This window comes from Haliotis asinina, chromosome 11 (assembly GCF_037392515.1).
Source record: "Haliotis asinina isolate JCU_RB_2024 chromosome 11, JCU_Hal_asi_v2, whole genome shotgun sequence".
NCBI classification, from domain to species: domain Eukaryota; kingdom Metazoa; phylum Mollusca; class Gastropoda; order Lepetellida; family Haliotidae; genus Haliotis; species Haliotis asinina.
Genome location: NC_090290.1, coordinates 3,303,910 through 3,375,998, shown reverse-complemented (window position 1 = coordinate 3,375,998; position 72,089 = coordinate 3,303,910). Strand labels below are relative to the sequence as shown.

Genomic DNA, 72,089 nt, shown 5'->3' with positions numbered 1-72,089 from the left:
TATCAACTGTGATCTGAAGACTTTCCCTTCTTGACTGGGATTTTGAGTCATTTCCTTCTTCTCTATCAGGTGTTGCTTCCCTGTCAATAGCACGCTTTTTACTTTGGCTGCGACCTCTCTCAACCTGTGACCTTGACTTGCTTCGAGATCTCGAGTGTTTTTTCTTTGGTACATCTGGACTCCCTTTCAAAGGTAATGAATATGTTTCACTTTGTGACTTATTGCTGTGTGGATCAGCTTTTGCGGAATGCCCTCTTGATTCTTCCAGTGACATGTCATCTTCATCAGAATCCACTTCAGTGTATATCTTACGTTGATTACAACCCCTCTCCACTCGTGACCTTGACTTGCTTCTAGATCTTGAGTCTTTCTTTTTTGATTCAGCTTGAATCCCTTTCAAAGGTAAAGAATAAGCCTCACTTTCTGTCCTCTTACATATCTGAATTTGTGACGTACCATTAGTCAATCGTTCTCCCTTTCCAGAATGTCTCCTTGACTCTTCATCCTGTACTTCCACTTCATCATCCGAACTAGCTTCAACATACTTCTTGCGCTGACTTTTCCTAACTCTTGACCTTGACCTGCCCCGAGATCTTGAGCTCTTTTCCTTTGATTCATCTGGAGTTCCTTTCACTTGCAATGAGTATGTTCCACTTTCCTCATTTTTCTTTAGTTTGTCACCATTAGAATCCGAAATTCTGCTTGACTTTTGACGTATGTCAGCTTCATCACCAGAATCTGCATCAGTGTGTTTCTTGAGCTGACTGAGACTTTTCTCTACTCTTGACCTTGACTTGCTTCGGGATCTTGAATCGTTCCTTTTTGGTACTTCTGGACTCCCCTTCAAAGGTAAGGAATAAGTCTCACTTTCTTTGTTGTCAGTTGGATTAGCATTCCCAGAACAGACACTTGCTTCTTTGAATTGTATTTCATCTTCATCACTACAAGCTGCTTCTCCATGGTTTCTACTTTGACGTTTTTCTGTTCTCAACTTTGATCTACTTGGAGATCTTGACTGTTTTCTTTTTGTGTCATCTGCACTTCCTTTCAAAGGTGATTCCTCAGTTTCCACATTTTTACCTTCATCTTCATCCTGAGAATCCACTTCAATGTAGTTCTTACGTTGACTACAATTTCTCTGAACTCTTGACCTTGACTTACTTCGAGATCTGGTTTCTTTTCTCTTTCTTTCCTCTGGGCTTGCCTTCAAAGGTAATGAATATGTTCCACTCTCAACAGTTTTACATCCGTCCACATTGTCTCTCTTTTCTTCTTTACTGCTACACTTAAACTCAAGGTCTTCTGAATCAGTCCTCTTCTTGCTACGACTACGACCCTTAGACCTGGACTGACCTCTAGCTTTGCCCTTTCCACTTTCCTTTGGGCTGTCTTTGAGAGGAAGATGATAAACTTCCTCTTCTTCACCAGGATCTTCCATCTCATTCAAAGGAACAAAGTTTCTAGCACTCTCATCAGCTGTTGGAGAATAATTCTTGATCGATTCTGCTATTACAACACTGTCATTTCTACAAGTTGCATTCAAACGCAAACTGTGATCAGGATCATCAAATTCTGTGAAAGCTTGGAGAAGTTCCTTTACATCAACCTTCTTCTTACTTTGAGTTTGTTGCCTTTCAACCTTTTTAAGTTCCTTTGGTCTGCCTCTTGATGCTTCCTGTTTTTCAGCAGCATCTTCTTTTGTCAGATTCACAGACCCCCTTTTATTGTCTTGTCCAATCTTCTCACCTTTTACTGACCCCTTTGTCTTTTCATTCTCTTGACCAGCACCATGATGCTTCAGGACAGAAGTTTCTTTGTTCTTTTGTGACTTGGCTGTTTTCTTCATCAATCCATCGTCTCCACTACCTCCTTCATCATCTGTTGCTGGAACTACCTTTGTCTTGTTCCCAATATCATCATCTTCCACCTCTTCATCTGTTGTAGAAACCAGACTCTTCTTGCCACCATCCACCTTAGATTGTGTTGGAGGAATCACTTCATCATCAGATTCTGAAGCAATCCTCTGCCTCCTGCCAAAGCTTCTCGAGGATTTCCTAACTGGTTGAATTTCTTCACTTTCAACCTTATCCTCCTTTGATGTCTTATCTACAGGTTTAATAGATATGAGTTTTGCAATGAAATCCCGTGATGACACAGGCTGTAGGTCACCCACCATGGTAAGACTATCATCCATTGCTGTCCAATCATCCTGACAATCACCATCTGCTTCCACAGCCTTCTTCCCTTCTGTAACAGACTGATCTGCATCATCACTGCAGCCCTCAGCCTGAGTTTTGTTAGTATTGTTGGATTTCATCTTGGCAGTTTGTGAAGATCTGCCTACACGTTGTACAGATTTGGGATCTCTACCTTGAGACTCTACTGCCAGGGACTTTTTGCTCTTGTCTCCAAAGTTCTGTTCGTCAGGATCTTTTTCATTACGTTTTGTGGACACTTCAGCCTGATTTTCTGGTTTGTACTTCTTACTCCTGCCATTTCTTGAAGATATAAATGTTGCTTTGGATGAGTCCATTTCAGACACAGACTGTGTTAATTCTGAATCATTATTTGCAAGTTTACGGCTCTTTAGTTTCTCACACGATTGTTCAAGAACCTCTCCAGCATCCGTGTTCATTATCTGAGCATCTTCACCCTCTGTCACACCATCAGAAACTGACTGGCTTTTTCCCATGCCACTTTTCTGGACTGGTTCCACAGCAAAACTTTCTCCCTCATTTTGGTTTTGGTTTGGCACTTTCTCCTCATGTTCATCATTCATTTCAACATCCTCTTCAGCAGGCTGCCGTTTCCTACTCTGTGACCTTGACCTTGTCATCAGACCTCTTGACCTTGACCGACCTCTATCATTACATTTCTCATCTGATTCATCGACATCCATGTCTTCACCATTTTTATCTGCTTTTCTGGCCCGACTGCGTGACCTCCCTCGTCTACCGTTGGACCTTGAACCTTTCAGTTCTGATTCTTCTTTGTCAGATTCACCATCAACTGCAGCATCTGTAGTTGACTTTCTGCTTCGACTCTTTGATCTAGAAGCGGGTCCTCTACTTCTACATCGACTTCTAGCTCCAAGATTTCTCTCATCTGGACTTCCTTTCAAAGGCAAGCTATAAGTGATACTTTCAGAATCACATTTTTGGTCATCTTTTTTTGTAGTTCCTCCCTTTAAGTGATTCTCTTTCCCATGGGGCTGCTCAACTGGAGGCTGGACATTCGAGTCATTTATGGAGATGTCATACACTGAGGGCTGGACCCTACTCTTTTCTGCAAGATGGACGGGAGTCTTGTCATGAAAGTCAAAGATATTCTTTGGTGAAGGGAAATTGGCAGCAATGGTGTCCTTCATATCTTTCATTTCCTTTTTACTTTTACTTCTTGGCCTTGAGGGCAACTTAGATGGAATAGCTTTCCTGCTTCCATCAAAATCTCTCCGTGAAGCAGTGAAAACAATCTTGCCAGGTTTCCGTAGCTGAAGGACAACAGCAGATTTGCCTGATTCATCAGATTCCTTACTAATATCAGAATCACTCTTGGACAATTTGATGTCCTTCTTCTCTTTGGCTGATATTGAAGTAAGAGAGGTCGACTTTGCAATCTTAGACTTTGATTTCTCAGCTGTTGTTTTAGGCACAGTTTTTGTCTTTTCCTTGACCTCTGATTTAGGATTCTCTTCATCATCAGGTGGCATGTCTGCTTGTTTGGCGACAGCAATCTGCTCAACATTGATCACCTCTGTCAGCTCCATATCACTGTTTAGATAGACGGTGACATCGTCAGGATCACAAACAGGGAGAGGGGCTTTGAATACATGTTCTTCTTCTGATTTAACTGACTGATCTGCAAGTGCTGGGCTTCTGCTCAAGACAAATGTCTCTCTCTTTGAATCCTTCTTTGACTTTTCTTTGATTTCTGGAACAGGTTTCTTCACAACGAATGTTCCTCTACGATCATGTTTACACCTGTCTTCTGCAGGTTCACTTTCTGGCTGGGGTTTAGGAGGGGGAACAACAAATGTTCCCCGGCGATCTCTTTTGAGCTCTAAAGTCTTCATTTTAGGAGCTTCCGGACTCTTGATCATGTCTCCATTAGAACTGGACTCTGCCTTCTGCCTGCTTTCAGACTGGCCACTTCTTTGGGATTCTTTTGAGACATATTTGGGTGAGACTTTATCTGGGATGCTAGAGGAAACTGCATCCTTGAATGCAGTCTCTGTTAACATAGAGCTTTCTGAAACTGAAAAGTAAGGAAAAATTACATCTCCTGACATTTTGTACATAGTACATGTTTGTCTCCTTTACTGAGTTGTGCACGTACATTCAAATACTGGCGTAACTAAAACACAATAGGGTGAAAGTAATTTTACCTGTTTAAGATCAATGCACTTACACTGTGTTGAGCATGTGGCACTTTTGTACTGCAACGCCATAAAAATTTCATGCCATTCTGACTTTCATAAATATTAGCCCTTGTTTTACTTGCAAAGCAGAGCACCATCACCTTAACAAGTACCATCTTTAGTCTCTCCAGTCCTGAAGATGATCATGCGGCAGCTGCACTCACCTGGTGGGAGGCCCTCACAGCCACCATGCAGGTTCCTCTCCACCAGTACAGACTCACCTGTTGGAAGGTCCTCACAGTCGTCATGCAGGTTCCCTTCTGCCAGTACAGACTCACCTGCTGGGAGGTCCTCACAGTCATCATGCAGGTTCCTCTCCACCAGTACATACTCACCTGCAGGGAGGTCCTCATAGTTGTAATGCAGGTTCCCTTCTGCCAGTACAGACTCACCTGCAGGTAGGTCCTCACAGTCATCATGCAGGTTCCTCTTCACAAGTACAGACTCACCTGCAGGGAGGTCCCCACAGTCGTCATGCAGGTTCCCTTCTGCCAGTACAGACTGTTCCAGAATCATAGTCATCTCCTGCACCTGGCGGACAGTGTCAGCACACTGCTGTTGTAGGGCGTCAGTCTCCATGGGCGTGGCAGGGTCCACAGCATGCACTGGATGGGGATGGGACACTGACACACGAGAGAATGTGTTCGGGTTATAGTAGATTGAGCTGCAACAAAGATTTGAGGGATGGATTGTATTTTGTACCTATGACCACAGACGTAAGTAACATATAAATGATGGTGCATAATGATGACTAAAAACATCATGTTATGTATGATGCTTAACTTGAAGGAATGACATTTCGTCCAAGAACTGGGGCAGTGGGGTAGCTTAGTGGTTGGCATTTGCTAATCACGTTGAAAACCTGATTCCATGTGCGAAGCCCATTTCTGGCGTCCCCCACTGTGATATTGCTAGAATACTGCAAAAAGTGGGGTAAAACTCACTCACTACTCCCAAGAACTGGAAATATGGAAAAGTGGTGGCATTACTATTTGCAGGAGTTGCAGTGTGTTTATCTTTCTTGACTTGGGAGCAGGCCAGTCACAACACTGAATCATGTAATTTTTATATTTCAGTCATCAAATATGGGTAAGACATAAATAAATGGATTGGAAAGCTCTGTGAATCAAAAGTTGCTCTTTCGGCTGGCCTTGAAGAGTTTCATTTCATTTTAAACCTGTTACATTTGAAATACTTTCATCCCACTTATGATGCGATGTATTGCATGTTATTACTCGCCTGTTGAAGATACTGCAGTGTAATCAGGTAGTATTTTCACTTCAATATTACACTAGTGTAATACCGCTTGACGTATGACGTCAAAATGGTTCAAAGTTGTGACGTCACAATGCTAATTTTGATGTCACGATTTTACTAGACCTTGCTAGACTTGAAAGCTCAGTGTCCTCACACTATAGGCGATTTCGCCGCAGTTTATGTCAATTTATGTTGGCGAGTAATAAACAGAATACTAAACTCGCTTCCGTGAAATATCATTTTCATTAAACTCATTAAAGATTTAGTATCAAACTCGCTTTCGCTCGTCTGATACCAAATCATTAACTCGTTTAATCAAAATGGTATTACACAAAGGTTGTTTAGTATCCTCTATTTATACAAGGGTATAAATCAGTGTATCTTGGGTTATGCATCCATAAACGATATTGTTTAGTAAGGCTTTTACGATTCACCATTATGTCCTTTTACAAAGGGAGATACACAAGTATGGAATATGTACTAGCCTTGCAGTAGCAGAAGTCATGCTAGTTTGCCAAAGCCAAACTTCTATACTGCTATAGTACTGTCAACTTTACTACATACAAAATTTGCAAATAATTATTCATATTCATTACCCAATATTTGTGATACGCATTGTATTCGCCACATAGTGTATTCATTACAGTCCAGCTGTTTAGCCATATTGTTACATCTCTAGTGATTTAGAGAACACAATTCACATAAACACAATTCATCTGAGTTCTGACCTGGTGGCTCCGCTGTTGATGGGGGAGTAGGCATCATCTGACGCCCCCAGGGAGGAGTTGCGAGCGCTGGAAGCCAGAGACAAGCGACTGGGGTCCATACACTTGTCAAGAGCATCCTGCAGACAGCTGCCAGCATCCAGCAGATGGACGCTCACCTTGCTCAGGATGTACTTGAGCTGCTGAGTCTTATCCTGCCGCAGATGGTACAATTATTAGATCTCAACATCAGCCCTGTTGGGTTTGATTTGTAAACTAGGACACTCAAGGAACACCACTCATCTCACTTTGACCATGGTAACCAACACACTAGATTGTCCAAGACTCTATTATTGGACTGTATTTCATCTTAACAAACCCACAGATCCAGAGCACTAATTTCATGGAAATATTCAAGAAATGGAATACTGAACATAAGTTCAATTGAGCTGTAGCTGACTGAGCATCAAAAGCTGAGCTACTTATAACGTCACCTGACAATGGGCATGATAATGGCTTGTTGTCAAGCAATTTGGGGGCATTATCAAGTTACATTTGCCTGCTCACTTCTGATAACATGTGGGTGATTTAATGATAATTCTATACATCTTAATTTACATCCGAACAGAGCCTGTTAACATGACGCTGTGTGTGTCATAAAGTTACAATGCTGATCATAAAGTTCCCTGTGATCTTACCTCTATTCTTCTCTGGACCTCCTTCTCAAGACTGTCGTCCTTCAGTCCAGCAACACGCTCCAGGTTCATGAGCCGCAACTGGAGCTCCTGGAACTCCTTCTTCATCTCGTTGTTCACCTCGTAAGATATGCGGAGGTCCTGACGAACCTTCTCCAGTGACTGAGCCAATGCCTTGTTGTTTGCCCTCAGAGATGCCTTGACCACCGATGAGTTGGCCGCTGTGTAAATATACATTATTTTGCTTTAAAATGCATCACTAGGTCATAAAAAAAGACTCATATTGAAGCATTATGATGGTGGTATCATAACATTTGAGTTTGGAGTGTGAGTGACTGAGTGAGTTTCATTTTACGCAGCACTCAGCAATATTCCAGGAAAAAGTGGCCGTCTGTAAATAATCAAGTCTGGACAAGACAATTCAGTTAACAACTGGATGAGCATTCATCTAAACAAGTGGGATACGATGACAATGTGTCAGCCAAGTCAGCGAGTCTGACCACTTGATCTTGTTAGTCAGATATGCTGACCTGTAACTGAGCATGAATCAGATGATCAGATGATTTTCAATATGAGCACAAAACCAAGATGTTGGGTTACTAAGATGATGCACTATTTCTACAAACCAAACTTAGCACTATGAAATGGTAAGCCAATAGTACATAGAGTACCTGTAATATTCATCCTGGCTGAAAAAGACATCTTGTTACTTGTTGAGAGATTCAAGTCAAACTTTGACTTCTTCTTCTTGATTCTCTTTAGTTTTATGCGCTTGTCTCCTCCATCTTCCCGGGCATTATCCATGCTGTCTTCCTTTGTGTCCTGAAAACACCACAAATCCACGTCAGAAGAGCTGGATGGCACTGCCACTGTTTTATGCACACCCTGCTATATTCCAGCTATAAGGCAACAGTCTGTAAATAAATGAGTCTAGACAAGACAATCCACTGATCAACAGCATCCGCATCGTTCTATGCAATGGGCGATCTTTTTGAATTTATCTTCCTGTTACTAATCCGCTAGGTGTGCTGATCCGGATGGTCCAACCTCAAACTGACAGCACATGTCATATGCGCCATATGTGTTTCTATTACACTTAGAGACAGTTAACCAGTATAGCCTTCACTATCACTGGGAATGTGCATGGACAGCATGTCTTTTCCCTTTTACAATGATATATCAAGTGTTATGTCCTAAAATTTGACAAATGAAATTTATTCTATGATTCCATGATACACCTAGGATAGGCATGACTGCTTACATTGCAAGTATGAATCGGGAAATGGCAGCTCGAAGCGAGGTGGTGGAATCAGCTGATTGTTTTCAGATCATGTTTTGTCGTTTTGTTGACGTTTTGCAGTCAGTAATTTACGTCTGGCACTAGATGTCTCAGTATCACATATTTAAAACTGTGGTGTATTTTCATTGTATATGTACTCAAATCGTCTTAGTATTACGGCCAATATGGCTGCATTCATGGAATTCACTAAGGTGGGGAGTTGATGTGCGAAATGTGAAACACTGAAAGTCTTGTTATGTAAATTTGATTGGGTCGTTCATGATGGGATTGAGATTTCTGACAACACAGATATTTAGCAGGTACAGAGGAAAGTAAGAAACAATGATGAACCAATTGTAAAATAACAGTAACGGATGAATTATGGCAGTTATTGCCTACATGTAGCCAACTTTCAGATGGGATAAATTGGGCATAACTAAAATCCCTACTGTACTTTTTTATGTCTGTAACCGTTTGTGATGCATGAAATATTAATTCACTGTATAGATAAATAATAAATAAAAAAAACGCAAACTTCTACAATGACTGCACTTTAATTGTCCTCAATTAAGTGTATAAATTAAAACATTTTTCTTAAGTTTTAATAAAGGAAATAATATTAATTTATTAAATACACTAAGCAAAACTACCATTAGGTTAAGTACCTATTCAAGGGCACTTTCCAAATGTTATTTTTCACTACACAACTAAACACAGAGTTAACGAATGGTGTTTCATAATAACAGGACATTGGGTCCTGTAAGCTTCAGATGTCTGTCTGACCCACTGAAAATTCACAGGACCCACAGAATAAAATTAAACACATTTTTCAGATTTAACATTTCTCATAACTGGCATTGAAATTATTAACATTATATAATGACAAACATTATAAACATAAATTTATAAACAGTGAACAAGTGTGGCATGCCACATATAACAACTTCAGACAAAGTTATTGTGATATATTCAGTCAGACACTGGGGCCAGCAGGTTGGGGACTTCTGTCTGACCGTTGGCAGTTCTGCCGGATTTGTCAGAGGGTCAGACACTATTCGTGAACACTGTAAACAATACATATATTCATATTGATAATAAATTTCAATCTCTAATATAATAGAAGGTACTGTTAAGTGTTGTCAGCATCGAATGGTTTACATTTTCCTTCAGTGTCTACATACATCTTGTCTTCACAATGATCAGATTATTGTAATAGTCATGAAAAAGCTCATATCTTATTTTTTAGACCTCCCCCTTTTGTTGCATTATATTGTTTTTTCAAATTCTACTACAAATATATCAATAAAGTCAATATGTTTTCCCACTTTACATTGTGCTGTGTTGTACTGTACAATGTTGTAAATCTATCTGATTCTTTGTATGCTGGAGCATGTATACTTTAATATTACATTAAACATGCATGACTTTATTCGGTCATTGTACATTGTACTGTTATTTGTTACAATATAAATAAATGCATCAACATATCTTCATATAATAATTCTGGGGTTAAATTCAAATTTATATCATCTAAAACATATATTTGATAAAAAAAACCCCCATTTTCTGTGTTTATTCCTAATAAATCGACATAACCTAAAGTTTTCTGTTAGAACCGTTGAATGAAAATCGGATTAGGTCCCTTACCCTAACCCTGACCCTAAACCCTTGAAACAATTCTAATAAATAGAATATGTTCACAGAACCAGCACGAAAATGGCTGACGTGTCCAGTGTAATGCATTCTTACCGCTTCGAAAAATAATTACGAATAAACTCCATTTCAGTGTAATGGTGCAAATTACTGAATGACAAAGATATATATGTATATTAGTTTACATTTATAATTCATTTGATCCAAACATTTACATCTGAAACCAAAATATAAAATATATTTACATAACGTAAATTGAACAAACTGCGAATAATAAAATATGGCAACATCTGACCTATGTAAGTCATTCTTACTAAATTAAAAAAATTCAAAATATATCAGTGTACCAAATATAACACCTCAGCACCTCTTAATACAAAGAAATATGAGCATATTAGTCAAAAAAGAAAAAAATATTTTATACTGGTGCTCGTAAAAAATTGTGCATCCGCCAGTGAGCTACTACTGGAAACTCGCAACATCGTTGGGTGCCTGTAATGACATGGCTGGTAGAGATGAAAAATCAGTAAATAAACCCTTACACATCAGTTACTAGAGGACTCACAAAAATAACTAAAAGCCCTAAAATTAAGGAAAGTCAAAAGGGCCATAGACTTAAGTGAAAAATGTCGACCTGTTCGACCTGGAAGAAAGAATATGGGGAAGAAACTCTTTCCCAGTATTTACATAATTTATCAGTAATTGCTACTGTGTTACCACAATACTAAGTAGTAACGGATCTTTGCATAAAATGTAATAACACTGAAAGGTGAGTTTCCGTCCAAATGGACTTCTATGATTACTACACTGTCAAAATGATATAAATGTTCCAAATATAAGAAATTATTGGTATTGACTTGACGATAATTGGACGGTGTTTGATACACAATACAGATGAGTCATTGATTGCCATTTACAATATTCGATTTAAATGTACGATAACTGATAATCTGAAAATCTAATGTGTTGACATTTCTACTATTCGAAACATTGTCGGGCTTTGATTTGAACGCCATCGTCAGATTCGAAAAGGCCCGTGAGAGAGAAAACCGCTCATTATAAAATAATCTCTGCCGAATGGACCACAAACCATGTTTTCTCTGTAGTTTAAAATCCGGTAGTCTGACAGTTCAACGATCGGGAATACCACCGATCATGGCATTCTTTCATAACGGACACAAGACGCCGCCATTTTAACTTGAATCTACCGCCCAGAATCGAGCAGCTCTGCGGCTGATGTGCGCAAACGCCCCTGCACCTTATATCACGTATTCGTCAATTACATACAGTGCCCAGTTATTATAGAACAGATATAATTTTGTCGTAAATGTTGTATTTTATATATCAGGCGTGACTGTTATTTTTAAGGATATTAGAAGTCATAGGATCAAGCCATTTATTCATAGTGAAAGATTAATATCTTCGTTCTGATTTAGTCACGTGATTTGTCGACACAACATGGCGTCTTCTGTCGTCGTGGAAATGTCAGATCTGGTGCAATAGGACGTTTACCGTTTAAAACAGACTGCAAATAACGTAAACCATGTGTAAAAAGCAGAAACATAAAGGGAACGTCTAGTAAATAGCGAAAACTCAAGATGACATTTTCTCCAGGAGATCTGAAAGACGTGGCAAACCTTGTTGCTAGGAAGCTGTGAGTATCTAAGCTGGACTCAGTGGCCAAGTCCATTTCACCTTATCCATGTTTTTCATTCATGTATTGAACTGTATCGACGATTGTTTTCTCATTTCTGCAGTGCTTCGTCAGTTAAGGGTGATTATGTTCTTTTGATTTAAAATCATTTGGAAACTAGATGGACAGATTTGTTTTGTAATTCGATTTCGAATTCACGGAAATCACGCACCTGTTTGGCCGAACAAGCATTTCCAAATCTTCTTTGATGTAAATGAACAATCGCGTGCATACAATGTGGAATAATTTTGATTACACATATCGAGTTATGTATACAGCACACTCAGTAAACTGTTTTGTTGACACTGGAGAAATTTGGTAAAAATGCAAATATTAAATTAACTTTGTGTGAATTCAGATTTAGATTTTATTATTTATTGTTATTACTATTATTATTAATATTTCCACACTTACACTAATTTCATGTGTTGTCAAGCAGATCTTTACCTTAGTGTCTCATTACCACTTAACAACCAGTCCTTTGTCACCACAACATACATTACTACAATCTCTAATTTGGCAGCTGTCTAACAATAGGATATAAATAAACCCTGCTATTATCTGAAGTGTTGTAACCCTGCCCTGTTGAACATAAATTCATGGATCGTTATTGTAAACTTTATCCGTTAAAGCGTATGACCATCAACATAATGAATATAAAAATGAGGCTTGATTTGCATTGAATGCTGTGGTGTCTGATATTATATGAAAGAAACTCATTATTGTGTTTGTCAAGTTTTGTTTCACTGTCATTGGAGTGGTTTGCCACACTGAATAATAACAGATTGTTTCTACTGTAGTCTGGCAATCTACACAATTTATCTACAGTTGACTTGTTCCGGGTTTTACATTTCAGCCTAGATTTGAGGCTCCCTGTGACTCAAACTCCTAATTTTCAAGTGTCCTGGACTACAAAACATGGGTCCCATATACTTATATGCTCTTATCAATATTATCTTGTAAAATTGGTGTAATTCACTTTCTGTTATTGTATTGTGTATCGTGATCATCACATTGTTACAACAGTTCAATTAGAAATGATACCATTACCCAACTAGTAGCAGACTTGGTGATAACTTATTGCCACTTGACCAAATTTTTGACAAAAAGTATTTGAACCTTTTCTATGTCCCTGTGGATGTGCTAATAAATTTCGTTGCGTCCACTCTCAATTTTTATGCAGATAGGATGTAGCAATTCACATCCAATAAATATCTGCTTGTTCAACTTTGCAGATGCCAAGGTTGCACATGGACACTTTACATTGTTTTAGATGATCTTTCACAGCCATGTTAATCATCCAATTTTTGATGTCATTGGTTTCTGTTGATAACTGAGAACTCCCTTTTAAAACCTGGAAAATGCTAATGGTGGATGCAATTTTATTTCTAACTTTATACTTCAATTTTGATGAGTGAAGAAGGTGACTCTGTCAAATCACAAAGAAGTCGACAAGCCATGTTAGTAAACATGGTCCACCTCGAGTTTCAGTAGGTAAATAGTTATCTCCAGGTTTTGAATTTCTTGAATAAAAGTGCCAATGCTGCTGTTAAAAGAAGTACATTGTGCCTGGAGATATTCCAGTCCATACCATTTTATTGTATTTGTTAAAATAACAACAACACAAAATGTACAACTACGATAGCAGTGAAAATATACAAATTTAAAAAAGATGCATTAAATTGAATTATCAAAAGCATACGTACCATACACAATAAATGTCAACCACATTTTATTTAGTGTCAAGCTATTTGTGGACACTTACTACTGATTTAGGTGAGTACAGTGTTAACTTGGTTAATAACAAATTCTTAGATTTATATTTATATTTATTTTACACATTTATACTTAATATTTAGTAGTTCATACTAAATTTGGCCAAGAATTTATAATTTATGTAATTTATAAAGGATAAGTTTTGCATCAGACCTTGGCCAAAATAGAAACTGGGTTAAATTGGCATCTCAGTTTCAGAAAGTCATGTTTTGAAAATGTCTTTCTACAGATTCAGAACAGAATAGCATGTGATGAATTTAATATTCCAAATTATTAAATTAATTGTGAACTTACTGCTGTGACCATTGGCAATAATAATCTGTACAGACTTTAAGAACAAATATTCAGAAACTGAATGTTAACCATCCATATTCCTCATTTTGAAAAGACTTCCAGTGGGTAATCAGATTTCAAAATTGATTTTCTTTTCAGCATTTTTGAATTCCAGAGGCCATTTTAACAATTTTGTAACTGTCCTGTGTCATACTTGATAAAGAAATATTTTATTCTTTGATGCAGGGATTGGGGTAGAGAACTTTGACAATGGGCCATTTTCAGGATTGTTAGCCATTTTCTGAATTTACAATGGGCCACTGCCTTTAAATTTATATCAGTAGTAAGCCTCAACATTTTAAAGAGCCACTTCTATTCTAATGATCATAATGGCCCATTCCCCTTGCCTTTCCCAAATCTCTGTTGATGCTTGACCATCCTCACTATAGTTTCTTCCAAAATTTTAGCTACATGGCGGTGGGGTATAGCAGTGGTTAAAACACTGACTCACGTTTTTTCCCAACATGTGTACAAATACTACAATGAATGAAGCCCATTTCTGGTGTCCTCCGCTGTGATATTGCTGGAATATTGGCTAAAGTGACGTAAAACTATACCTACTTACTTATACCACAATTTCAGATGAGAATGTTTGTGTTACTGTAGGGAGGTGTACATGAATAAAGAGAGGAGGGAGACAAGGTTCCAGCCAGCTGGATGTTTCAGAACCACAAAGAAAATGGTAGGCTATTTTAACTTCACTTGATCCAATTAGTACATACAGGAAGCCATTTGTTAGTCTCAGTGGTGGCGGGGATTATCCTTGAGTCCTGTATTTTAGGGTCCCTGAGACTCATGCTCTTAATTATCAGGGGTCTTTGTGAACAAAATGTATGTCCAAGACACTTAACTATCATCATTAATCAGTCCCTCCTGGATTCCACGGCAAATTTATAAGAATTCCGCGGCAAAGTTAAGCAAATTCTGCACCCCACTCTTCAATATTCTGCAAAACATTCTGCGTCTAAAACATTTAGAAAAAACAACAAAAACATTATACAGACCTTCATAGTTTAATTCTTAATCACTGATATAAAGTTATGTCGACAGTACCCATCACATCTTGAGTGACAAGGCACCCACCCTTTTTTCTGTGTTTGAGAATTAAATACTCGCTGAAAGTTATTTCTCTCCTCTCAGTTGTAACTTTTCGTTACTTGCAGACAATTTTATACCTAAAAGAAATCTGAAATTTGAAAATGATCGATTTTGAGAATGTAATTGCAGTGCCAAATTCATCTAATATTATTTCAAAAATGCCTAAAACTTCCTTTATTAATGAAGTATCTTTAATCATGATTATTTTGAAAATGTCACAATAAATATGTCAGTCCTTTTAATGTGTAACCAACCCTACTTTTGACATTAGCTCTATGTTTTGTTTGGGCTGACAGTTTTCACACAGTTTTTAAAATGAGCAAATTCTGCAGCTGAAAAGTGGCAAATTCTGCACAGATTCTGCATGCAAATGCGTTTTCTGCGGACCAGACATTGTTCTGCATGGCAAGGTAAATTCCATGATTTTTTCTGCAACCACGGAATTGTGGAATCCAGGAGGGACTGATTAATACTATGTTGTATAATTGTTGTAATTCAGTTATTGTTATTGTATTGTGTATCATGATCATCACATTGTTACAGTAATCAAATTGGAAATGATACCATACCTCGGCTAGTAACAGACAGTGATAACATATTGTTGCTTGAATGAAATTTTGCAACAATCACTTGGACTTTTTTTATGTTTCCATGGATGCTTTTAAATGCCTATTGTCAATGGGATTCTGATCCCGTAAATCTCTTTGTCGTTAACCTGTTTGTCTGTTACTGGCTCTGTGGCCCTCATGTTTACATTTTCAACCCAAACCTTGGGATCATCTTATATCCTTCACATATCCCAGATTTAGGGTTATAACAAGGTTCACCACGGTGTCACAAAAACTTTGAAAAATGTGAGCTCAAAATGTTGGCTTAAAATGATTTGGGAAGTCATTTTGTCCATTTCTGAGTCATGAAGATATCTTGTCAATAAAGAAATAAATTGTATAGTGAGCCTATTTGGATTCACATAGGTAAACAAAATCATTATACTTCAGCTATGACTTGTATGAAACCTGCTTTTGTATATTTTGCTAAATTGTTGAGTCAAACATGCAATTACGCATTGTGTAAAACCCAGGGTCTCTATGATCTATCCTCTATGTTGTGTGAGTCAAACATGCAGGAATTATGCATTGTGTAAAACCCTGGGTCACTATGATCTGTCCTCTGTATTGTGTAGAACCCTGGGTCTCTATGATCTATCCTCTGTATTGTGTAAAACCCTGGGTCTGTATGATCTCTGGTTTATACTGTGTGACTTACAGCAGAAGTATGACCTCCTACATAGAGTAATGGAGACCTCCGATCTGGAACAGATCCCAGCACCTCCATCAAAAAGTCCGCAGCGGAAAAGTCTCAGGAGGCCGAGCCCTGATGGAAAGGTAAAGATGGCACATAAATCCAGAAAACAAGATGCTTCCAAGGAACGTAAAGGAACCAAAGATAAGAGGATTGATGTGTCACAAAGTGGCAAAGACAAGCGGAAGGCACAGTCAGACCCAGACAGGAGGGGAGAGGCAGACAAGAGGAGGGACAAAGAAGGTGTGGTTCTGAAGAAGGAAACGTGGGTGCGGGTTGTTGATGACGATGAGAGGTGAGAACAGGCTCAGTTTGTGTGAAATATGACTGTAATGACCTGAAATCATGTACTGCATAAATATACCTTGAGAGAGAATAACTACTAGCACTTTATCATGTGGAATGAACGCTCCAGTGATTCTTGTATAGCGTTAGTCCACCAAGAACTGCTGAGTGTAAGAGGCAACCAAGTGGATCTTGTGTTGGATCCGGTGACTTCACTGACAACCAGTTGTGATTCACTGATAGCATGAATGGGTGCTCATATTATCAATTCCAGGATATATCATGTCCAAACTAAGCTTTGACAAGTTCCTCTCATCATGTCTCATGTACATTGTTGGAATATTGCTGAGTCTAACACTGTACTAAAAATTCGTGTTGTACGTACACACTGATGATCATTGCTTACAAAAGTTAAAATAACCATCCTCGATAAATCTCTACTAGTACCCTGGATGCATCTACGACATGGCCCGATAATTTTATTACCTCCTTTTGCTGGGTCCGCCTTCTCACAGAAGCCAATCAGATAGGCTGTTACGACTGAGCTTGCCAGTGTCAACAAAGATAGCAGCAACAGCCGCAAGGGCTTGCTCGATGTGTAACTCAGATTTAGGGAAGAACAAATAAATTGGAAATTGAAATTGAAACCTTCAAAATATATGCAAGAACTCCTTATACCTTTTTCATAGTACCTCTGCAACAATTGTGTTGCCAAGTTTAATCTGTTAGATAAAAGTACTGCAAGTGAGCTATGATAAAAGCTGTGTGATTGGTATGCCCCGATATGATCAGTAATTTCTGTGATAATCTTTGTGATGTAGTCACAAAATACTAATAACAGTTGAATTTCCTTTATATTATTATATATTAATAGTTTTGAGAATGTTTTTTGGTGATATGATTGCTTTTGCATGACTTTAAAACCACATCAATAAAAAAATAGACTGGTTCCGGCACTCATTGTATTGATATATAAACCCAAATGGCTGATGCTGCTGCAGACGCTTTTTCTTGAGTTACAAACTGTAGAGCAAAGTCATCAATTCGGAAAAAATTTTCATTTGATCTCGTGTACAATCACAAAGTTCTGACAGTGGCCAGTGGCACTGTATCCAAAGAGAGGAGACAGTGATTTCATTACCTTAAATCATCTGTTTTTGTTTTCACAACATATTAATTATTACAATATGTATTGCAGTACACCAATACATATCACAATTTATCATCCAAAACTGTGTACCACAGGAGATATCGCTTGTGTTAGGCCATAGGATATCACCAAGGATATATATATCATTTTGACAGTAGATTTTGTACAATGACCTGACAGTGCCATGATGTCATGAACTTGATGATGTCACAATGCTGTGACATCACTGCACTGCAAATCTGATACTATAATGCTAGTACTTTGTCCAGAGATGTTTGGGCAATGCCCAATCCTTGTGCCACGTGCACAAAGATGTTATTTTTGCGAATGTGAACTAAAGCTGTAAAGATTAAACTGTGACAGGGACCTGTGATGGTGACCTGTGACGGTGACCTGTGACGGTGACCTGATGACCTGATTGTTTTATGTGTTATGTTCCAGTTACAGTCCTCCAAGTTCACCTGATATGAAGCTGTCTATCTCTCCCAAGCTGAAGAAGACATCCCTCTCTGTTGTGGCCAGAAAAGAAGCTGCTCGTCTATCTGAATATGCCAGCAATGTCTTTGTAAGTACCATTAGAAAATGTGTCGAGTAGCTACGCATAGCTTGGCAGAGTCACCTCATGTCTGCTAGTTGTTTTGAATAGGTCCCCAGCAATCTATTCTGCTTTGAACCGTTTGTTTGTTTGTTTGTTTGTTGTTTAACTCTGCACTCAGCAATATTCCAGCTGTATGACAGCCATCTGTGAACAATCAAGTCAGGACCAGACAATACCATGATCAACGTCATGAGCATCTAGCAGATTAGTCACTTGGATGATTTTGTAGTATTTGGATTCATGCTCATCATATCTATTTGTCTCTGTTGGATTTGGATCACTGTCATATGGCTATAAAGTTGATGGATGCGACAAACAATATCAGCATCATTTTCTAGTAAATGCCCCCGAACTTATTGTGTACAGCAGATATGCACTGACTGTCATATGGCTATAAAGTTGATGGATGCGACAAACAATATCAGCATCATTTTCTAGTAAATGCCCCCGAATTTATTGTGTACAGCAGATCTGCACTGACTGTCATATGGCTATAAAGTTGATGGATGCGACAAACAATATCAGCATCATTTTCTAGTAAATGCCCCCGAATTTATTGTGTACAGCAGATCTGCACTGACTGTCATATGGCTATAAAGTTGATGGATGCGACAAACAATATCAGCATCATTTTCTAGTAAATGCCCCCGAATTTGTTGTGTACAGCAGATCTGCACTGACTGTCACATGGCTATAAAGTTGATGGATGCGACAAAAAATATCAGCATCATTTTCTAGTAAATGCCCCCGAATTTATTGTGTACAGCAGATCTGCACTGACTGTCACATGGCTATACTGTACAGCAGATCTGCACTGACTGTCACATGGCTATAAAGTTGATGGATGCGACAAAAAATATCAGCATCATTTTCTAGTAAATGCCCCCAAATTTATTGTGTACAGCAGATCTGCACTGACTGTCACATGGCTATAAAGTTGATGGATTCGACAAACAATATCAGCATCATTTTCTAGTAAATGCCCCCAAATTTATTGTGTACAGCAGATCTGCACTGACTGTCACATGGCTATAAAGTTGATGGATGTGACAAAAAATATCAGCATCATTTTCTAGTAAATGCCCCCAAATTTATTGTGTACAGCAGATCTGCACTGACTGTCACATGGCTATAAAGTTGATGGATGTGACAAAAAATATCAGCATCATTTTCTAGTAAATGCCCCCAAATTTATTGTGTACAGCAGATCTGCACTGACTGTCAAATATGATATGTAAATATGACTGTAAACTTTTGATCATTTGATCGAAATGATCATTCGAACAGTAAAAGGGATATTTCATCTACCTTAATAGAAATGTTACAAGCAAAAAGACATTTTACTTTTTTCAGCGCTGAACACAAGAAAAAACCACTTGTTTTCCCTTCTCCATATAATGGATGGAAGTTTTCAGTTATGGCTTAAATGAAAACAAGCATGTTTGTCACTTCTTCCTTCATAGAGAGTTACTGGGACTCAGATTAATAATAACAATATAGGTAATTTGTATTGCATTTGACTCCACAACACTTGGCCAGGCTCCAAGTGCAAACACAAGACAGTAGAGAAAAAAACTGGTTCAAAATTTGTTTTGTTTTGATCTTGAGGTGTTTTATAGTATTTGTTAGAATTAAAGATTTTATATATTGTGATATTCTGTATCATAAGTGCACAATACTTTGGCCATATATCATTGTGATTAAAGTGCTGGTATTGTGATGTATCGTATTGCAGGCTGCATGCCAATACCTCAACCAGCACAAGCTCAGATGTGCTGGGCCAGTTGCTGTGCAGAGTAGTGTCCCTTGGACAGTCAGAAACCATTGTTTGGGGTTGAAAGAGATTGGATAGTGCTGAGTGTTCTGTTTCACAGATCTGGCAACTGACTGACTATGTGATGATGACAAGCATATTTTATTTATTTTACTTATTTTTTAAATATTTTTCTATTTTGTTTCCCATACAATGTTTCAGGATCATTACAGATCTCTTCAGTAGGTGAAGTTTAAATCCCTAAAATATCTTTGTCATCTATAACAACTTCTTAATGCTACTAAGAGATGACGCTCTCATTATGTCCAGGACGGTCAGGACCTTGACAAGCTTCAGGTGATACATCGGTACCGACCCAACAGCTCCGACATACCCCATATCACAGAGAACGGCAAGGTCCAGAACTACACGTGTCATGTGGGCTCTGCGCTCCATGCCAAAAAATATGTGGATTACTATATGAAGGAAGGTAAGATGACAACAGACTCATGTGAAGCAGTGAATTCATGTTGGCTCCACAGCTCCACAGCTCCACAGCTCCACAGTTCCTGTGGTCTACAGCTTGTATTCTCCAGACAATTTTCCAACCATCTCAGTCAAATTCTGGTCATCACAGGATCTGACAAGTGCCAGTACTCTTCCAACCCAAGTAGCATTATACTGTATTTGTGTAGAACTGTTAAATTGTTATACCCCAGCTATGAAGTAACAGGGGTGTATAGCGTTCATTCCATTCATCCTTCCATCCCGAAACTTGTCCGGAGCATATCTCTGAAAGTTTACATGCTAGGTTCACCAAACTTCACACGCATGTTAGTCATTACTATGTCCCAAGGAGGGAAGCAGGGATATGTGAGCTGTGCTCACTTCTACACTTGTTTGATCTGTATTCTAAAAGTTGGAGACTGAATGATGAAACATAAAAATCAACATCTAAATATTGCTGTGTGCAGTTTTGGTATCTTGATAAAATTGATGTAAAATTCAGTGGTCATTCTCAAGGTTTAATCTGGACCAATATTCCTGAGAAAATATTGTTACTTGACTTTTTTTAATGCAATAATGTAAGACTAGGCATCAATCTCATTCTATTAGTGCTGTGAAATACATGTGACAGGAGTTGTATTATCTTGAAATGTTTAGTTTTGGTGTCTGGTTTGGATACTTTTCATGGGGGCAAAAATCGGATTCTTTAATGGTAAATACCTGATCAGCAAGAACTTATCTATAGTTTTTCATCCAGCAGAGATGCAACATACTTCATTATCTGACCACAGACATAAATGTGTTTTTCTGCCTGACTGAGTGATCTTCTATTATTTCCAGTGTACCCTGCTTTCAAGCGAGTATGTACCCAGCTGGGAGTGCTAGACTTACTTTGGTACTTTGTGGTAGTTGTTTTTTATCTTGAATAAAAGCTGGGCTTAGGGAACATAAACTAACATCGAGGGGACATCAACCCATGTTCCTCTTGTGACAACTGAACAACATGTAATATTCTTATGGTGTACCAACAGTCTCATCACGCTCTTGCAGGACTCCAGACAGGCAGGAAGGAATACTCAAAAAGACTTCAGGAGCTGAAACGGGTAGGTAGTTTTGAGGAATGGTGTTTCTTATTATTGCTTGTATGAATTCCAGTCTGATTTTACACATGGTCTCCATAATGGCCTAGTTGAACATGGTCTCTATTTTTGACCATTTCTGAGCACATCACGAAAGCTGCAACAGTTTTCCAAATTTGTTTGGTCCTTGTGAGAATTGCAGCCATTCTGTTTAAGTTTGATGACACCTTAAATTTCCCTCTCTTGACTTTCATGCTTAGTTTTCTACACTGCGGCAGAGCGTGTGCCTTCCAGTCACATGTTATATGATTTCTGGCATATTGGGGTTTTGTATGAAGTTATTAAGATGGACTTTCACACATCAAGATTATCAAGATTTTTCTAATACTTTGCTAACAGTGTTACCTGCCAATATATACAAATGCACTCTAAAATTTGAGGGCTCTGCCACATGTTGACATAATTTCGGTCATGACACTATGGCAGGAATATTTTTAACACGTTTATGTGATGCTACACTGTGGACAGGGAGAGGCATTTGTCTTCAGACAAATAAGACTTAGCTGAAATAGAGGTAGGTGTCGTTTCCTAAGCACAACTTGAAAACTGTTCAGTATTTTTCAACAAAAAATGGTAGATATATCAAAGAGAGATATAGATATATCTTGCTATTTACAGATTTTTTGGCATTTACATATTTTTTTTTCAATTTCAAACGAACAATTTGGATTGAAAAGGATCCTTATACAACATGCACATAGGTTTTAAGATGGAACATGTCCCATTGCTTTTCATCTTAACAGATGATATGTGTTGTTATCTGTCCATTTCTTGTTTTCAGTTGGAGGAGCAGGAAAGTTATGTACTTTGCCTTGTCCAGGATTCACAATGATCATAATTCTTCTTGTATCGATAATTGTGGACATCACCAGAGTGTTGGTTAGCTGATCACATATTCTCTTCCCATATTAACCTGGCATGACGTGATGATGTTCAGACTATGTGTTTGAATACATTAAATTTTCATGCAGTCGATAGGGTGTTGGGATATCCAGTTGTTAAAGCGTTCGCTCATCACACCAAAGACCTGGATTCGATTCCCTCAAGCGTACAATGTGAAGCCCATTTCTGGTTTCCACTATTATGATATTGCTGAAATATTTTCAAAGCAGTGTAAAACTCACTCCCTCCCTTGATAATCACATCTCACTCACTCTATCCAACTCCTCAGGGCACACCGACACCATCAGAGAAGGGCTCAGTGCAGTCGGTGAAAACTGCAGCATCAGCGTCGACAACAAGAAGTGAGGATTACAGAAACACCTGTAGAGAGAGAACAAGGTGAGTGTACCAGGACACATTATGGTGTGCCTGGATCAAAATAGCAGTCGAAACCAGTATAGAGTCTGAGCATTATTTTAATTTGTATTTAATCTGTTTGTAGTGGTAGTGTTTTCAAAATATGAAATAAAGTGTCGCTTATCAGTCAATAAGGGCTGGTGACCTTTTTATAAATGTGTTCCAACATGATATTGCTTTAAGCTTAGATTGGTTTAATAGTTATCACTGTCATACAGTCAGATTTGTTAGACCCGATGTAAAGGTATTAGCTTTATTATATACATGTGCAAAGATATCAGAGGCAAATATATACAAAATTCTTTATACTAGAAGAAAAGTCTTGTGGACAAAGTTGATATACTGGCAATTACTATCGCCTAACGTCATTTGCCCTGTGATACTTGGAAACAACGCTTAAGGGAAAATTCTTTTTACACACTTTTAAATGTTGTGTACTGAGCATTGGTGTGGTATTTCTTCTTTTTGTCACCTGTGTGGATATAGTTTTCTTTGTTGTATAGTTTATGGTGAATGAGCTGCTTACTGAGTAGACATTTTAACCATCCTCATTGATCTAGTGGATCATGTATGTGATGATATTTCATTGACTCTGTCTCTGACGTAGCTTCATGTTGAGTGATAGTCCAATGACAAGTTCCTCAAATATCAATCCAGCTGTATTACACCTACCAGCAAGAACAATTCTGTGCAGATTTCAACATTCTGCGTATTTTAGTGGTCATGGCAAGATGTATAATGTGTATATTTAATAAACCTCTCTCCTGTTAGGTACTGATTTTGATGTAGATATTTCTGACAAACATGAATAGGTGACTTATTATGGTAAAGACAGTAAATGAACCACCAAAACATATGGTATGAACAGTATGAACAGGGCACATATTATGGTGATGATGCTAAATGAACCACCAAGAGATATGGTATGAACAGTATGAACAGGGCACATATTATGGTGATGATGGTAAATGAACCACCAAGAGATATGGTATGAACAGTATGAACAGGGCACATATTATGGTGATGATGGTAAATGAACCACCAAGAGATATGGTATGAACAGTATGAACAGGGCACATATTATGGTGATGATGCTAAATGAACCACCAAGAGATATGGTATGAACAGTATGAACAGGGCACATATTATGGTGATGATGGTAAATGAACCACCAAGAGATATGGTATGAACAGTATGAACAGGGCACATATTATGGTGATGATGGTAAATGAACCACCAAGAGATATGGTATGAACAGTATGAACAGTGCACATATTATGGTGATGATGCTAAATGAACCACCAAGAGATATGGTATGAACAGTATGAACAGGGCACATATTATGGTGATGATGGTAAATGAACCACCAAGAGATATGGTATGAACAGTATGAACAGGGCACATATTATGGTGATGATGGTAAATGAACCACCAAGAGATATGGTATGAACAGTATGAACAGGGCACATATTATGGTGATGATGGTAAATGAACCACCAAGAGATATGGTATGAACAGGGCACATATGGTGATGATGGTAAATGAACCACCAAGAGATATGGTATGAACAGTATGAACAGGGCACATATTATGGTGATGATGGTAAATGAACCACCAAGAGATATGGTATGAACAGTATGAACAGGGCACATATTATGGTGATGATGGTAAATGAACCACCAAGAGATATGGTATGAACAGTATGAACAGGGCACATATTATGGTGATGATGCTAAATGAACCACCAAGAGATATGGTATGAACAGTATGAACAGGGCACATATTATGGTGATGATGGTAAATGAACCACCAAAACATATGGTATGAACAGGGCACATATTATGGTGATGATGGTAAATGAACCACCAAAACATATGGTATGAACAGGGCACATATTATGGTGATGATGGTAAATGAACCACCAAAACATATGGTATGAACAGGGCACATATTATGGTGATGATGGTAAATGAACCACCAAGAGATATGGTATGAACAGGGCACATATGGTGATGATGGTAAATGAACCACCAAAACATATGGTATGAACAGTATGAACAGGGCACATATTATGGTGATGATGCTAAATGAACCACCAAGAGATATGGTATGAACAGTATGAACAGGGCACATATTATGGTGATGATGGTAAATGAACCACCAAGAGATATGGTATGAACAGTATGAACAGGGCACATATTATGGTGATGATGGTAAATGAACCACCAAGAGATATGGTATGAACAGTATGAACAGGGCACATATTATGGTGATGATGCTAAATGAACCACCAAGAGATATGGTATGAACAGTATGAACAGGGCACATATTATGGTGATGATGGTAAATGAACCACCAAGAGATATGGTATGAACAGTATGAACAGGGCACATATTATGGTGATGATGGTAAATGAACCACCAAGAGATATGGTATGAACAGTATGAACAGTGCACATATTATGGTGATGATGCTAAATGAACCACCAAGAGATATGGTATGAACAGTATGAACAGGGCACATATTATGGTGATGATGGTAAATGAACCACCAAGAGATATGGTATGAACAGTATGAACAGGGCACATATTATGGTGATGATGGTAAATGAACCACCAAGAGATATGGTATGAACAGTATGAACAGGGCACATATTATGGTGATGATGGTAAATGAACCACCAAGAGATATGGTATGAACAGGGCACATATGGTGATGATGGTAAATGAACCACCAAGAGATATGGTATGAACAGTATGAACAGGGCACATATTATGGTGATGATGGTAAATGAACCACCAAGAGATATGGTATGAACAGTATGAACAGGGCACATATTATGGTGATGATGGTAAATGAACCACCAAGAGATATGGTATGAACAGTATGAACAGGGCACATATTATGGTGATGATGCTAAATGAACCACCAAGAGATATGGTATGAACAGTATGAACAGGGCACATATTATGGTGATGATGGTAAATGAACCACCAAAACATATGGTATGAACAGGGCACATATTATGGTGATGATGGTAAATGAACCACCAAAACGTGGTATGAACAGTATGAACAGGGCACATATTATGGTGATGATGGTAAATGAACCACCAAGACATGTGGCATGGACAGTGTGGACAAGGCACATATTATGGTGATGATGGTAAATGAACCACCAAGAGATATGGTATGAACAGTATGAACAGGGCACATATGGTGATGATGGTAAATGAACCACCAAGAGATATGGTATGAACAGTATGAACAGGGCACATATTATGGTGATGATGGTAAATGAACCACCAAGAGATATGGTATGAACAGTATGAACAGGGCACATATTATGGTGATGATGGTAAATGAACCACCAAGAGATATGGTATGAACAGTATGAACAGGGCACATATTATGGTGATGATGCTAAATGAACCACCAAAACATATGGTATGAACAGGGCACATATTATGGTGATGATGGTAAATGAACCACCAAAACGTGGTATGAACAGTATGAACAGGGCACATATTATGGTGATGATGGTAAATGAACCACCAAGACATGTGGCATGGACAGTGTGGACAAGGCACATATTATGGTGAAGTATTGTCCATTTGGATGCTGCTTGCCTTGAAGTTTCAGTTATCAATTTCAGGCAAGTCATCAGAGATAAAAAGTCTTTTATCATACCCACTAGAGTACCCGACCACCTGGTTGTTTATCCCAATATGATAATGATGCTTTTTAGACACTTGTGTGGTAAATATGTATGTGCTTACATTTACATTGACAACATATTGGATGTAACCGTGGCAAACTGACATGCAGTTGTAACCTGCAAGACCATCCTTTTGTTGTTGTGTCTCACAACTCACAACTCACAACGTGAAAAATACTTTTATGAACTTGAATCATAAGCCGTCTCTTCTTCAGACTGCTATTTTTGGTCTTCAAAGTACGGCTTATCTACAGTCATATACAGTATGCTTAAGTCTGAGATGTGTTCTTGGTGGTGGGAATCAGAAACAAAATCCACAATCAAATATCAGAGGACTTGTGGTGAATGATTATCGATTGTAATTGAAATATATACATTGTTAGTGTAATTACCAACTTTAAGGGGTTTTCCCTATATTTTTTTATCATTAATGTTTTAATGTTTTTTTCATAACTAATACTGCCTTGCAATGAAATGTACGTTGCAAGGAAAACACTGGAACTGTAATTAAAAAAAACATTAAAATTTTACAATGCACATAGCTCTGTGTTTTTGAGTACATGTCTGTTCATGAATATTCATGAAATTTAAAGGTTAGTTTACTTTATTCGGGAGTCTTTTCTACAACAACAAACTTCTGATTAATTGAAAATATCTTTTTTACAACTGATGACTATTTGAAATCCTTCTTTTGATTGATTTTTTATTATTTTCGACCATCAGAACTCCACTATGTGTTGTAAATATATTTTTTAGAGTTATGGTATAACTTTTGTCTGTGATATTCCTGAGAAGGGTAAAGCAGAAAGTGTTTTAGTCTCTGATATGGTGATGATAACAATGTTTTCAGGGTGAAGGAAACTCGCGGATAGGTAAGACGCAGCATGGCTTTAACAATGCATGGTTCCTAGAACCCCTAACCTGCCCTATATTGTATCATTCTCAGGAGAATAATCTGATAGAGATTATTCAAAGTTTTCACTTTACGCTAGCCAGAGATATAGATCCGATCCACTTGGCAGGGGTGTAGCTTCCATCATGAAGCCCATGCTTACTCTTGATTGTTGCTAAAAGGCTGGGCAAGTCCTCAATACTATCTAAATATGAAGCTTTGCAATCTATCGGGCTTACATGATAAAATGGCTACACACCTGTTGGCTGTATTCATTTTCCTTTTATTATTGCGTTACTGTAAATCATGAAATAACTGCATCAAATTGATGTGGAAAATGTGAGCGTACAGTGCTTGCTCTCTGTTATTGAGGAGATGTTTTTATGTGAAGTGAGTGAGGATGGGTGAACACCACTTTCAGCAATGTTTCAGGAGTATCATGAAACAATAGAAATGACCTTCACATATTGTACCCCATTGAGGAGTGGAACTCTGCGGTGTGACGAGCAAACCCTTTAACCACTAGGCTAATCTAATGCCTCTGGACATACGCATGTAGACTGGCATGTGATGCTCACTGTAGTTGGGCCAAAAGTTAGACATGATGCTGCTCAAAAGAAGTGAAGGACCATATGAAACTATAGATAATCTGACAAGCAGTTTCTCCTGTGTTTCATCAAATTTAAGTCACTTGTCAAGCTGTTTTTGTAAAGTTTGTGAAGAAAGCTATTAATTACATCCAAGCTGCTATCACCCTATGCTATATTGTGGACCTTTAAATCTACAGATTTGTTGTCATTGTTTGCTGATTAGTTTAACTCCAGGACTACTTGCATGAGGGGAGGGGGTGTAGCTTTTCACTTGACCGAAGACCCGAGTTCCGTGTGGGTACAACATGTGAAGCCCATCACTGTTGTACCTGCCATGGTATTGCTAGAATAAAGATATAAGAGGCATAAGACCATTCACTCAATCACTCACTCACTCACTCACATGTATTGAATTCATAATGAGTTGTATGTCAGATGCTGACTCTCATGTTCTCTTGACAGTACATTAGTTTCATGATTCACAGTATGTATGATATACATATAGCCTTTAATGCGTTTGATTCTAGCTTCAGCTTGCTTTGCTTTTAGATTGGTAGCTTCATTTTGCTTCGGAAGTCTGCATTTGCTTTCACTTCGCTGTCAGTTATATAACCTAATGCTGTAATCAGTGAGCTCACAGATATGTTCCATTAAGATCACTTTGATAGGCAGACCATCATCTACTTGAAGTACCAAAGGACAATGGGAAACAGTTTGAATATACTAGTAGATTGTTGGCCTTCTTGGCTGCCACTTCATGGAACCCGTTACCTTTTCCAAGTGGCAGAATCCCATGAGATTTTTTAAGAGCAAACTCAAAAACTATCTCTTTAGGACGTTATATGACTTGTGAGCACCCATGAAAAAAAACCCAGCATTTTTGCTGTGACTTCATTGTGTTTGTAGCATCTCAAATTAAATGTTCCTTAATTGATCTCTGTATGTGCTCATGCCAATAACATGCTTCGTGACAAGACTGAAAATCAAATTAAAGCTGGAGGTCATTTATTGAGGCATATTTCTGGCCAAAAGTAATGTTATTAAAATTACCTCATAATAATCAAAATCATTCTCAATTCATGCCCAGATTCTCAAGTTGTAACTACCGTCCATGCTAATTCTTGTTAATATGGCTGTAACTGACATATTTACCTTCCTCTAGTGACTTTTACTTAACTGTCAACATAACCAACATACAAGGTAAAGAGGAATATTTTTTATTTTCCTTACCATAGGTCTACAGCATATTACCTCAAGCTTCGCTTAGAAGGAGATCTAATGGAGTTGAAATGCTATTCAATCTTGAATGGCTACCTCACAATCGACGATTGTCATGATATGGAAGTATCTGGAGCTCCCCACTGCGCAAACTCCACTAGAACTTCACTTTTACTTCAAATGTCGTCTTGTGTAGACATGTTAGGTTGCTATCTTTTTTTTTCAGGCAAATAAAGTTTGACTTACTATGCTTTGCACTGATTCCTTTACAGGTTGGTTCTTGGTGTTGTGGTATGTGATATTTTTCAATCTTTGTGGCGATTATAACGAATATTTTCGTTATTGTTCACTTGTCGGCTACCTCGTACGAGAAATGGTAGTGTGTCTCCTGTTTTTGATGTTGCCTCCGTAAATTTTTATGAATCGGTTTCATTTATCAGCGGATTGTTTTCTGTGGATAGTTTCCTCGGTATTTAAGCTTTGTTCTCTATTTTTGTCACTTAGCGCTGTATCTAGTGTAAATTTTGCTGTCCCTTTCGAGAGTGGCAACCATTTCACTTGTCTATTGCAAGCGTGCTGTTGCCCCTGTGAGTGGAGCAGTCCATTACGGGGTAAGGGGTGTTTTTTCCTTTATCCTTATTATCACATTTGTATTTTGGTTTATTACAGTAGTTGTGCATGACACGTTACTTCTGTGTGGTTTGCAAAGGCCTCAAGTCCGGGAAGGATCTTCACCCTTTATGTCCAGACTGTGCTAAGGCTACGTGCACCCTTCACCAGCGCTGTGCAGTTTGTTCAGGGTCATTTAAGTGCTGAGCTTAAGACGTTTTTGGCATTGGTCAGGAAGAGGAAGACTCAGTGATGTAGGAAGATGTCACGTTCCCCTGCGTCCTCTGCGGGTTCCAGACTGTCTGTTCCCAGTGGTGCAGGCAGTGCTGTAGATACCTGGGGTGGCATCTGATACTGCTGTGAGGGTGGAGCCGATGCTGAGGCAGACTCTGACGATGACACCAATGTCGACACCTACCACCCAGAAGGGAGGTTGGGTGGATTTGCTGAGACCTGACGCCCTAGCACACCCTGAGGTGCAACAGGTACTTAAAGCATTACTTGTAAGTGCCCCTTCGATGACGCCAGGTGTATCTCAGGATCAGGGGGCACCTCCAACTAGAGCTCCTCTGCTGCTTCTGGACTTTACAGAAGCGACACTGAGAGAGGAGTGCATCCGATATCACACGCACCAGCGCCCTCAAGTAACTGATATGCCAGGCTTGGAGAGATCGGCGCCAGGGTTGGATGCATGGGCGTATGGAGCGCCGAAGGGCGCCACTACTATTACCAGTGGTAGACTAAGAGCAGGGCGACCAGGTGTCAGGAGATCAAGGTCTAGGAGTCCCTGGAGCAGTTCATCCAATGTTTGTTGGAGCTGCCATTCGTTGTCCAGATCACCGAATTGTAGGTTCAGATCCCTTTACCATAGAAGAAGAAATTAGCGTTGGCGGCCCCGGTCAGCGTCGCCTCCTTGTGCCAGACATTCGGCACACAGGAAGCAGGGGCCAGCATTTCCTTGAATTGGATGAAGAACAATACTTCTTCCCCGACTATGAGGAAGAACCTGCTCATGTGTAGGAGGAGGCGGGATCGTACCTGCCACTTTCTGCTATGCACGACTGGATAGCTGACAAACTTCCGGATTGCCCTTCCCTTTTGTCAGGGGTAGACAGCGCCAAGGCTATCAGGGTGGACCCTGAACTGATGATCCCACCTCATCCCATGGTAGCTGACGCCATATCCTCCCTGAATGATGACTTCGCTAAACTGTTGTTGAATGCTACGATCAGAGTGCCTAAGTCGAAGAAGCAGGACTATAAGATGCATAGTCTCGACTTTGCGGACTCCGGGGCAGTGTTGGAAGAAGCCATTAGAAGACTATCTTCCACCACTACGTATAAGGTACAGGACTCCAGATTACAGGCCATTGAAACAGAGCTGTGGTGCATCCTAAAGCCAGTCTCGGCGCTAGCATCAGCTACATCAGCGGTGACTGTGAATTTGACAGAGCCTAACGAGTCCTAGTTGGAACATTTGTCATTGCTTTTCCTATGGCAAGGCAGGGTGCTGCATGACTTATTACGGCATGTTCGTACAGGTTTAGCAATGATGATGGTGGTGCGCAGGATGGGGTTCTTGGACACTTGTTCATGGCAAGAGGAATTCAAGTGCCATCTTATAAGGATTCCCTTCTCCTCAGAGGCCCTCTTCCAGAAGTTTACATGGAGCATACAGAGTCAACCAACACTGAGGTGTCATTATCAGCGTTTGAGGCCCTATCGTCGTCTTTTCATGAAAGAGCAGGAATACGAGGCAGAGGAAAGAGATGCTACATCCTGAGGAGGGAATCCGTTAGATCTGCCTTTACAAGAGGTCGCGGCAAGGTGCACCTCCCACCCCCAAGTACAAGTGTTCCCTACACCAGTAGGTGGGTGACTGCGCATCTTTTGGAGGAGCTGGTCCATCCTCGAAGATCCCTACGTTACCATAATCCTAAAGAAGGGCTACAAACTACCGGTCATATAACCACCACCGTTGACATCTCAACCGTCGGCGCAGGTAGATCTAGAGACGCAGCATCAGTTGTTGGCAGACGACATCGAGGTGTTATTAGGGAAAAGTGCCATCGAGGAAGTGCTGGACCCACACCTCTCGCCAGGTTTCTACTCTCTGGTCTGCCTCATTCCCAAGTAAGACTCTGACAAACTATGCATGATTCTCAACATGGCAGCGTTTAACGATCGTTACTTGATGGAGAGCCTCCTCACTTCAAGATGGTGTCTCTGGAACATCTGCACCTCAAGTTGGTCCCGGGAACGTGGCTGTGCAGTCTCGGCATACAGGATGCATATCTACCCATCTACCCTGCTCACAGAAAGTTTCTGAGGTTTGTATTCGAGAGTCAACATTACCAGTGGCGAATCCTGCCGTTTGGCATTTCAATGGCCCCATGGCTATTTACCAGAATCATGACGCCTATCAGTTGATTTCTTCATCTCAGGCAGATAGAGTTCGACCCATACATAGACTATTGCCTGCTCAACCAGATGATGTTACGATGTGGTTGTTGCTTCCGGTACATCTGCACCAATACCTGGTGGACGATCTGTCTGCAGCGGAGTTTGCTTGACGAAGTTTGTGCAGGACCACTGCAGGGTTGGGGTGGGTGCCTAAACGATCAGACAATCTCGGGGTTCTGGTCAGACGTAGAAGCAGGATGGCACATCAACAGTCTCGAGCTGGAAGTGGTGATTCTAGCTGTAAGCCACTGGGTGCCGCTGCTACGTCACTCCAACCTACTGACTGTTTTAGACAATCAGACGGTCATGTGGCTGATATTGAGACAAGGGACAACCAGGTCCAAGTCCCTGTCGGATCAGATGTTCCGCAAACGCAAGCAACATCAAGGCCAGAGCTCGTTATATCCCAGGTTGCAGAAATGTCCTAGCTGATGCGCTCTCCCGACCAGGGAAGCCGTCCCCAACCGAGTGGATGCTTCACCCGGAGATATTTCGGCTCATATGTCAGGATCATGGGTGCCCGTTAATAGACCTATTTGCCACGAAGTTCAACGCTCAGCTTCCAGTGTACATGTCTCCGATACCAGACCCGGCAGCTTGGGCGATCAACACTCTATCAATGTCTTGGGAAGGACAAGATGCATACGCCTTCCCACCGCCAGTACTAGTACCACCAGTAGTGGTGAAACTCAAGCTCACAGTGAGTATCCATCTGCTTTTGGTCGCGCCCTGGTGGCCAGCGAGGACGTGGTTCCCAAATTTGTGCTGCCTTGCGTTCCGGCTTCCAGAGTGGGATCAGTTGCTGCGCCATCGCCACACTCGGACACTGCGCCCAGACCATGCCTGGACCATTTGCAAAGGACTTTGAGGGCCATGGGATACTCATCTCAAGTGGCAAAGATCATTGCCCGGGCGCACAGAGCTTCCACCCGATCAAGCTATGATGACAAGTGGGCTACATTTGAGAAGTTCTGTGCCCAAAAGTTGCAAGACCCGCTGTTAGCGTCACCCCAATTCCTGGCTGAGTTTTTACGTTACTTGCAGTGCTCAAGGAAGCTCAGGGGCAGGAATACTGGGATCTACCTGTCAGCACTGAATTCAGTGTTAGGTGTCAGAGGAGATAGGAGGGTAATGGCATGATTTGTATGCAATTGTGCATTTTCATGTTACAAGAGAAATTTTAGTTATAATACTTAGAAAATAATATTCTAACATGTTTCAGATAGGGAGGCACCCAAAAATATGTTTTATTTAATGTGGTCATATGTTGCTCTGAGTAGGTAAGCGAAGAAATCCCAGACGAGCATTATTCATGGAAATCTGGATTAGATTTACTCCTGATATCAAGGAAAATGGTATCATATTCAGGTTTTCAATGTTCCGATATATATGGAATGCTACCGGCAACATACATGTATCTGCCAAATTCCAAGCATACTGTTAGAAAATTGTGGCATTTACATTTACTAAATCGTTGACGGTGTGATTTTGAGTGAAAAATGGTGGCAATTTTGAATATTCAATGCCTCCCGCTCTGTATATTATCTTTATAGTACAAACTGCCAAATCCCATGCATATCGTATGAAAATTGTGGAATTTACATTGAATCTAAGTCTCTCACAGTGTAATTCTGAATGGAAAATGACGGCCATGTTGAAAAATGGCAGCCATCATGAAATTTCAAAGTCTCCCTTTCTGTATATTATCTTTACAATACAAACATTATAACTGTCAAATTCCATGCATATTGTAGGAAAATTGTGGAATTTACATTGAATCAAAGGCTCTGACGGTGTACTTTTGAGTAAGAAAGGCAGCCATCTTGAAAAGTGGCGGCCATCTTGAATTTTCAATGCCTCCCCATCTGCGTATTATTTTTATAGTGCAAGCATCATTTGTGGCCTAATTCGTGCATACTGTATGAAAATTGTGGAATTTACATTGAATGTAAGTGTCTGATGGTGTAATTCTGAATGGAAAATGGCGGCCATCTTGAAAAATGGCGGCCATCTTAAATTTTCAATGCCTCCATGTCTGTATCTTATTTTTGTAGTATAAGCAACATATCTGCCAATTTTCATGCTTGTAACATGAAAATGCATAATTATACCACTATCAGCTGGACTATATGATTGAGGCAGACCATCCTGGCGGCTCACGACGCACAGAATCTTCCTCACCTGTCGTCTAACAACCTGCATGAGATTCGGATGTTAACCTCAACTATGGTCTTACACAGGAACTGTTCTGTTCCTGACATTATGGCTGGGTGCTTCTGGCAGTCCTCGACTGTATTTGCTAGTCATTTCTTGTGGGACTTAGCGGTGGAAGATTTGGAGGGATTCGGACCATTAGTAGTTGCACAGCAACTCACACGTCCTTCCGCCTTATAAGGTATGATCTTACTTACCTTGGTCGATAGGGGTCTTGTAATTACATGAGCTAAGTTACCGAATCCCTCCGGTGGTTAGTACGTGACCTTCACGAGAGATCGTTGTGGCAGATCGACATACAGACTGAATAAGTAGTAGTCCAGCTGCCCCGAGGCATATGTGGGATCTTAAGACACTGACGGTGCTCTGGAATCCTACACCACCGTCCTGTCTGTTGTATCCTAATGCTATAGACCTATGGTAAGGTAAGTAAAACATTTATTAAAATCTAAATATTTTACATATTTAAATGCTTACCTTACCATAGGGCGTTCAGTCCCTCCCAACACTGGACGCTCCTCCCCACTACAGACTCTAAGGACCGAGAAGTAAAAGTGGGGAGATCCAGATACTTCTGTATCATGACAGTCGTCAATTGCGAGGTGGCCATTCAAGATTGAATAGAAATTCAACTCCCGTCAGATCTCCTACTAAGCGAAGCTTGAGGTAATATGCTACAGACCTATGGTAAGGTAAGCATTTAAATATCTAAAATATTTAATGCTTAGATGTAAAGAATTGCATTAAATGCAGTGTTCAGAATCCATTGGTGAAATAAGCCTAAATCTGAAGAGAATTTTTTTTTTCAGAAAATTCAAATATTGTGCAAAATTGTTAAGATTCAGAATCCATTGGTGAAATAAGCCTGAATCTGAAGAGAATGTTTTGGGGTTTTTTTTCAGAAAATTCAAATATTGTGCAAAATAGTCATTTTACACAACAGCGAGTTTTGGAGTTAAACAAGAACCAACCAACATACCAACCAACCAACCAACCAACCAACCAACCAACCAACCAACCAACCAACGTTTTACTTGGCCACTTAGGATCATTGTTCAGATTCTACTCTTGTTTTGTGTAATAAATTATACACAGCATACGCTCTATCCTGAGAGAAGTAGTTTCTCTGATGACTTACTAGGCTATGAGGTCAGACTTGGTGATTACATAGTCTTATCCCAAAAGTGGAAACACTGGATTTTGTAGTCCAGTCAGCATTAAAAGGTGACCTAATCTCTCAGTTTGCTTATTTCTGGAACATTACTCACTTATTTTCAGTAATGCATACAAACTAGGCTGTTCAGAATATGCATGGGGAACCACCTAAGTATGGTATCTGTTGTAGTGTAGTTTATGGGAAATGTATCTATGTGTTTGCTTGTATTTATATACACTTTTCACTTTTTCAGAGGCACGCTTCCACCAATCACCTCAACGGATCTAGTCAGTCCTCGTTCAAATCATTCCATGCAGTCATCTGATTCATCCATGTCCAGCCGCTACTCTTCCTCGTCCTTCAACTCAGACCTGACCTCCACCTACAAGATTGTGTCCACATCACTGTCCCAAGCACCCACTCACCAGCCACGTCCACCTGTTCAGCCACTGAGACGTACCCTGCAAGAACCTCTGTGTATCCAAACAGTCATGTCTCATGCTAGACCAGCATCTGCCAGACTTGCTGAGCGTCGATACCTTCCTGTAGATAGGAATGCCTTTCTTGTGAAGGATGAAGATAAAGAAATGTATTCTCCAAGGTCTCTGAAGTTGGACAGGGCTAGCTCCACCACTGATCTTCTGCCCAGGTTTGACAACTACACTCAGACTCCTAGAGACTCTGCCACACAAACTCCTAGAAGATTTGGAGATCAGATCAACACAGAAGACATCCTCACTAATGATACCTCTGTTGATCAGGAAACGCAGACACCAAGGTCCTCAAGGCATGGGCTGAAGAAGAAGAGGAGGAAGAAGTATGAAAACCTTGAGTTAACATCACAAAGCTCAGACGCTACAGAGTCAGTGGACTCGGATATACTTTATGAAGACAGAAGATCTAGAAAACGAAATAAGCTCACTGGAGTTAGTTCAGCTAGTGATAGTTTCAGGTCAACCTCAACTCAAGACTTCAAAACTAAAGTCTGTCAGACAAGCTTCTCCATAGAATCGGAAGAGTCCTTCACAAGCCTTCACAGAAGGCACAGAAACATGAGTGAAACTATTACACTTAAATCTGTTGATGAAGATAATCCTGCATCTTCACTCCCAAACAGCACTGTCCATCTCTTCAAAGAGGAAAATATGTCAGACTCTGTGTTTGATTCTGAAGAACAGAATGGAAGATATATTGGAAGTGCAATTGATTTAGAAAAAAGAGCTGATGTTGGAAGCTCAGAAGAGTATGTTGCATATGACAGAGCTGATGAAGGCGAGAAAACCACAGACATGAAGGAACCAGAACAGCTGGGACCTCCAGATACAGAGAAGCAGCGGGAAGATTTCCCCCAAACTGTTGGGAATGAATCTCATGAGGATAGTTTCTGGGAGACCCGAGGAGTCACGGATTCCCCACATGATGCAGTTATTGGAAATTTTGGTGAGGAGAATGTGAGCATTGTGAGTCACAATGATCCTAAGGATCAGGCTTCAACTCAGGACACTTCTCAGCTTGAATCTGTATTGACAAAAGAATCTGAATCAAATAACGTTGATAGTCAGATGGCTGTGGTCAATTCTGAGATTTGCACAGTATCACCAGAGAATGTTACAGTGGAAGAACCAGCATCAGCTGATACTGCTGTTGAGGTAGTGAAGACTGATCCCGAAGTTGCAGTTAGTGTTGAAGATGCAAAGAACCTGTCTGACAGTTTTGATGATGTGTGCCGAGGAACTGTCGAGTTGCCTAGCTTTGAAGAGGATCCCAGAGGGGATAGAATTTTCTCTGACATTGATGGAACCATGGAAGAGTACAGAGGCATTTTCCTTAACAATCTTTCTGAAACTTTTGGAAGTGACTCTTCATCAAGGTACCAGAAGTTTCCAAGTAATTACATGTATGTTCCAGAGGATAGAGGATCAGATGGAGATACCCTTGTTGACTCTGATACAGATCCTGAAGTTTACACTAAATCTGAGAAGATATTTACAAGAGAAGAAACTGATGAACAGCTTGAGATGGATGAAGAACTGTGCAGGGGTGAAGCTCCTGTTAAGAGGAAGAACAGTGAAGCATCATCATATTGCAGTGCAACAAGAGCACAGGGAGAGATAACCCCTATGTACCAAGAGGTAGCTGTGAGTCGAGCAAATTCTGTCACTAGCCAGACCACTCAGTCAAGTGTCAGAGGTTCAAGAATAAGTGCCTGGAAGAAAGATCCGAAGGGTAGAACAGCTCCTGATCAAAGTGAGAAGTCCGAGCAGACAGCTGAGCTGGATCAGACTCAAGACCTGCTGAATGATGAAGATTTCCTTGAAGTAACTGAAGACTATGAAGCTAAAGTTGTGAAAGGACCTAATGCTGTGACTGCAGATGTTGACAGGACTTCTTCCTGCTCAAGAGGAAGTGGTGATAAAGTTCAGTCCCCTGCATCAGAAATGCCATCAAGAGGAGAAGAAGAGTTTTTGAATCTTGAAACATCAAGAGATGAAATGAAACGTGAAACTGTGGACATACCAGTTGATACAGAAAACATACCAGCCTTGTGCAGTTTGAGTACTAGTACTGGGGATGTGAAGAAGATATCTGTCAGTGAAGTTGATACTTCATCTCCTGTTCCAGCTGACACTGAGATTCAGGAAGCAGATACTGATATTGGAGATGATGGAAATAAGATAAAAGAAGACACACTTGAATCCGGTGATTCTGAATCAAGAGGACATATTGAGAAAACTCAGCATGACCTAACTATGTCCTCTCGGGGTGGTGATGAATTGGGTATTGAGCCTTTTAGTTCATTAAAAGATGAAAATAGCCAAATGCAAGAGACTCATGACAACAGTGAGTTAGACCTTCAGTATGAACCAGCTGAGGACAGAGAAGAGTTTGACACAGCTGTTTCAGAAGTAGCTGCCTCAGAGACAAAGGATGAGACCACAACAGAATTAGGAGCTCCAAGACCAGATTCTTCCTGTTCCACTTCAAGAGGATTTGTCCTAAATGGTTCCTCTCTACAAGGATCAAGTCAAGCGGCATCTTCTAGAGGCCATCAAAATGATGAGACTGTAGCATCCTTTGTGGAATGTACTGTTGCTGGAGACCGTGAAGATACTGAGACAGTGGATAACAATGCAACTGATTACGTCAATGATGATAATTTTAGCAGTGAAACAAAACAACTGCAAGTACCCACTGCATATTGTGCAGAAGAAAGAGGAAATGATGATCTTTTCTTGACCGAAGGAAATGAATTAGGTGTCTCCAAAATGTCAAAAATGGTAGAAATAAGTGGTGGAGATTGTGATTTCAAAGAAAACAAGAAATCAGAACTGTCACGTGAGGGAACCTCTAAAAATATACCAAGTGATGATGAAGTTTTTTATTCAGATCCATCTGTGTCAAAACCTATGCCAATGAGACCAGTATCAGCATGCTGCATAGACAGTACTTCTGTATCACCTTCAAGACCCATCTCAGCCTGCCATGTTCCACCACTGAAAATGGGCAGCACTGGCCTGAAAGAAGATACAGCCATACCTGACAAATTGTACATAGAAGCAGGGAACACAGGTGATGATATCTATCAGATACCAGCAAGTGATCCTAAGGATTTGATCAGCCATGATGAGAGTCGAGGACAAATAGATACAACTCTGAACTCTGAAGTCATTCTGTGTGAAGGGGAAGAACAGGTGACAAGTCATTTTGAAGAACTCAGGATGACTGAGGATACTCAGATTTTAGAGATTAATAGTGTCAAACCTCCATCCACAAAAGATGAAACTGTCAATAACAGTATCAATATTATCTTAGATGTTGGTGCATCCATCAAGTCTGCTACTTTGACAGACAATCAAAGAAGACCTGTCTCGGCACATGGTATGAGAAGTGACACTGCACATTCTCCAAGAGAGAGACCAGTCTCAGCGCACCATAGGCAGATGTCTGATATGGTCATCGAAGGGTCATCTGGAGATCAGTGTGGCACAGTGACAGAGTCTAATACCATTGCACATGATGACATTTCAAACGGTAATAGTGGCATGAATGAAGGTGAAACTGTTCGGTTTGATGAAAGCCGAGGACAGATGGATGTGCAAGGAGATCCTACAGACAAGGAGAATGCTTTTGAGGAGAAAGAGAAAAGAGAGTCTGAAACTGAGCTGCAAGAGGAGATGGAACCAGCAGTTCCTGAAATGTTGACGTTGATAATTGAACAGTCAAGTCAACAGGATATATCTAGTCAGATGTTGACACCTGTGAATACACGTAAAGATGACATTGAAAAAGTCCAAACCATGGAACCAAATGCTGATTCAGAGGAGAAGAAAGCTGAACAGGAAGATGTAACAGATCTAGATATGCTAACAGAACACCCAGAACGACCAGGCTCGTCTCTTAGTATAGAAAGAGGTGAAACTACAAATACACCAAGACCTGCTCCATGTCTGGCTAGAACAAAGGTTGAGAGATCTGATTCTGTATGCAGTAGAGGATCTGAAATTGATGACAGTGGTAACATATGTTTGAAGGAGTGTGAGGAACAAAAAACTGAATCAGGTGATAAAAAATCAGTAGATCAGCGTCCTGGAAGTGTTTCTTTGGATCCAGTAGAGACACACATTCCGGTATCAAAACCTGATTCAGAGTCTCATTCAGAAGGTCAATCATTAGAAATCAATGCACCTATAGCTGACGAAACGGACACTAATCCTAGAAACATTACCCATGATGGACAAGAGGATGTTGATGTTGTTGAAGTGGTGCAGGAACAAGCATCTCAGATATCTGCGTTTCAGGATGTTAAGGAGGGACAGGAACCAATATATGTTTCATCTCGGAGAGGAAGTATTACACATAGAGATGCTGTCTTGAGTAAAGCAGTTCTGACAGGTGTGTTATCACCAACACCGTCCACTGACAATGAGGAGTCATGTATGCCCATTGTCTACAGAGGCTCACAAACTCATGGCAGTCATGATGATACACAACAGGGAAAAAATGTTGCTCTCCATGGTGATGTGATGACTAATTTGAAGACTACTGACCTTTCCTTAATTGATGACAATTCAGATGAAAAGCCAGCACCAAACAATTTGATATCTAAGGACTCGGTGAATTTCTTTTCTTTTGATGTCTCTGATGGGAGTAAGTTAGCCCAATCCTTCACTTCAAGTGAGGAGTCTGTTACACTTCAAACTTCCACTGACACAGTGATGAATGATTCTACAGAATCAAGCACTACATGTAATACAACAAACACAACCAACACATTGGAGGAGCAATATACCAGAACAGAACTGATTCCTGATAATGTTTCTCAAGATTCTTCGGGAATAAGATATGCAGTGTTAGAAAGCAACAGTGGAATTCATACAGCACCAGATGTCTTAGGAGAAAAAATGGATGAAACTCTAACAGCTGAAATAAAATCTAATTATGCAGTGTCTCATGAAGATGCCCTTGGATGTGAAGAAGTAGATAAAGATCATTCACCGGAAGATGGGACCAGTCCAGTAGGCACATTAAGACCACTCTCTGTATTAGGCCTGCCTCAGAAAGATCTGTCAAATAGAAGGCTTTCCTTGGAGTCCAGAGGAAGTAGTGAATTTATTATAGAAACAGACGAAGTTCCAATTGTTTCATCAAGAGGAGATGAAATCTTACCTGAAAACACTGTAGGTGAATTACCTACAAATGATAACTTACCTGAATCTCAGACTTTTATCAATGGATATCTTCGAATCAAACCAACTGTTTTTGAACACCAAGGTGATGAAGGAGAGGAGGCGTACTGTTCACTTGCAGCTCCATCAGCATGTCCTGACGAAGCATGTCCTGTTATCACTCAGAAAGGACCAGGAGATATTAAAGTGATCAACTCTCCCAGCCAACCAAGTCCCTTAGAGTCAAAACTGGCTGATTACTTGGGAAACGTAAATATGAATTCTTTGATAGCTGTTGTGGATGAATCCCCAGTGGATGTTGATTATACAAAGAGTGGGAAGTCCAATGGAACATCCTATCACCTCGTGTTGAATGAAGAACATTGTGAACCTGACCATGGGAGTCAAGGAGATGGTAAAGTTAAAGGCATATTAAGCAAAGCTCCAGATGATAAGGACAGTTCTAGATGTGGTATCAAAAGCCTTGGGGACAAAAGTGAATTGTCAGTTGTTACGAATGTACCTGCTGTTAGCATTGATCCTCACCCACAGGAAATTAACAGGACATATAAAGGGATGACTCACTTAAAGGAAGAACCAATAGGAAAGAGAAAAGCTGTCACCTTTGTTGATGGACATCTGCCTCAAGAAGACATTGGTACTTGGGATTTGTCACCTCAAGACATTAGCAAAATGGCAGAAACACAAGACAGTAACAAAGAAAAACTGACAAATGAGGCTATGCTTAAATCAAAAGTAATGATGCCTGAAGTAATCCTTCATCAGGGCTCTGACAACCAGGGAGATATGAAACCTCCCATGTCAGTACATGATGAAAAGTCTTTGTATGCAGCCACTTTGCAAGCAGATACGAACCATGTTACAGAGACACTGCCTGAGAGTGGAGTATCTGAAGATACAAGAAGAAATCCGAACAAGGAACCAACTTCAGACACAAATCTATTGCCAGGCCACCACAGACAGTCAACAAGTTTGCATGGACAGACAGTTGTCACAGATGCAGAGACACCAAGCAGACTGTCAGAGGAGGTTGATGAACATAAAACAACTTCGGAGACAACTACAAACCAAGGTCATCTCAGACAGTTGACAAGTGTTCATGGGCAGACTGTTATCGCAGATGCAGAGGTGTCGAGAAGACTGACAGGGAATGTTAAAGAACCTGAGGATAAAACATCATCAAATCCACTTCGAGGGAATCCGACGCTCTCAACAAGTCTGCCAGGGACGATAATCCTGAATGTTGCAGAGGCAGGTCAGCTTTCAGGAGGTGCTGCTATTGTTCAAAGTAGCAATGGAACTATGGCTGGTCAGGTGGAACATACATCAGAACACCGAGTTATTGCTGTGTCAGAATGTGAAGGGCTGCCAGACAAGGCTCCCCATGAACATGTGACACAGGGGCAGGAGCAGAACAGGATGAATCCACCCCAAAATGAGGAGCAAAAGGAGGAGGCTGAGTCTGAGCAACTTCTAGGTGACACTGAAAATACTGATGCAAGGAACGGCAATGATCAGTTGTCAAATGATCATTCTGATCTGAAGCCTGTCACAGTGTCTGATAGTTTGTCAAATGTTCAGGAGCATGATGCTACAGGTCTGAATGGTGGTATGGCTTGTGGCAGACAACAGACAATCTCAAGTAAACATGTTGGAATGTCAGTGTCTGGAAACATGGATGAATCTTATGGGCAGTCTGTGTCTGAATCTAAAAGGGGACTGCATTCAGATCAGACGTCTGGACATAGGATTATCCTTGTGTCGGAGAGTCTCCCAAACCCTGCTGCCAAAGCCACGGTCATTGAAAGACGCCCAGGTGGATCCAGAGTTATTCTTGTGTCAGAAAAGTCTGAGGTGTAAAGTTGTCGACTTTGCCATGTCATTATTATTTTCTGTAACATTTAAACTAATCATTTATGGAAGGCCTTTACATGCATGACCTATAGCAAGTAGGCATTTTCAGATGGACTTTGGTCTTTGAAGAATATTGCTAATGTCATACCTGATTTGTGAAGAAAAGAACCAAATGTCCTTTCCATGTTGACAGTAGTTCAGAAAAAGGACCAACCTAATTATATTATTGTTCATCATGGGTCAAAATATTAGCTTCTGCTTTCATAAACAAAGTCACTGAGAATGGGAACTGATGACAGTTAGTAAAATGACATAACAAACTAATAAATAATTCAGTGAATCTTGGGAATTCACATGATGTCATTCACAGTGAAATTTATGGAAATATGAAAATAGAACAACAGTGTCAATGGTATGCAGGTTTAAGGATGAAATTATTTCAGGAGGTTTAGTAGGTGCTTTTACATGGCAGACACCACTCAACATCTCAGTTTGTATATTGTTTATTGTGTTTGTTCTTGACATTTTTAATTCATTTTGTACTATTTGTTTTATATATGTCTTTTTCCCTTGTTTGACAATGTCCAGTTTTCATCATGTTTATTGTTTGATTGTTTTTGGACTAGGATTTCTTTTTACAATTTGTGACTACCATGATGCATTTGTTGCCACTGAGCACATACTAATCATTGTGACTGTATACTGTAGCTTTAAGATTATATACTTATGTCTTGAAGTGAAGCCTAAAATAATTTTTCTAATGGTATTATCAATCAGCATTTGTCCAAACAAGTCACACTGCACCTTGACACAACTATACTCATCTCCCTGCACTCATCTCCCTGCACCTCCACCCACCCCGACCCCTACCCTGCAACCCGACTCCATACCCTGCCTGCTTAGGGGTCATGCTTAGTGACTTGGTTCATCATGTGACTTCATCCCCTGTTGTAGGAATTATTGCCCATGATATCAATAACAAGATTGTCTGATCCTGATCTGTGAGACTGGCATTTTGTAGCTGGACTAGTGTTTAGTGCAGCATTATACAACAAGTTTCCATTTCTTGTCAAAAGTTGAGGAGAACGCTTTTGTTCCTCTCAAGAGTGATGATAATCAAGGAGTATTTTTTATTGGTTTTACAAAGAATATTTACAAGGAATATTTATGACAAATATTTACAACGAATTAGATTTACATATAGATGTAGTTGTATGAAAAATATACATGATGTCATTCAATCAAACTTAACCATCTGTGAACATCTTTGATTTGTTTGGAGACTGTATATATATATACATATATATCTTCTCTGATGAACAGACTTGAAGCGATGTGATGTAGGGGTGTGGTATTACACATTATCACAGTACAGTACCTCCAACATCAGAATCAACAGAAGCCAGAATTTGGAAATATTTGGCAGAATGAAGAAGAAGTGGCTTAAAACATCCAATAAATTGAGGCACAGGAAATACAATGTGCACTGGAACAAGCCAAGGATGTCGAAGCAGATGGTAATTGTATGTATGTGTGCCTGAGAGTGTGTTTGTGTTTGTATTGATGCATGCATGCATTTATGTTCTTACTTGCATCATTCAGGGATGGCAATTTTCCGTGAATCCGCAGATTTAGATGATAATCAAATCATTCGATCCTGCACCCTGTCGGGGACCTGCAGTCCCAAGATGATAATCAAATCCATCAATCCTGTACTCTGTGAGGGCCCTGCAGCCCCAAGACCCCCCCAGATGATTTTCAGCTGAAATCACTTTCACCTGTTGCCATCCCTGATCTTTGTGCACTTCCATGTACCTTAATACTCCTGGGTTTAAGTGAGTTGTGACATCTGAAGTGTGTTGCTCCATGGCTGGTCGTTTCTACACCTTAAATATATTTCCTGTCTTTAGCTCATCAACAGCTGTATGTTATCTGTGATGTGTAGGAAGAGTGAGTATTGCTAACACCAAAGAATATTTTGCATCAACGGTCACCATGTCTTCTGAACATCCAGGGCTGGATTTAAGGAATGCAGTGGAATATTTTTACCATGACTCTCTCTACATCCTTTTGTTTCTTTTAGCTTGATTATTGCATATCCATCCATCAACCAACAAGTTCACAGGGATTAAATGCAGAACTGTGTGAGCAAAATCATTTGTTTCTTAAAAGAATTATATGCAATTGTCAGAAAAAAGAAAATTGTTGCAGTGTTAGTTTAATTAATGTTTTATGGTTGTCTGTCCTTGTCTGCATTTGTTTTCACTTCTTGACAGAAGATCAGCCGTTTGAAATATCAAGAAAGGAGGGCTATTGCATAATACATGTTTATGTTTGTGAATACTAAAGATGCATGGTAAGACTGTTCCTAGTGTGAAGCATCTGAGTCAGGTAAGGACACATGCTTCATACTGCAGATATGTGTTTTTGACCAGTTTCAAATATTCGTCTGTGTATACAGATGGGCAGTGTTTTAATTATTGTTAATATTACATGTATTTTATGATATCTCATATGAGAGACTAGACAGGCTAGTGTATGGTCATTTTCTAAGTTGTTTTGGCCTTGACAATGATTTCAGTTTATCATTTTTTACAAGTCTCAAATGTTTATGAGTTATTGTTACAATTCAGTTCTAAAGGTATTGTGACATTTTTTAAGAAAGCATTGTGATGTTTTATAACAGATTTTTGATGTGTAAGTGTGTTTATGAAAGGTCTTGTTATGTTTATAAGAAACTGTTGTGATATTCCTGAGAAATATTTTGAAGTTGTTGAGATGTATGTGAAGGCATTTTGTGATTTAATCAGAAGGTGTAGTAATGTGCGAGTAATATGCTGTTGTTCTCTTCTTCAGAAATGATAGATACTGAAATGGGAAAGTGGGAATATCATTTGAGAAAACATTAAGATGTTGATGAGAATGTTTTGTCATGTGTATGAGAAGGTTTTGTCATGTTTATGATCTTTTTGAGAAAGTATTGTGAGTGAGTGAGTATGGTTATATGCCAATTTTAGTAATATTCCAGCAATATCTGAACGGGGAACAACAGAAATGGGCTTCTCACATTGCACCTATGTGAGCAATTGAACCTGGCTCATCAGCGTGATGAACATGTTTTAACCGTAAGGTTTCCCCACCACCCCAAAAAGTATTGTGATGTTTCCAAGAAATTATTATTATTTTGCCAACAAGGTATTTGAATACTTTTAGGAACTTTTGTGATATTTGTGAGAAATGTTTACAAAGTTACTCTTTGAGAGAGTAATGCAGTGTTACTCTTTGAGAGAGTATTGCAGTGTTACTCTTTGAGAGAGTATAGCAAAGTTACTCTTTGAGAGAGTATTGCAGTGTTACAGAAAAGATGCTGTTTTACAGTTATGATGTGAGAGGGTGATGAATTCTTTGTCCATTCTGTGTGATCTTGTCACTAAGGGTGGCATGTACTGAGTGATAATGTTGCCCAGATCACAAATGTTGTAATAATAGCCTGTGGTGAATTCAGTTGTTTTCAATGTTGGGTAATAGGCTCTACAATGGAGATTGCTTGGTATAATGACATTACTGTGATCACTGGTTTGTTTAACTCATCGTTTATTGCTGGTGTTTGCTCTCTGCTGTGATACAAATAAAACATATCCAATGTCAAAACTTAGTGTGTTGGTTTATACCAGAAAATGTTGAGCTGCAGAACACCGCAAGAAGAGAGAGTTATTGCAGAAAGAGGAACTTAGTAGGTGTATACAAAAAATATGGAATATGCTTCTGCTTCTGTTTCTGAAGAGGAGAGAGTTTATGCAAATGAAAGAATGTGTTTCTGCGAAAGGGGGAGTTTATGCTAAAGAAGGAACTAAGTGTTTCTGCAAATGAGGGAGTTTATGCTAAAGAGGGAACTAAGCGTTTGTGCAAAACAGGGAGTTTATGCTAAAGAAGGAACTTGCTTTTGCAAAAGAGGGAGTTTATGCAAAAGGAGGATCTTGTATATGTCAAAGAGGAAGTTTATGCTATAGAAGGAACTTGTTTCTGCAAAAGAGGAGCTTTTGCGAAAGAATGCCGATGTTTCTGTATAATATGGAGTTTGTACAACAGAAGGATAGGGAGTTTATGCAAATGAAGGATCTTGTTTCAGTGGAAGTGGGAGCTCTAGCTTTCGCAAAAGAAACTCTACTGAACCTTATGGAAATCTAAATTCTTCACTTTGGCCTTTTGTAATACAGGAAGGTGGTTATATGACTTTGTGACAGACTTAAATCCAATTCTGGAATATATTTCTGTTCGTCCTAACAACCACATCTCCACAACCGTTTGGTATACGTGCTACATTGAAGTGAGATGTGCGTCAGAGTCATGTGGTTCCCATAGAGATCTATAGCATGATGCGCCGTTTGAGACTGACATTAAAGCACATTTGAGCAGCTGAGCTGGGTATGGATGATGTACAAATATTAGCAGAATAATAAGGTGTTACGAAAACTTGTTCATGTTCTGTCTTGGCTATCTTAACTTGACATTCGTTTAATTAGGTCGACAACTTTATTGTTTCAACCAGGGAGCCTATATAGAAGGGGAGACGAAACTCCTCGAAAAGCCGCTAAACGTATGTCACGGGTCGTTACGTAACCAGTGTAGCCCATATGGTGGCAGCGTAGTATTTAGCCCGGTTTATTTTCTACAGCTGATTATGTTCGCTGAGTGCTATAACAATCCAACATGTAGAAGATAGCTTAACTACTTTGTCACTTCAGTTTAAGTCAAATAATTGGTATTAGTGTCCGCATTAGGACAGTAGATTTGTAGTAAAGTTTCAAGTCGGTAAGGTATGTAGCTCACTGTCTTCTATTCTCGATTCACCGCGAAAAATTGTGCCGATAAAAACTTCTTTCACACATTCGTTTAATTTTTAGAAGGAGAACATACCTTTAGTTGAGACTTTTTTAGAAATGTATTCGCAAGTAATAGTGACAGTTTTATGACTTGAAAATTGTTAGGGTGTAATTGAGGTCTGTGAAAAATATGACATTTCGCCACTGAAATGCCATACGCCGTTGTTTTAGTATTCCTAGTTACTTCCTCAAAAACATCTTTCACATACATGTTTAATTCATATGAGGGGAATATACTTTCAGGTGAAATGTGTTTGCAAGTAATAGTGGTAGTTTCATAATCTAAAAAAGAATGTTAGGGTGTATTTGAGGTGTGTGAAAAATGTGACATATCGGCGATCTGCTCTGATCCGCCATTGAAATACTATACGCCATTGTTTCTAGAGTGTTTCTAGTTATTACTTCAAATACATCTTTCACATACACCTTTAATTCTTCTGAGGGGAATCGAATATACTATCAGGTGAAATGTGTTTGCAAGTAATAGTGACAGTTCCATAATCTAAAACAAAATGTTAGGGTGTATTTGAGGTGTGTGAAAAATGACATATTGCCGATCTAATCTGATTCGCCGTTGATGCTTGAGGATTATAGTTCCTTAACTTCTTTCTTTCTTGTTGATCTTATTATTTGACATAACTGGAAAGGTATTTTAGAACGCTTTGTGAGAGTTTTACAATTTATTTTTGATTGCAGTGTGACAGTGTCAGTTAACATTTAGTTAATGTTCATTCCATGCCCCACATGCCATATCTGAATTAATTATTAATGTAAACAATAATGTTTCAAAGTAGATTTTATAAAAGGACAGCCGATCTTACCTTCTTTAACATGTTTTGGGAGGGAAGGCCGCGGTGTATCATTTATTCTCTCATTCATTCACATATGCAACTTCTTTCTTGTATTCTTTTTCATTGTTTCTTTCATTCATTCACATAATTCTTGCTCTTAATTCTTACTGTAATTCATTCATTGTAAAATTCCGACTGATACAATAAACTGGCTAAAGTTCTATTAAACCAGGGATAATCTACAACGTATATACTCTATATAGTCTCCCTGGTTAAACACATCTGAAGTTGCACTGGGAACGAGCCAAGTCACTGTGTGCGTTGGAGCATGACGAGGCACACATTAATTAGTACAAATGGTAAAGAAAGCAAGCGAGTGACCTATCCCTGTTGTAGAGTATTCCTGTTTCAACATATTTCGAAGTATGCTTTTGAAATATTAAAGTTACTCGCTTTGACCAAGTCCCGAACCGGAATTTAATTTTACAAGTAAACATATTGCTATGCTGTATGTTTTCAGACACCAAGAAAAATCATGATAAAGCATAGTTTACATGTGCAATCATTACATATATGAGACAACTTGAATAAAATAAAAGTGAATGCAAATGCATAGGGGGCATTGTAATGTTGAAACAGATATTCCGATAGATGTAGTAGTTGCGATATCTCTGACCTTGCGACTGTTAAACAATGGCAGAATGTCCCCCCTTTTATGAGATTATACAGATACCGGTTCTGTGTCGAGACTCAATATAGAAGACCGTGAATCATCGTGCAATTGACCCGGCTGTATCCGGTTGATAAGGGGAAGCGGATGGCCTCAACCGGAACTGACCAAGGGTTCAGCCTCCTCAAAAGGTCAAGCATTGTGGGCGGTTTTGCAGACTACTTTAAAGTTTGTAAACTTTACTTCTAGACGCGGTGCTGTGCGGGGTGATAATCATGAATATTTGGATAGTGCTTTCGTTGTGTGTCGTGAGTATTTTATTTAAACGTTCTTGCGTTTCCTTTTCTGGTAATTGTGTATTACTATTTCGACTTTGAATCTAACCAAGAAATAAATCCATATTTCACTGACAGTCAAATCACCTTTACTCTGAACTTCAAAACTCTAAACAATGCTTCAATCCGAGCATGATAACGTTTACGTATAAATGTCTGTTAATCAAATGTAAAGTGCTACTGATCATAAAACATCCGTTCTTGACAGCCTGTTTATAAAACCACTAACTACATAGCTACAATATTTAAATCATTGTCGACGTAGATGAAATCCATTTGACTAGAATCCATTTGTAGGTCATTTATTTAGGTAATCGCAGTATGCACTGAGGAAACCTCCCCCATATACTCGCAGAACATATAAGAAGAAAGGATAACATGATTTATTCTAAATAACAGTCAGACGTTCATGGTTCGATGCCATATTGGCTCAGTAAAAGATATTAACAGACACGTGTTGACTCAGCGATACACACAAATCTCTCGTTTGTAATGAAGTTATTGTTACATAATTACTTCTGGTAAGGGTGGACAGGTGAACATCCCAGGTAGAATAGGTCTTCAACAATCCATGCTTGCCACAAGAGGCGACTAACGGGACCGGGTGGTCAAGCCATGGTTAACACATGCCATCAGTTCCCAATTGCGCAGATCGATGCTCATGCTGTTGATCACTGGATTGTCAGGTTCGAACTCGATTATTTACAGTTCGCCGCCACATGACTGGAACATTGCTGAGTGCAGCATAAAATTTTACTCACTCACTTTAGTACGGTTGACATAAAGCCAGAAATCAGTACAACTAAACTAGGAATGCATTTTCTGAGTAAGATCAACATGTCGATGGCGTTTTTGGTCTGATTTCTTCAGATCCAGCCAACAAGTGTACATGAAGTGACGTTGTGTTGCCCACTGGTGTCATCTAAACCACAGATAAATGACATGTTAATCAAATGCCAGGTGTTATCCTCCAAACACCATAACTTACACAATGTCTCCTCCAAACGCATATGTTGTACCTTCGAGAATGGTGTCACTCATGTACAACTACTGACCGACAAACAGTTGGATTTAACATATGTCATATATCACTTTCTCAGTTACACACAGATTCTAGTACTTTTCATTGACAATCAACCCCAAGAAAGTACTGGATTTTGAATCCAATAGAGAAAGTGTAATCCCAAACATAACATACATGTACATATATGTTACATTTGACCACTTTCTAAGTGGTCTTGTGTACTCAAAACAGTTAATTGTGTTTTTAAGGCTTTATTGTTCCCAGAGACCATATACCGAGATACGGCCTCTGGTGTTCCCAGGAGTACACTGTTTTATAGCAATTCACACTTTCAGAGTTTGGCACACAGAGTGCAAGACTATATACCTTTAGTGAATCCAGGTTTATTGCTCAGTCGGGAAACGCAGATAGTCATTTCTTGTCATCATAAATACTATTTTTTATTGCAGTGAACGTTTCTACATTGAAACGTTCTCTCAACACAACCAAAAACCATCGATGGTTTGAAGCATTTTGTTTAATCCCATACAAATTGGTATATTTTTATATCAATGTGTAATTTTCGAATCCAAACAAGGTATTTTGTTATTTCAATTGTTCAATTGTCAGTTGTTATTGTGACGTTTTTATCAACATTCCAGCACCCAGGCGGTGTGACGAGCGAAAAAAAAAGGAGAAAAATTAGAAAAATCTCAACCTGACTGCTGATCTGCACAACCTGTGCAGACAATGACAAACACTCAGACATTTAGTCATACATCTGTGCAGACAATGACAAACACTCGGACATTTAGTCATACGGCAGAACGTTATGTGTTTGTCAGCTTTCGATCGCCTGTACCTAGTTCAGATGCAAAGTTGGCGGCGTGAATGCAGAATGGCTTGGCACAGCTTCGGATTTGTTCATGTTATATATCTAATCAATATATCTTGATTAACAAAATGGAAAGATTAAATCTTCTGAGTCAATTCGCTAAATAAAAATAAGAATAGACCAATGGCAGTCTCGAGTTTAAGCGACGAATACACATTCAGCATATACATTACTCAATCTGTGTGGTCGGACAATCTGATGTTGCCTAACCTTTAACATGCAAAATATTAACACCTCCGGTCCCCATCAATCTCGAGTTTAAGTGACTAGTGCATATTCAGCATGGAACTCACACACACCGTGTGGGCGGACACTCTGAGTTGTAACATACAGTACGCATATAACTGCACTTTCCTGTTCAAGAAAAGCAAGACCAGGCTTAATACGCGAATTTTAAACGCGTATCTAACTAAATGGTAGGAGAAATAACTGGCTCTCTGAGAGAATATATCCGGTCGTTAATGGTTGACAGAAACAGGTTTCTATCTATTTATAGATGGCTGTGTCGTCGGCTGAACCAGGACCTTGCTTTGAGTTCAATGGAAACAATTCGTATCTAGAGTTCGTACCCGACAACTTCGATCTTAGTGACAGGTTTGTTCTTGTCTTTCTTCCTGCGTGAGCCTGAGTATGTGAGCGTGTGCCAGTGATATAACTGAAATTTTCAAACTAAACTCACTAACTATATTGGTAAATTGATAGAACAATCACGTGCTAAATCGACATCCAAATATCTAACACAGCAACATATGTTATATTGGGGATCACACTTTCTTAGAAAAATACAGATTGTTTTACCTTTGTTAGGTAGAATCCCATCCGGGATTCGAACCCACACGCTCAGAGTCAGGCACCTAATCGACAGCACACAAAATCAGCCCGATTCAGCCACCGCAACTTCCACATAGACCCACGGTGCCTGATTCTGATGTTGTGGGTTCAAATCCCGGATGCGACTAAACCCCCCAAATGTGCTACAATGTGTACTTTACGAAGAAAGTGTAATACCAAATATAACATATGTTACATCTGATCACTTTCTAGATGGCATTGTGTAATCATCTAACCCGGCGTTCTGTGTGTTGTCTTCAGTGCTCACTACAAGCTAAGCTTCAGAACTGAGCAGGAAAACGGCACCATGCTCTTTGCCCGAGGCCCCCACGACTACGAGGCCATCTACGTCTTCAAAGGCAAGCTTAACTACTACCTCTTCAACCCCACATCCTTCGGCGCTGGAGGAACGTTCGGGGTACACTTTGAGAGCAATGGGCCTGTCAATACCAACGACTGGTTCTCGGTGAGGATTGACACAAGAACTCTCTCAAATACAGACTTGTACTGGGGTTATGATGCAGAACACTATTCTGTGGACACGTGTTGTCTTCACACGAATGAAACAAATCTGTGGAAAAAGTTTCCTTTTTTGTCGTAAGCTGCTTCAAAGAAAAAAAATAAAAAAGTAAAATCTAAAACTTAGGGGTAGATGCCCAACTGTGTTATTCATGCGTAAAGATAAAGACTATTTACTTGGGTGTGATGTTACATGAAATTGTACTGGTCTGGGATATTCTGGGATAATCCCATGTTTATTGATACACTCTCAATCTTGAAGACCTTGAAATTATGAGATGACCTCGACCAATGGTTCCGTCGAGACTGCTGGACAGAGGCGACCTGCTGGATCTGGTGGTCAGACAATCTGGTCATCGTTTCTCCATTCAATTTGTGTAGAGTGATACTGATGTTCAATCCGTAAACTTGCTTTATATATCGATGCTAACGATATCAATCACTGGGTGATCTCGAATACACTCCATTATTTTCAGACCGCCGTCATAAAACTTGAATAGTGCAGAGTATAACGTTAACAATAGACAGACAAACATCATGGTGCCAGTCTATGAAAGAATAAGTTTGGCCTGGCTAGAAATATCGTTGGTCAGAAATTATTAAATCATTACCTATATCTAAATAGTTTCATCGATAATATCGCGCATACGTTGTGACAGAATAAAGTTGTACTTTACTTACATGATAAACAAAGTTACGTTTTTATCCATTGGCTGCTTATAAATTAAAACGCTGCTTTTTTAGCAATTCATGGATAAACATGCCACCTCTCAAAAGTGTAATATACCCATGTATTTCATACATTTTTTCTCAGGTGTTTGATATTTATCGATAATCGATATATTTATGTTTGACGATTATCACTCTATGATCAATGTCGCTAGAATGGTGGAAGAAAGAGTGCGTTTGTTTGGAGGCCGTGAAAGGGTTAAGCATTGTCACAAGCGCAACCCAACTCACTCACTCACTCACTGATTGTGCTCCAGGTGGAGGTCTTCCGCAACCGCCGTGTCCGGCGCGGTGAGGCCCGGATGACTGGACAAGAGCCTCCGCTTATGTCCGGCCTCGTTCTGACGGAGAATGGCGTAGAGGAAGAGCACCTGCGGGAGGTCACGTTGCGAGGAGTTCACATCCAAGGTCTCGTGTACGTCGGCGGCGCTGGACGAGACCTGGTGGGTGGACAGTGCTAATGGGAACTTTTTTAGATATTTTAGATAATTGCAAACACAGATAGCTGGACACTGGGACGATGCTGCAAGATCTAGACCCTACAAGTTTGGATGAACGACACCTTTTCATAAAAGCAAGGCAACTATGCACAATGTCTATATCATGCGATAGAACTCGCTATCGCGCCAGTAACTGCCCCGTAGTAAACAGGATTTATAAAGGCGCATGCTCTTGATCACTGGATTGTCGGATTCAGATTCGATTATAAACAGACCGCCGTGATATAGGTGCAGCGTTACACAACGGAATACGGTTTAGACAGTGTTGTTTTGATATCATATCATATCATATCATATCATATCATATCATATCATATCATATCATTGTAAGATGTCGGGACCCAAATTTGATACCGCTTTGACAATGTGCCCGGATAGACAGGTGTCGGTGTTGCCTGGTTCCACTGTTGTGGAAAGGGCCATAGAATTGTGGTATCCTGTAGTTCCTTCCAGAACTCTGTCTAAAGGCATATCTAAGTATAGCACCCCGCTGTCTCCTTACTGTATGTCACCATGTAAAATGCAACATTATTACACAAAAACTGGCATAACAATATGCAAACGCGATACCGTTCCTTCTCGTGTTTTCTTAAACAAGTTGTAATGGGTAGCTAGTTATATGCTTATAATAATATTGCAGCAAGTACACATTAAATAATGTTGTATTAATTACTTTTATTACAGTGAGAGAATTTGATCTCTGATGAGAGCAACATTTCCGTGTAGGCTCTTTACAGTTTTGCTAATGTGTGTTTTACCACTTACGGCGTAAATCTGTTCGTTTCAGAGCACGACAATCGGCGAGTTTAAAGGGAAGATCAGTAACATATTGGAGCTGAAGAATGGGATGCGGTTCGAAGACCCATCTCGCAACAGCGGAGTGACCCGCTGTTTTCCACAACGAGACTCGGCATGATGCGTCACAAGTAATGTACTGTGCGGTGCTTAAAACGCCCGATTCGGGTGCATAAATCTATATCACGTATACTTTAACCGACTTCTTTCTAAGTTTCATTAATGGTTTTAAATGGATAAGTTGGAAATAATCTAATGATCCAACTTCAGATACGTTTTCGAGATGGAAACGTTACTTTAAAAGACCGCGAATCTGTTCACAGGTCAACTTGTTTTACTGGCCAGGGCAATGTACTGTCAAACAAAATATTTCTTTTTCATTAAGCCAATCAATATACAGCCTCTGGTTCTGTATATAAATATATTTGATTTGTGTTCGATGTGACAGTTGTTTATGGAATTGAAGTTTTTAGTTATGACAGTACACGATGAATTGTGTGACGGGACATGTTAGACTAGCGTTTGGTTTTTAATTTCTTATCCAGAATATGATGCATCGCTCATGTCGAGATGGAAGTGTCGTGTCAGTTTCCAGAATGTGATTATTCAAGGGAGGCTACTCTGTTTGAAGTAATGGCTCGAAGAACGTATAACCTATTGCGATTGCAAGGTGTCTCCTCTTAAAATACTAGTACCTATTTTTGATTTGTTCGATAGATGATATCCAAGGCCATAGTTTACAATGACTCTGTACACACACATATATATACTTGTTGGAAATATGATTAATATCAAGTATATGATATGAAATATATATTTTATCAATCGTCTAACTACACCCAACGAAATATGTTTAGGAAATCGTCTGGAATCCAATTAATTCCACTGTATAGTATACGGAAACAGAAATATTAAATGGGCAAATACATTATCATTCAACATAGAAGACAAGTTGAGGTTAAGCGCAGGAGTTTCAGTGGACAGTTCAAAGTATTTTATGAACACTTCATTTTCTTTACTCTTCCGTGCGATACAAGCAATTACCTCCTTTTCCTGTGATAAGAATGGGTTCTGCGGGTGGTATCTTTTAATAAAACCGTTCAAACTTTTGATAAAGATTACGGACTAGATTTATGAGTACTCTTCCAATTTTACAGTATTACTGCAGGCAAGATACATTCCAATATTCCATCTGTCTGAAATCTTTTTATCTGCTCCCTCATATCATTCTTTAGGATGGTTGACCCCTACCGGTGCCTTTTCCGTCACCACTCGGATTTTTCCGGAAAAAACACCTTATCCTTGTCGGGACAGAATGAAATGATTTTGGTTTTCGAGTCTTTGTTTTTTGTTTCATGAATTGATGTGTTAAAACATTTGATACTTGAATAAATTTGAGCAAATTGCTATGTGAATTTGAAACTGTTTTTCCTTTTTCATATTTTACTTTTTAAGAATTTATGCAAATAAGTTTCACACCTTAAAAGTTTCCCCAATATTAGATAGTTCCTTTGGATAGTTCTTGTTTCCTGTTACAGATCTATAGATAATGGCCATGGGGAGTAGGGTTTTGATGGGTGTGATGGTGGGGTAGGGGATGTGAGGCGTCGCATTTCGCTGTGCGGAGTTGGGCCAACTGACGACGCATAAGCCAATGATTGTTGAATCTAAGTTTTGATTTGATTATTTTTCGAAGTTTATCGGTACACTACCCTTGTGGGTTTCACCTAAAAGGTGAACATTCAACCAACACGCCGAGAATCATCCGAAATATTGTTGATGGCGATGAACTTGGTAGCCTTGAGGTTAAAGCGCTGGTTCGTCGCGCTGAAGAGTTCGATTCCACCCTGCTGAATATTACTGAAATATTGCTAAAAGCGGCGTAAGCTCTAACCTTCCCCAGGATGGACGGTGGAGTCACGAGTGTGTCAAACATTTCACGAATGCGTCATGCGCTTGAATGGAGCTTGGTCATAGTGGTAAACTAGTTATCTCAACTCACAGCGCACAGAGAGGTGATTTGTGAAGTCCTGTCTCCATTTAATATTATATCCCATTAAATGTTATATCCCCGTTTCATAATTACGTCAAACCCTTTGTTAACCCCGTGGATGGTGAGTGTTTTTCATTTCATTTTTTCGTCAGGCTTGAAAAGTGAAGGTTATGCGAACATTACGCTCCCGTGGTCCTGGATCTGCGTACAACTATTAAATTACACAGAAATGTAGATTCTGAATAATAAAATTTCCTATCCTATAAAAGCGCCACCAGAACATGAATAAAACTAATGATTCTGTAGTCATCTTCTGCTTGTGGTAAATATTATCTTTGTGCGATGGGGCGGTGGGGTTGTCTTGCGGTTAAAGCGTTCGCTCGTCACGCCAGAAGCCCGGGTTTGATTCACCACATGGTTGCAATGTGTGGGTTCTGCCTAAAACTAAGTTACATGGAAGAACTCGTTTAGGTCTAGGATAGATTTGGTCTTCAAGAACTAATGCTTGTTCTAGGAGGCCACTGACGGCATCGGGTGGTCATGCTCGCTGACTTGGTTCACACGTCATTGTATCGATGCTCGTGCTGTTGATCACTAGATTGTCTGGTGCAGACTGACTTATTTACAGACCGCCGCCATATAGATGCAATAGTGCTGAGTGCGGCGTAAAACAACAAACGAGGAAACAAACAAACGAACAAACCAAACCATCAAAGTACTGTCTCATATAACAGGTCGTAGAGATGGATTAAATATAGAGAGGATATTATATGGGTGCCCATGTCGACTATGTTTTCAACACGAGTGCCTAAATGTTGGAGCGAGAGCAAGTGATACACAGATATTAAGGCACGAGTGTCGTAAACATAATATGTTGTGGGCACGAATATAATATTCTGTTTATTTCCGAAGTCGTTAGATCGTTAGTCGTTAGAAAATGAACCCAAATCTGCTTAAAACATGGGCTGGCTCCCCGCCGTCTCCGCTTGTAGGACGTAACGTCACAGGAGAACCGTGACGTCTTGGCATTGTTCATGACGTCACGTTACCATGACAAAATGATATTTTCTCCTAGAGCTTCTTATAAAAGATATGAAAACCGATATATTCGCCCTCGAAGGTAATAAATGTACATTTGCCCCAAGCGACCAGGCTGGACCAGCTTCTCTCTATCAATAACTGCAAGTATGCTGACAAAACAGACAAAGCACTTAACTGACTGGTGCCTCACACACGGGAATGACCACTGTGGACAATGAGCGAGAGTGGTAAGTGGGTTTAGTGTTCAGCTGTTTTAACAATATTCCAGCAATGTCACGGCATTGCACCCATTAGGGGAATCGAACCCAGGTTTACGGCATGACAAGCAATACGAGCGAACGCCTTAACCACTAGGCTACCGAACCATTAGCGAGAATAAGGCATGCTGTCACGGTAGGCTAAGTGCTCCATGCGAACCGACACTGGACCACTATTTATCATTGTGTCTGTGTGTCTGTGTGTGCTGGCGCGTGTATGAGTGTGTGGCTGCTTGTGAGCGTGAGTGTGTACGCGTGACTAGTGCGAGTGTGCGTTTGGAACAGAATCAGGGCAAATCCTTGATATGAATCAGGATCATGATTTGTGGGCAGGCCTAAGGGAAATACCTGAGCACTGCCAATCTCGGCCTCTTTTCGACTGGACCAATCGTTCTCCTGTCATGTAGAACTGTTGAAGCAGCCACCAAATATCAAAACACTCAGGAACCTCATGTGATTCGGAAACCAGATTACAAAATCCTGACATCGAAGGAACACAATCCTGCAAGAGATATTTGTTTCCTTGACGACAGTCCCGTGAAGATCCGGGTGATAACTGATCTCCAGCAAACCATGTTTTCGTAAGCGGCGACTAACGGGATCGGGTGGTCAGGCTCACTGACTTGTTAGACACAGGCCATCGTATCCCAATGGTGCAAAACGATGCTAATGCCGTTTATCAAAGGATTATCGGGTTCAGATTCCAGTATTTAAGGACTGGCGCCCAAATGCTTTAAACGACAAGCCAACCAGATAGATCTATGAATGATTGAGTGAAAGAGTTATAATTTCAACTCTGCCATATATCAGCCATATAGTGGTTACATACACAATAAATGTAAGTTGATAAATAATCAGTGATCGAAGGACTGTAAATATCTACAGTATCACAGATGGTGTCTAAACAAACATGGAAATGTAAAAATGTTTTATTTACGAAGACACTACAATAACAAAACAGGCTATAACTCGCCAACAACTGAGGTTAGATCACCAAGCGATCAAATGACGACCACCTGTTTCCATAGTAGACCAAAACACAATCAGCCTACGTGTCCATCAAATACTCGTTTTTATGTCACTCTTGTCTAGATTTGCCCACTGGAAATAAGATATGCGTCTTCAACAGTGCTTCACTGAGACGTGTGCCTATTTTCAACTACGTGTTACAGACATCTGCGACATCTTTACCACTAGTATGCCAATAACATCTGCGGACATCAGCCGAGCTGATGACGTCGTAGTGAGGACTGGCACGGCCTAATGTAGTTGCCCACATCTTTTTACTTTTTGTCATACACAGCTGTTCCTCAAATGTAATATGCTCTCCTAGAAAGAAGTGATATAGAGATTACTGACCGAGTGTGTTTCATATACAATAATATCATATTAATAGGGATACAATTGTATTATTTGTGCCTTTGGCGAGCATGATACATATTGTTTATTCCGAATAAGATGATATTAATGATACGGAAACACACGAGGTCAATAATCACTTTATCATATAATGTGTGATGCTTGAAAATAGTTTAAAAGTAGAGCAAAATACGTTTGAAGAGAATATAGTGTTTGCGTATGAATACCTAGCATTGAAGCGAGGTCAAGGTCAGTGGCCTTTCGCAACGGCGACATATGGTTGTGACCAGTCTCAAACCTGAATATGAGCCTAGAATGACTTTTTCGAATTGAAAGAACAACCAAACAAGATAGCATTCAAGAGAAAGAGTGTAATAAGTAAGAAATAGGTTCTTGGTTCAGACAAACAGTAGCGTGTTTGTCACATTCATCTCATGGGACGACCGCGTCACTGTGCACGAAAAACATGGCCTGTTCAACATTGGATACCCACGACTCAGCTGTGTGTTTTGAACTGGATTCGACAATATCGAGGAGATTTCACGATGTCTGGACTATATCGTCAACTCTGACAGAACAGCCAATATTGAACTTTGGGGCAGCCATGTTTGTTGACCAACTCGCCCCACACTCCGGCTTAGTGATGACTTCGCATAACATCACTGCCACAGGCTAATTTGCATATCACATGACCGGACTTTTCTCTTGTTTGTAAACAAATGCGCACATTCATTAAGAAGCTGAGACTGGCATAAGGGAAGCAATTCGACGAAATTTTCATAATGGTTTACACTGTTACCTAAATAATTTGCTACAACAGCGTCGGTGCGGTGATGACAATACGTATTTCTATTTCAAAACGGCTGCATTGTTTGCTATCCATTGGACTTCGATGACAGCACGTGGAGGCGTACAACCTACGTAAACAAAGGTTCGCTACGCAAATCGAAATAGTGTCACAAGTTTTAGAATAATTTCTCCGTGAAACTGAACCATTTTAACAAAGATGTTTAATTAGATTATGTAGACTCATAAAAAATAAAACACTTATGAAATTTGTACATTATATTGACAGAACTGTGTAATATGTGAGGATTCGTCACATCTTTCTGGCCTGTGGCAGAGATCCTATGCTGGCTCGCCGCATGGAACTCTGAGTAGGGGAGGGAAACTCGCCCACGCAATGGAAAACCCCTCGAAAACTCCCGACGACGTCATCATTCAACGTTTACGTTGTGGGATTCGCATGACGTAGTATGGAGTTTTGTGAAAGTCATTCTCGTTTATTACCTACTTTGCATATTTATTAGATTTGGATACCAAGTTTATAAGATGGGTTTATTGCATCGATAACACTCTCCATTATATGATAAATGATTTTTTTTTTCAAAACCAGCGTTTGATTTTTATAATTTCGCCATTATAATGCTTGTTTCTGTACATGGAACGAATGCACTGCGCAAAAACGCTTCTTCAAAAATTTGAATGCACGTTTCTTATGTATGGAAATTAGGCAGAAGACTACAGAGTTTCGGTAAAGTGTCGAAAAATAGGACAGTTTGTACGTTTAGGAATTACAATAAATTCTTTGTCATTAGGTTGCCGACACCATGAACATGTCTGTACAACCTTCGTCTCAAGAAAATTCAATAAGACCAAATTAATTACTCGAGTCTTCAGAGTGAGTTTCTATTCGGCTCACTGAGCCCCAACACACGCTTTCCATCAATTGTATTGATAGAAAAAGAACAAAAGTGATGTTGAATAGGAAAAAGACAATGGGCAAATCTGCAGGTGTCATGGTTTAGAAGCCCTATTTGCCTTCCGGTTACGACTTGTAAAATACAAACACCATTGTGTCAACGTTGACGGTTCAACACAACGGCAAATAGCTTCGAGACAATCGTAAATTCGGCAAGGTGGCATATAATCTCAAGACGTCGTTTTGAATTGCAGAAAACAATAAAAAGTCCAATTTCATGTTGGGTGAAGCTATTTTTCACGACGACCTATCAAGGTCCGGGTTCGAATTGATCTTCAGTAACCTATGCTTGCCATAACAGGAGACTAACGGGATCGAGTGGTCAGGATTGGTGACTTGGTTGTGTTAGAAAAGTGTATTTTCTGTAAATTGTATTACTAAGTAAACAATAATTATTATTGGGTCACAACATTTAGTGTTTTAAGTGATAATTATTATGGGTTACATTTCGTATCATAAATGTTCAATACTTTTCGCATTTTGGCTGTAGGCTTTGAGGAAGTGCTTTAGAGTTACCTCCCCTTGACTTTGTGTTTTGATTGAAATTTGGCTTCAGGGAGGCTGGCCGAGAAGATTCTACGTTAATGGCGATGGTCGTATGTGCTCGAACTTTCAGGAAATATTGAACTACATAACCGCTGCCTGACCGCTGTTACATTCTTCATGACTGTTTCTCACTCTCACATCAAGATGTCGGTGACTTTATATTTGTGACCCATTACTTTGGAATTGACACGTCAAGAATAAAACTTTACTTACTTTTTTGGAAAGCGTATTTTACAAACGGTAGATTGTAATATACTCAAGAATAAAATACATGTTCACACTGTTATCTAATCTCTAAACGTTTAGCATACATCTTTGAAAAGAAACATCATTATATTTGAGAAATCAGTTAGTATATATGTTACAACAATTAGATGGTTTTTCTAATGATACACTGAACAGAAGCATGTTTTGTGCCTTAAATGTTACAACCGTACAATTCCTCTGGGATTGTGACATGCTTTACAGCACCACTAAAAGAATCGTAATGCTACAACGACTTTATCTTACAATATTGTTTGAATCACGTGCCTACCGTAGGCTTATGCTTTTCGCGGGGAATAGTGTATACATTTTTTATTCACTCTCGAAAGATTTATTCACCTGGTGGGCGTTCTACACTGTAATTTGTCCAGGGACACATGGACCACTCAGAGATCCACATTGTTACATAGGATAGGTAGGATAGTGAGTGAGTGAGTTTGGTTGTACGCCGCACTCAGCATTATTCCAGCTATATGGCAGCGGTCTGTAAAAATCGAGTCTGGACCAGACAATCCAGTGATCAACAACATGGGCATCGATGTGCGCATGTGGGGACCGATGTAGGATAAAGTTGAATAGTCAGTGAATTAAATAGTCAGTGAATATTCATGAGATTATTCCACATTATTATTGCTACAATCTCAATAATGCAGCTGAAACAGTTCCCATTTTTAATACTTTCTCTTTTGGGCATACTACTTGGACATAACTGCTACGTGTGATATCAGCACGAAGCTGCCTCTATAAGTTTTAATAAGTAAATGAATAAACACGGCTACTCATCAAGAACGGAAAAATTTATTCACTTCATGACTGACATCTGAACATAAGACTGTTCTATTTGTTCAATGTCATACTACAGATCTGGCATTGCTTAGTAAAATGTTTCTGGTTTCTGCAAACAGAAAATCGTGTCATCAACTAGTACCTGGTATTTAGACTCAAGTCTCGGTTGTCTGCAATCGCTGTCTCCACCGTACGAGTAATTACATAGGGACAGTCCACTATATTCTGAGAAATGTGTTCCTTACACACATTCCGTATACACAGACTAAACTTCTGTTTGCTCTTCCTGCCCTTCGAACTGCAGATGCAACCGCATCGTCTCCACTGAGGGATGGACGGAGCAGCAGATCTAGTACCTGCTTTTTCAAGTAGGCACCCTCATCCTTCTATAGCTGTTTGGGAACTGATGTCTGTGATCGTCTCTCCATTTGTGATAACATTAGTGTTTCTTGGACTGTCTGGAGGAACAATTGTCTCCAGCTTTTTGCAGACACCCTCCATTCAGGAAATATCACTGTCCATGCAACATCTATCATGTTAAGGAAGAACACAACAGGCCACCGCCGTGTCCTCCGCTTGCACGTGTATCCGTGCAACATCTCATCCATAGTGTCTACGTCTCCATTCGTTCTGATGTAGTATGTGACGACTTCTCTTATTTTCTTCAGTGACTACAGTGTCATCAGTCTGGTGCATGTTACTCAACATCTGTTTGACACAGTGGTGAGCTTGCCGAGAAATCCGAAAATGGATTCATAGAGTGGAATGGATTTCTTGCAGTAAACTCAGGAGGGAGGAAGCGGTTGTTTTGTGTGACTGTTCCAACAAGAGTCAGGCCGTTTGAGGTAGTTCCTCCCCAGGATCACGATCTGTGAAAACATTGCTTGCTGTTATGTTCCTGTTGGATCCAGAGAATGGTCTTCACAGATCTAGAATGACCTGACGGCCTAGACAAACCTGGACAGTACGATCCTCCTTTCCCAAGTAGGATCGTCATTTCAAGGGATAACAATTCGCTGCAATCCAGACCAGCTTCATGCCATACTTATCTACCTTCATTGTTTATATATTGGATGAAAGAACATCTTCCTCTGAAGGAACCAGCTGGAATGTAGAGCTTCGAGTTCGTTCAAATATTCCCACACTTCCCTGACAGGTGCAAGCTTGTACTTTTCACGTCGATTACGCCTCGTTTCTTTGTCATCGAAACTTAGGGCAGCCACAAACTGTTCAAACATTTCATGATAGGGGTACCACACTGCTTGCTCCAAATCATCCCACTGCTCATCCTGTTTTGTTTCAGGAATTCACATGTTATGGGTATCCGAATTAGAGCCCACATTTCATCTTCACTTGTGTCCTTCCATTGTTTTTGCCTACCTTTCTGAGACTTTCTTGCATAGATATTTGTGAACGTGACGATCAGCTTGGTAATGTCTTGCTTCAAATAAAGCTGAAACATTTCTACCTCAGATTGAATGTGATCAGCATTTTGCTGTTGTGGCCAGAGGATGTTTCTGTCTGGTGTTTTAGAAGTACACGGCGGAGTGTTCGACCAAACAGATCCATCTCTGGATCTGTTGCTCTAGAGAACCAGCCTTCATCCAAATAACCAGACTCAAAGGAACCCTCCCTCCCATTAAAAACTACTAAACTATACACGTTTGCCACTACCAGCCTCTAACTGTTCTGTTCATACATACTGATATATGAAGCATCGGTTCTATACATCTGGTAAGAAAGTAATTAAGCACCCACCCACGCCAACGTAACAAGAAAACGATTCCAATTCCTATTGTTTTAATTGCGTAACCAATGTGATTTGGTCACTATTGATTTTTTTATGAAAATAATTACTGAACAGGTACTGTTGTAGCATTGTCAATGGCTGACTATTACAAGAAATTATGTACACGGAATGTCACATGTTAACGTCTGATGTGTCTGGCACCAGCTGCGTGCTTGGATGACAGCAGCTTGTATCCTCCTCCTCATACTACTATTAAACCTTCTGATGAGACCAAGTGTCAATTATCGCCATTCTTCATGCGAAGCAGCTTCCAGCTGTCCAAGATTCTGGAGAGGGGGTTCTCTCTATCTCACACGGCGTACAAGAGAGTAATGCCCAGAATGCGTTTGAGGAAGCGCATGTTCTGCGTCGGGTAGATGGTCCATGTCCCGCTGCCGCACAGGAGACACCCATGTTGGTATTGTCTGTGGGCATCTTATTGTACTGCGTCCTTTGGACAGCTTGACCATGGTTGCTACGGCTTGTCCTCTCCGCCTGTTGATCTCTGTGTCAAGTGGGAGGATGGTAGAGATGGTCGACCCAGGGTACATGAAGTCCTGTGTAGGGTGTAGTCGCTGAAGCGTCCTGTGCGCTGACGTAGGTTTTCTGCAGACTGATCGTGAGTTCAAATTCTTTGCAAGAATGGGCAATGTCCTTGAGTCTCTGCTGGGTCACGTGAGTGTGTAAGGCAAGCGCTGCATCGTCAGCAAAGATCATCTCTCTGAGGAGGATCTGGGACACTTTAGTCTTGGCTCTCAAGGAGTTGAACTGCTTTCCATCAGATGAGGAGCTGAAGTGGTACTTCACAGACATGGAGGAAAAGATACGAAAACGTTTCGGGGCGAGCACGCAACACTGTTTTACTCCGCTTGTGATGGAGAAGGGTTCTGAGCAAGACCTGACTGTGCTTTTCATGTCCCCGTGGAAGGAAACAACCATGCCGGTTGAGGACAGGCGACCTTTATCATTAGACGGGAACGGCTTTTTGTTTCTGCCGACAAGGTGGAAAGCCTTCATTAGATCGATGGATGGGGCTTGCCCTGCTCTCTACACGTCTCAGGAAGCTCTCGGATTGAGAAAATCAGCAGATGACCGGCCTGCCTTGAAGCCGCACTGGGAGTGTCTGGATCCTACTGGTGAGAAGGATGCTAGCAAATACCCTTCCAACTGATATTTTACAAACTCTTGCCTTATCCTTCCTGGTCGGATTGACATGGAGATGGTTATTTTGAGGATGAATAGTTTTCAATACAGGTCAAAGAAAACTGCAAGCCTTGCCGTTTCGAACAAGTTGGAACTTAGTGGTTAAGTCTTCCTAGCGAAGGCCCAGGCTTCATTTCCTTGTTTCCTCAAATGAATACAATGTGCGAAGTTCATTTCTGGTGTCCCTTCATTTCTGGAATATTGCTAAAAGCGGCGTAAAACAAAACTCAGTCAGTCACCTCTTCACCTCTCTTGTGTGGGTGTGATGACGCCACAACACCGTGACATGCTTATATTCCAGGTTTACTGTTATAAGTTCGCATTAATTGTGATTCCAAATATGGCGTTCCCAGTACGAAGAGTGTTTGTTTTAGAGGGATGCCAATAACATCTTCACAATCATTGTCTTCAGTGAAGCAGTATCTGATTTAAACTTGATGTATCAGTCGTTCCACCATTATACATTGTCAGCCAAATTAGTGACTATTATCAACTGGAAAGAAGAGTAAATGGATGTAAAAGAATTTAATGCACCTTGACGACTGGTCCACAGGCCTCTCGACCCAGCCTCAAAAACAACGCTTAACGATCAATACGACCTCTGCATCAACAGCCCACTACGTCATATGCAAGGCTTAATATTCCAGAAAGACATTTTGATAAAGAGGACATAAATGCCGGACGTCAGTGACACAGTCAAACCTACTCCCTCTGCCCGACCCCATCCCTACCCCTAGAAACAGTGCTCACTCATCAACATGGCCTCTGCGTCAACAAGCTACTACATCATTTTACAATGTTAAAATGTTCCTGGGAAAATGTTCGGTAAAGAGGCCATAGATCACATACCAAGGCAGGCGGATGTGACACAGACAATACTGTGTGTATGATAACCTCATTTCTGAATGAAACGCACGTTAAGCAACACGTTTTAGTCCATTCAACAATCCAAGACGCCAAACTCGACATAGATCGATTGACACATGGGGCAATTGATATTTATAGGCGCGGCCTTCGGAAATAATTCTCGCAATGGACAAGTTTTGAAAAACTTTGCAGACTTTGGTCACACGCATTTAGGCCATTATACAGTGTGTCGTGATACACAAAGAAGCATCGTCTGTGAGTGAGCGAGTGAGTGAATGCATGAGTGGGTTTACTTTTGTGCCACTTTTAGTAATATTCAAGAAATAGCAACAAAGCGGATGCCCGAATTGTACGCATGCTGGGACCTGAACCCGGGTTTTCGGCGTGAAGAACGAACGCTTTAACCACAAGACCACCATACCAGCGTTTCTTCTGAACGGGCTGTCTCAACAAGTTCAAAGGGATTATTCTATTGCCTGATTACTTGTTTCACAGTTTCACATTTAAAAGCGGGCACTAAGTACTCAAGTCTCCCTTGTAAACTATTAGGGAATTAGTGACAATGCTCTGACGGTGTTCTTAACAAAAGGATTAAGTTTTTGGAAATGTCTTAATAATACACGGGAAGTTGGCAGGGATGAATTACAACAATTACAATGCCACAGTCTGGCTGGTCGGTTTGTTCTTTTACGCCGCAGTATTTCAGCTATATGGTGGGGGTCTGTAAATATTTCAGTCTGGACTAGACAATCCAGTGATCAACACCATGGCCATCGACCTAGGCATTTGGGATACTTTGACATGTGTCATCCAAGACAGTGAGCCTGACCACCCAATCCGTTAATCTTCTCTTATCGTCATCATGAGGAACTTAAGACCCGGATCTTCACAGATATTGTCTTGGTAGCTTTTCTGATTACATGTGACTTGCTTATAGCAAGAGCCTTATAGCCTTTGTTGGAGACATCTTTCACTATACAGTAGGCTTCAGTCTTGTGACCTGTTAGTCACTGACTTTCTCTATGGGATACCCAAACAATGCAGTGTGTACTGTAAACAGCCGAATTTTCGCGACCGTTTAATTTTCGCGAACTTCGCGTCAGACTTCGTGACGCGAGAATAAAAACACGCGGTAATATAGATATATCACACACACACAGGTGTCATTGCTCAATCACGTGTCACCGTTGGGCTAATCTGGACTAACACGGCTCAATCACGTTCTATTTTCATTGCTGTAACACCTAATTAAAAAGGACTAATTCTGTAATCAATTACATTAATTTGTTGTTAGATCACTTCGTAAATCTGTTTATTTTATAATAGCTCAATGGTCATGCACCTGCGTGTCGTGTACAAACATTCAGAGACGCCCCTGTAACAAGATCACCTCGCGAAAATAAGAAAGCGCGAAAAGGTTTAGTGACCACCACTCGGGAAAATTTAAAGGCGCGGAAATAAGACAGTTTACAGTATATCGTGGCGGTGGGGTAGCCTACTGGTTAAAGCGTTAACTCGTCACGCCGAGGACCCTGGTTCGATTCCCTACATGGGTACAATGTGTGAAGCCCATTTCTGGCTTCCTCCGCTGTGATATTGCTGGAGGATTTCTGAAACCGGCGTCGAACTGAACTCAGTCACTCACTCACTGCATAGAGCAATATTTAATTATGACGGCGATCAAATCCTCCCAGAGTATTAATGCTCTTCAGCTGCATGGCCGTGGCGTGTCCATCATCTCACACCAACTGTTGGATGCACGGATTCCAGCGTCAGAAGTAACAACATGAAGCCGACTCGCTCTCTCGTCGATTGCAGCTCTCTCATCCGGTGCTCAATGGCTGCTCAATAGTGCTTAGATGGCTGAAGAAGGAGGAACCAGTGGGTTTGTAATCCACACAAGAACCAGGGAAAACAACTGGGACGTACTGCTCAAAACAGCGCGAAACCTGTTCTGCGTCAAATCTATTCTAATCACGATCTTTATGTCGGCATGAGGTTTTACCTCAGATGACATTAAGAATGAGTGAGTGAGTTCAGTTTTGCGTCACCTTTGGCACTATTCCAGCAATACCACAGCGGAGGACACCGGAAACGGGTTTCACACATCATCCCCATGTGGTGAAGTGAACCCGGTTCTTCGTCAGCACGAGTGAACGCTTTAACCACCAGGCTACTCACCGCCCCTATATAAAGAGCGTATTGGCTACAAACGTACTTACAAAACCCGAACTCCGACTTTACTAGGTTGGTAAGAGGAAACAGCCCATCTCGGAGGCCACCTGATTTACTTTCATCAGTATATGACAACGTCTTAGAAATGACGGGGATACATTCAGTTTGGCTTTGACATTAAGCATGTTGCTAAACTTAGGTTTGGGGTCATCCGACATTAAAGCGTCATTCAGGTGGAAGTCCGTGCCCTCTATGCACTATTGTCTAACGTTCCTAATCCGTCAAGGGTTTATTTGCATTTAAAGTGTTTCTGTAGAAAAAACGTGTCAGCTTACTGTAAGGGGACACACATTGTTGCAACGATAGTGTCACCAGATCCTGTAGCTGGTAGCTATGCAGGATACTCTAAGGCCACTGGTCCTCATTTGCAATCATTATGTGCAAGTATTACAAAACATAATGCGTTCTTTAGTTACGTCATTTGGACGGGTTCTTTTCTTAGTGGTGTAATGTCTGAGGCACCTCACCTCACATCCTTTCTGGAACAACGTAAAACACATTCATAAGCTATCTATTTGTAGCGACCATGCTCTTTGACGAATCCCAGTATGGGATTCGAACTACGGGCCTTCTGATCCGAAGTCGGACGCCTTGACAACATGTCCAAAGAGGTTAACTCTGTTAGCAAGCGTTTTGATCTTCCCAAGTGCGGAGTGGGAAACAGGATAACTGACATCCTGGATGTGTTAGTTCCTGGCTATATCCTGCGGGCAGTGACCTTTTCACTAATCACAAATACAAAGTCTGATACTGATGAAATTAAAAGTGAAATCATGAATAAGAGTATGTGCAAATGAAAAACCCAGAACTGTTCGAGTTGATGGTTGTTCTTAACAAGGGGAGGTAACCATACAGAAAGGTAACTCACATAAGTTTTGCAATCCGGACTTCTTTAAAATCCTGACAAACATGGCGAGCCCATTCATGTCCGTAGTAGACAGATTCTACTGTATTCGTTAGAGATAATAAAATCTACCATTTGACCTCATTTTATTTCAAGTGACGAGAGATTTGACAATTTGACAAGAATATTTCCATTAGGTGTCTGGTTCATGTGTAAAATGATCAATAATTTCTCGTTAGTTTTTATAGGCTATGCTTGAATGTGAACTGAAATTAGCTTTGCATCTTGACAATGTGTCAATACTGTTGCTCGATGGATGAACATTGTCCAAACGAGAGTGATTCATATGAACTAAGAAAGGCATATTATCATCGCAAGATGCATCGCTATGGGAGAACGTCATATCAGATAATATTATTAACATGCTGAAGTGGAAACCGGTATATCAAACAAGTGGTTGATTCGTTATGAAGCCAAGCTCAGCATCAACTAAGCCGGACCTGTACAAGATGTAAGGGTGCAGGAACTGGACAAACTGACCAGAGACACGCCACGTTCTTGGTCGGATGTTGTTAAGGTAGCATTTAGACAGGGTTCAATTCCTCACAAGGATACAACGTGTGAAGCCCGTTTCTGGTATTCCCTGCCGAGGTATTGCTGGAATATTGCTAAAAAGACCACGTAAAACCATATTAACTCATCATTCAGTTTGCAGGTCTTTATATTCACTTCTTAGGCTTTTTTGATTTTCACATTTGTGTAGGTCTAAAACCTTTTCGTGTGACTACTGTTTCCTTGCAGATCTTGGTATTTCGAAAATTAAGTTTAAGGCACAAGAGAATAGAAGAACTTTGCAGAAGATGGCTGCAGTGTTATTTGCTAAATTTAAAGAAAAACAGGTCCTTTTAAGAGGCATTTGGAAGCTTGTGTAATGAAGAGGAACACATTCATCACTTGACTGACAATGGTGTCAGCATCTACACGAAAACGTCGCCTGCGTTGCATTAAGGAGGCTATCAATTCATAAATTTGTCATCTTCCGTTGTTTCCTTTGCCTCAGAATCATCCAAATTAATCCGAACAGTCAAAATCTAATTGGACAACAACTGGTTGCAGTCTCTCAAAACGGCGAATTATGACAATGGCCAAATATATCGGGGCACCTGTATTTCAAAGCATAAAATAATAATAAAAGACACTAAAATCGAACCTCAGTTTTTATTATTTTATTATGGTGTACTGAACAAAGAAAGACGTTTATAACGAAGTCAAACATCCCTTAATTATTGTTGTTCGCCTAACAGAACCGCCATGCAATATAAGAATCTGCATAACATACCTCCCTCCTTTTCTAAACAATGAAAAAGACTATCATAGCAAGTGATTGTTCGTCACACGAGACCAGCAATCGTCAATGTCTGTAACACAGTCAGCCACATAAGACACGCTATCGTTCACGCCTGCTACAAAACACTAAAACCAGACCGTCAAAGTCTGTAACTTGCACGTCACAAATTTCAGTGTGTTTCGCGATCATCAACAATGTCACAAGATCAACAATGTCTGTTACCTGTTCAACATATGACACCTTTACCACCGTCACATAACGACCACTAAAACCATCCCATCAATATTAATGTTAAATAATTGTAAAGTGCACGATATCCTTCTTCAACGACTAATAATAAATTGTCACAAGGTCAACAAAGTCTCTTATCATACAAGACAAGATACATTTCACACACACAAACCCCGACTAAACAACTCAATCTAGCATATAACACTTATATGAATGTCTGTAAACTTGAAGACGCTGTACCCGTCCCCAGAGCACAAATTTCCCAACTACCGAACA

At 40.1% G+C, this 72,089-nt stretch overlaps 4 protein-coding genes across 5 annotated transcripts in view; 3 read left to right on the top strand and 1 right to left on the bottom strand.

Moving 5' to 3' along the window:
* LOC137255820 (pre-mRNA-splicing factor CWC22 homolog) overlaps nucleotides 1-11,226 on the bottom strand; it is a 16,960-nt gene extending 5,734 nt beyond the window's left edge. The window contains exons 1-6 of the mRNA XM_067793374.1: nucleotides 11,096-11,226; nucleotides 7,745-7,895; nucleotides 7,077-7,294; nucleotides 6,403-6,593; nucleotides 4,867-5,081; nucleotides 1-4,254 (exon numbers count right to left, since the gene is read on the bottom strand). The exon at nucleotides 1-4,254 is cut by the window's left edge and continues 221 nt beyond it. Of these exons, the coding sequence (XP_067649475.1) occupies nucleotides 1-4,254; nucleotides 4,867-5,081; nucleotides 6,403-6,593; nucleotides 7,077-7,294; nucleotides 7,745-7,895; nucleotides 11,096-11,098 (5,032 nt within the window). The 5' untranslated portion in view covers nucleotides 11,099-11,226. The remainder of the gene's footprint in view (nucleotides 4,255-4,866; nucleotides 5,082-6,402; nucleotides 6,594-7,076; nucleotides 7,295-7,744; nucleotides 7,896-11,095) is intronic.
* A 377-nt stretch (nucleotides 11,227-11,603) lies between these two features.
* Nucleotides 11,604-27,555, top strand: LOC137256593 (uncharacterized). Its single transcript, XM_067794467.1, has 8 exons — nucleotides 11,604-11,659; nucleotides 14,414-14,489; nucleotides 16,174-16,502; nucleotides 18,090-18,207; nucleotides 20,324-20,483; nucleotides 21,551-21,603; nucleotides 22,811-22,920; nucleotides 27,506-27,555. The coding sequence occupies exons 1-8, from the start codon at nucleotides 11,604-11,606 to the stop codon at nucleotides 27,525-27,527; spliced, it is 924 nt and encodes a 307-aa protein (XP_067650568.1). The 3' UTR covers nucleotides 27,528-27,555.
* A 4,001-nt stretch (nucleotides 27,556-31,556) lies between these two features.
* Nucleotides 31,557-43,343, top strand: LOC137256426 (microtubule-associated protein futsch-like). The gene is made up of 4 exons (XM_067794270.1): nucleotides 31,557-32,096; nucleotides 32,523-32,836; nucleotides 33,215-33,424; nucleotides 36,050-43,343. Exons 1-4 carry the CDS (start codon nucleotides 31,557-31,559, stop codon nucleotides 43,341-43,343), a joined length of 8,358 nt encoding a protein of 2,785 aa, XP_067650371.1.
* Nucleotides 43,344-49,858: 6,515 nt separating this feature from the next.
* On the top strand, nucleotides 49,859-56,710 carry LOC137255651 (uncharacterized). Of its 2 annotated transcripts, XM_067793124.1 has the most exons (6): nucleotides 49,877-49,989; nucleotides 52,411-52,508; nucleotides 53,007-53,211; nucleotides 54,251-54,436; nucleotides 55,281-55,419; nucleotides 55,834-56,710. In XM_067793124.1, the coding sequence occupies exons 1-5, from the start codon at nucleotides 49,957-49,959 to the stop codon at nucleotides 55,407-55,409; spliced, it is 651 nt and encodes a 216-aa protein (XP_067649225.1). In that variant the 5' UTR covers nucleotides 49,877-49,956; the 3' UTR covers nucleotides 55,410-55,419; nucleotides 55,834-56,710. The 2 variants fall into 2 exon arrangements, with proteins under 2 accessions (XP_067649224.1, XP_067649225.1); XM_067793123.1 differs by having other exon boundaries at nucleotides 49,859-49,989; nucleotides 55,281-56,710.
* Nucleotides 56,711-72,089: the final 15,379 nt, after the last annotated feature.

Bases quoted from the DNA above. Each gene is read 5' to 3' on its own strand.
- LOC137256593 (XM_067794467.1), top strand. From the start codon at position 11,604: ATGACATTTTCTCCAGGAGATCTGAAAGACGTGGCAAACCTTGTTGCT. The intron at 11,660-14,413 runs GTGAGTATCTAA...GTGTTACTGTAG, and splicing joins AACCTTGTTGCTAGGAAGCT to GGAGGTGTACATGAATAAAG. The intron at 18,208-20,323 runs GTAAGTACCATT...CATTATGTCCAG, and splicing joins AATATGCCAGCAATGTCTTT to GACGGTCAGGACCTTGACAA.
- LOC137256426 (XM_067794270.1), top strand. From the start codon at position 31,557: ATGGCAAGAGGAATTCAAGTGCCATCTTATAAGGATTCCCTTCTCCTC. The intron at 32,837-33,214 runs GTTGCAGAAATG...TCCGGCTTCCAG, and splicing joins CAGAGCTCGTTATATCCCAG to AGTGGGATCAGTTGCTGCGC. The intron at 33,425-36,049 runs GTTAGCGTCACC...TCACTTTTTCAG, and splicing joins CAAAAGTTGCAAGACCCGCT to AGGCACGCTTCCACCAATCA.
- LOC137255651 (XM_067793123.1), top strand. From the start codon at position 49,957: ATGAATATTTGGATAGTGCTTTCGTTGTGTGTC. The intron at 49,990-52,410 runs GTGAGTATTTTA...ATCTATTTATAG, and splicing joins TAGTGCTTTCGTTGTGTGTC to ATGGCTGTGTCGTCGGCTGA. The intron at 52,509-53,006 runs GTTTGTTCTTGT...TGTTGTCTTCAG, and splicing joins AACTTCGATCTTAGTGACAG to TGCTCACTACAAGCTAAGCT.